This window comes from Cuculus canorus, chromosome 2, assembly GCF_017976375.1.
Source record: "Cuculus canorus isolate bCucCan1 chromosome 2, bCucCan1.pri, whole genome shotgun sequence".
Taxonomy (NCBI): Eukaryota; Metazoa; Chordata; class Aves; order Cuculiformes; family Cuculidae; genus Cuculus; species Cuculus canorus.
Window position 1 is genome coordinate 131,566,108 of NC_071402.1, and position 65,852 is coordinate 131,631,959.

Here is a 65,852-nt window from a genome sequence, read left to right on the forward strand (position 1 = left end):
ATCTTAATATTATTATGGAACAGAGACAGGGGCTAGCTTTTGATACATATTACTTCGTGTGCTGACCGAGCTATCTCAGTGCCCAGATGACAAAAATCCAAAGGATTACCAGATGTCCACTTGCAAGGCTGCACATGTCCTTCTCAAGAAGCCATCTTTCATATGGAAATAGCAATTCATGGAAATTAAAAGCTCACAGTTCATGAGAGTTTCACTGTAGCAAGACATTAAATCAGAGCTTCCACTTAGTGCTGCTCATTTTAAAGGTAAATTCCGTTCAAGTAAATATGATTGTGTTGTCTAGTGATGCAGCAGTTGAGAATTTCTTTCCAAATCAAAGCCAATGGGCTTGAATTTCCTTGGCTTGGTAAGCACAACATTCCTTTTGGTTTGGCTAAACACCATCATTCTGTAGAACAGGCTAATGACATTTATTATCCAGTTCAATAGCTAATCACCTTAGCACTTATTTTTTGATAATATCACATGTTGTGAGTAGTATGCAAATCAAATGAAAAGCGAAACATAAAAATGAACCAAATCCCCCACATGGCAGATGCAGAGGAGTACAGCCAGAAGTACAGAACAGTAAAGGACAGAAGCAAACAGGAGCAGATGCAGAAAGAAGGAGAGGAAGAAACAAACTGCATTGTGGGGCTGTATTAGTTGTAAAACACAAAGGAATGAAGTCTTGAGGAGAATGAAGTTATTGCAAGGATGATGCACTGCCAGCTGCAGGTAGCTGGTATATAGTGATGGGATCCCAACACCTCAATGAAAGAGACGTGTTAGCAACCTCATGCAATCAGTTCTTGGTGCTCCATGTGGAAACCGAGCATATTTCTTAGTGTATATAAAAAAGAAAATCAATTGCATTTCTGTACAATGATATGGCCGGTCTAGGCTAGGGTTATATGTATTAATGTATATGTGGTAATAGTAATACGCATTATTTTTGCAGTAACCAACTGTACCTTGGTTGTACATTTAAAAACTGAAGTTACTCCTTTTCAACTACATCCCAGATCTAAGATTAGAGCCAAAAATGTATTGCTTTGAGGTGACATTATATGATTATAAAGGAATATTAAGTTCCTACAGAAAATACTACAGTAGTTTCACCATTGATTTTGAGAACCCCCTCGAAAATAAGCAGTAACAATGAAATTGCTAACAAATTGCAAAAATTAAAGTTTTGCTCTTAAGATCATCTCTTAAATTGACACACAGGATGTTTTGCACAAATAAGCCTTTTATTATCTTTGCTACATCTGCTCAATTCTTGTGTCATGACTTACATGCTGTATGAATTATTTTGCTTTGATTATTAAAAAGTAGTCAGTGGTAGAAAATCTAATTTATTTCCTCACTATAAATAAAGCTTAGAGCAGTAGGAGATGGAGTTGCTGTGTGTTACAATTTAAGCTACCACTCTGATTAGAGTAGTTAATTAAACCTATTCTCATTTCATACGTATCTTCACATGAAGTCTAACATTTACATTTTACTGCTTTAATCTTCATAAATAGCTGTTAGCTGAAAAAAAAAGTGATAATAGCTCATAAATTTTCTTAGGCATACTGAGCAAGTATTGTCTTGAGGTGACTATAATCCCCACATTCCAACTTCTGTAGATTTTCATTATTTCATCCTCTGATAGGATGGCTGAAATGGTAGTGACTCCAGGTTTGCAGAGCACAGGTAACATGGTAACATTCTGAGAGCAGCACACCTTCTCCTGAGATCAGATGGAACAGCAGAACAGCTGTACACAACAGCATCTGCGTATCGAGGACTTGTATTGTTGCATTCTCCACCACACTGATTTTTTTTAATAGCAGTGTGTAATTAATGAAGGTTAAACATAGATCTTGTCTTCATTTGATACGGTTTATAGAAAGAAATCCAAACCCAGACATACAAATAGTTACAGGGCAGTTTTAAGGAGTAGAAAAAAATGTTATTGTTGCAGGTACCCCTGATTTCCAGCCTCCTTACACCTTCTTCACTAAGCAGCTGATGCTAAAAATAAAAACAAAGGTGTTTCTTAAATGAATGGAAAAATACTTCCTACCTTAATCCTTCAGTCTGAGAGGCAAGACTTCGGCACCATGAGAAATTCAAAAGTGTTCAATATTTGATGCTGCATATGAGCTTTACAGCCTTGGCTTGTGTATTTTCTTCAATGGTTTTATACTGATCAAAGACATCTGTACTTATATTTGCCACAACAACAGGTGTCGCCCCCCTCCCCCAGCTCTGAGTTTGTGACACCATTTTTATTTTTTCTAGACATACTGACTTGAGTCAAACACCTTATTTTACTGAGAATGCTGAGTTACTCGATGCTGCTATTCAAAAATCTCGCCAGTTACAGTACTGGTTCAAAGAGTTTTATCTTTTCTCCAAATGATTTTTCCCTCAGAAAAGCTGTGGTCGCTTTAGAGCTTTTTTTGTGTGTCAGAGCTATTCTAAATAGTTTAAAATTCTATCAAGCTGAGATTTCAATATCGGCTACCACCTCCTCAAAATGCCTCCTTTGAAGAGGGTTCCTCAATTTCTAAACATATCACTTTTCTTTAATACAATTGATGCAGTTTGCAAGCAGATTAAAAGTGCTACAATTTCAAATACAAGAGCAGCATCTGTTTTATTGTGTCCCTGCAGAGCTATATTTAATATGTGAAAGCATTTTCCCCACTCCAGAATAATAATGGAATTGTAGTAGTATATCAGATACTGCTATTTGCTTTGCAATACTGCCAGCACAGAGCAACAGCAAATTTCTGCTTTCCTAAGAACTTTCTAAATATTGTATAAGTATTTGACATTTATAACAGTGCTGAGATTTGCTGGAACCTGATAAACAAAAAGACCTTGAACATTAGAACCAAGGTGGCATATTTTTTTGATTAATTTGTATCTCAGTTGATTGACTGTAGTGAAAAAGAGATGAAAGTTCTGACTGAGAATCTGACTAAATGTTTGTGGGATAAAGCATTCGTTTAAGCCAATTATTTAATAATAACGCATCTACTTGTAAGAGTTACTTATATAAAAGCTATGCTTTGTCTTTCAGGTACTGTGTATATCCAAAAGGAAGTGCAAGGACACAAAGAAGCATATAGCACTTAGTTCACAGAGTAGGGCTTAGCATACAGTTAATTAAATGCTTAAATGACAAGTACAGTGCACTGAAACCTGCTGTAAGCGAATTTCAAAGACTGTCACAAAAGACAGAGCTCTGAAGCTCCACTAATTTGCAGGGATTGACCCGTCCCTGTGGCTGGCAGGGAGGACATGCCTTTATGGTGTGCGCACAGCTAGCTCTTGGATGTGTTCTGACCCTTTTGGCAACAGCCAAGTGAACATGTCCATCCAATATACAGTGCACTGTGAAAATGAGCAAGCTGTTGGTCTGTAATAGCTTTGTGTAAATCAAGTGAAGTGTACACCTTGAAGAGGAAATTCAGTTGCTCATCTCTAGTAAAAAAGGCAGAGCAGCAATAGAAAAAGACTTTACAGAGATTACAGTGGTACGGAAATAAAATTTTATGGGAGATACTCCTAAACTCCCAGGAGGGCTGTGAAAAATCTAAAGTCTGTGCTTCAGTGCATAACACTGTAGACAGTACAGTGATAATGTCACACCTCCTTGAGCTTGGTGTTCAGAGGTGACTAATACAAAACCCTCCTGAGACAATGAAACAGAGCACAAACAATTCGTTTGATGTCCTCTGACCACTGTTCTGCGATTTATCAGTGCTCCTAATAATAGGAGCTTGTGAGTGTTCCTTTTAACTTCTGGTCACCTACAGATCAAATACATACAGAATAGTTACTCCAGCTTAATAAAGCATGTCTTCCCTGGTGGACCTGTTGGCTCCCTGGGTACAGGGGGAGTGTTTATTTTTATTTTTTAAAGAAGGCAACAATTTTAGTCAGATAACTGAACTCAAGTGTAGTTGTAATTTCTTTAATGAAGTAATTAAACAATTAACAGTGTTCCTGAACATATATATTACAATATATGCTTTAACAGATAAATTAACTTAGTGTTTTGTAAACCATAGAAAACCAAAAAAAAGTCTACTGAGCATCTGTGCAATCCACTAGTCCCATCCTCTCCAGTACTTGCTCCACTTCCTATCAGAAGTCTTTGCCAGTCACTTAATTTTAGTACTGTAGTTTGTGAGGGGTTTTCAAAACCTGTGTCACTGAACATATCTTTTAGTCTGTCTCTTGTCAACAGGCATCTGAACTGCACAGGGGAAAACAATCTGGAATGGTGAAATACAACAAATTTACACTCAGAACGATATGTGGCCCAGTTCATTGCTTGCAAGGAAGGACAGATTTCTGACTGGTTTTTCATTTACAGATTTACTGGGGTGAAGAATTTTGAGCAAAGAATTATTTACATTTTCCCTTCTTCCAAGCGAACAGCACTCCAAGGGGTAGCACACTCAATCTATGATGTAGTAGTAGCTCTGTAGGTCTACAGCTTTTCCAGGTGTGTGGCAGTTGCATCCAGCCTCTGAATACGTTTGGATTTTGACCAAGACATTAAATTCTGCTTTGGATCAGAAGGGTGTTAAAAAAAAAAAAAAAATTAGCTTTACAGGAGGGAGTGGAAAGACCAAATACTCCTTTACTTTGATTTCTAGCATTAAAATTAGACTTTAGTTCTCAGAATATGAACCACAGCTAAGCATTCTAGATTGGATTTTTCTCAAGCCTAAACAGAGTTGTTGGCTAGGGGTGATAAGAACTACAAGGTTTCAGTGCAACCCCCAGGCTCATGAACAGTTTCACCGCCTAGCCTAACTGCTGCATGGAGGTTTCATTCTCTTGCCTGAGCACACAATGGGCATCTGATACTTGTGTAGTACTGGATATTTGTTGTGGTTTGTGAAACTTAAGCAAAAAAAAAAAGCACAATTATTCTTCTGAGTCACAATACTTAAGAGTTTCAGTGAGAAATCCGAGCCTATTATTGTGTGCTACATGAACACAGCAAAAGGAAAACCAACCCTATTCCGGGAGCTCACAAGCTTGCAGTATGGTTAGGTGCAAAAAGGAGGAAGAAACAAACCAAAGAAAAGAGGAGGATGAAAGCAGGTTTCAGGGAAGACAACTATTGTGTGGGTGGGGAGCAGCAGTTTCAGCTCCTTGCTTAGCTATAGCCTAGAATTTTTAAGTCTTATCAGCTCATCATGACTTCTTTCTAAGTTAACAGTAAATTTCAAAATTACCTCAGTGAATGCAAGATTGAGCCTACTGTTTGCTAAAGTTTAATAAAGAAGTCAATTGGAAATTTATTTGAAAGCTGATCATTAGAGTGCTAGGCAGAAAGCTTTCTTTCCCATGTCTAGGCTTCAGTTCTTGGATGGAAACAACACTAAACTCACTTTGAAGACCTTATAAAAGCCGTCTCTGCAAAATCACCTTTGCTTTCATCTCAGAGAGAATCCGATTCAAACAAACCACATTATACACTCCAGCTTCATAATAATGAAAAAGAGCAGAAGTCTTTCAAAAAATCTGGCACCTAGCAGTTGTTGCCACTAAAGCTGTAAACTCTACTTATATAAAATCTTGACACAACATTAATTTTTAAATACATTTTTGAGTCTTAAGTTGACATCACAACTTTTGATCTGAATATAAGTTTTCCCTTTTATGGCCACACCACACTACTTAGCAGGCTTTAAACAAAGTCAGGAAGGCAGATAAACTTAGGGAAGAACAGATTTTTCAGCTGAGGTTTTAACCACATCACTTAACTCCAGTAAGTGGAGACAATACTTCAAGAGCCAGTAGTTCTCCAAGGGTGAGCTCTGCAGTTTTCACCTAGTCTTTGAAGGCCTTCCTCTGCCAGGACAGGACACAGAAAGAAGATTAAGGAGGAGTCCAGGCAGGACTCTAGGAAACAGAAGCAGCAGCAGTATTCTAGAAACATAATATTTGGGTTGTTATTTTTTTTTTTTTACTTGTTCTATTCAAGGTCTTTCTACTGCTGGGATATAAAAGGAAAATAAAATAAATAATACCTCTTTATGTAAGGAAAAATAAGTATGGACAATCTGTAAGCAGAAAGGGATTAGAGAATTCTTCATGCTTGAAGTCTTTGGATTTCAGATGGCAAGTAATATGTGATCGATCTACGATGCATACGGCCCATGAGTACGTACAACCCCAATCTGAATCTTTAAATGAAGCATCATGAATCTTCAAATGAAAGCTTTAAAAGGGATAGATGGTTGCATCCCTTCCTCCTATTTTAGTGATGGAAGGCCTCTGAAACTGTAGATCATTCTGCAAAAGCCTGCTATTTAGTCTTAGAGATCCTACCTGCTGAGTCTCACTTCAGAGTACAGCCCTTTTGTTTAGGGACATTGACATCTGTATCGTCTCTAACCTCAGCACAACTCCAGAGAGAGGGTTTTTTAGGTGAGCACCACTGCACTCCCTTCAAATCACTGTTTCGAGTCCTTGCTGAGGATTGATGGAAGGCCCAGCAGTATAGCACATAAAGCATGTATATCGTTCTGTGTTTTTGAGACGTCTGATAATTCAGAGTTGACATAAAATTATAACCATTAGCAGTCACACCATGGATTCCCTAACTCCAAGCTTTCTCTGTTATAGAACTATGAAATTCTTTTATGTGAAACTAATCGCAGCTGCCAGCAGACATTTCAAGAGTGGAGCTACCATTAAAATGCAAAACCAAAGCCTTAAAATGAACAAGATATTTGGCAGTTTGTCTTCATACTTCCATTTGTAGTCAGCAGGCACTTTCTCGTCCTCTAGGTCCCTATAATTACTGTGGATGTGATCCCTCACCCTCAGCTTCTGGTTTGAAGCCGTGTCAGCGGATGTCTATTACCCAGTATAATTCAGTAGTGAAAGTAGAAAGATGCAATAAATTATCAACAGCCACAGTCCGTGAGTCACCCAGAAAATACCATGTGCCAAAACCAAAATGAGCTGTACTGCAGAGAGTCTTTGTGCCTTTAACAATAGCAGCAGAAAAATTTAAGGACATGGGAGATCAGACAAATTGACATACCTTTCAAAACCAAATGTTCACGCTCTTCTGGTCAAAGCAGAGAGGCACCTGAGGATTTTGCTATACCTTTGTAAACAAAGCAAAGCCTTGCCTTCCTATCCCAGTTACTATCCCTGAGCAGCTGCTGCTGAAAGGAATTTGCGTGGACCTGATGCAGATGCAGTTGTAGTTAGAGCTTAGAGAATGCCCAGACAAAGCAACCCTGAACGGTATGGCAAGCAGGGGTATTTTTGCTAATATTGAGTCATAATGTAAAATCTTCACTGCTCAGCTGAGCTGTCTCCAGCCCCTTCTGTGCTGCCCCAATGGCACCACTGTTGGAGCTTCATCCATGCATCTGCAAGTCTCCAAGACATTGCACTAGCCTTGTTGTCTGATCTTGCTCTGAGCAGCTGTCTGAATTATGAGCAGTACCTACAAGAAGACAGTGTTAAGGAGTGACTTCACTAGGTCAAGCACTGTATAAACACACAGGAAAAGACAGCACAGCTTAAATAAACAGGGAAGAAATCCTCATTAAGTAGGGGGAGAAGATAAGCACAGACATTGAGTGATTTACTTCAGGTTACACAAGGATACACAGTCCACAGGAAAGGCAGGTTACCTGAATCCTTGTCTGCTGCTTTAAATGAAGGACAACTTTCCATCACTTTTCTTCACACAATCTTAAAAACAATCACTTTGAGCTCTGGGAATTCGCAGGTGGGATATTTAGGTGGTAGATGCTAGAGTGCATCTACAAATGCTGGGGTGGGACAGAGACTGGCAGCAAAAGGCATGCAAGATAGCTACTGTTGACTGGGACTAATTAGCAAGAAAGCAGGATTGTTAGAGTGGGCTTCTTACCTATTGTCCTTGTTGATAAGACATTCACTGCCACTCCTGTCTCTTGCCCCTGCTAAAACAACTAACTTCTCACCAAGTCCAGCAGAAGAGCAGCTGGTTAGGGGTGAAAAGAACAGCAGTCTTTAGCATCATCAAAGATTACAGCCCTGGTCAGGTGGTCAAACTCAGCTGTGCTGCCATGCCTGTTCCAGGGCATCTGTGACCTTTCTGAGCCACCTCTGTAAAAATCTAAGCCTGGAGGAAGCTCTGTCAGGTTCCTCCTAGCAATGATCTAATTTAATCAGGATTGTTGCTGGTGGTAGTTCTACTGTAGGAGGGGAAACATACAATGCAAAGCAGTCAACTATCAGGTAAATGGTGCCAAAATCACCTGATTGCATTCAGTCTTGATGTTGTATTGCCAACTTCTGTGCAACCTCCCTGAGTCACCCCTGTGAAATCTGTTAAAAGAGCAACAGGGAGAGCTATGTATTTGCAACACTGGTCAAAAGGCTTTATTAGAATTACCAAAGCATTAGTGTTAGCCAAACAAATGTGGCTGTTTCTGTGACTTGTGGGGGGATACTATTCAGATTGTCCCAGACTTGCTGCTTGGTTTCCTGATACATTCCTACAGAAACATAGCACACACCTTCACTGGTCCTACTGCCTCTACCAAGGTAATTTTCTGAGCAAATTATCTGTAATCTACCAAGCAATAAAAAATAATTTTTTCATTTGATGCTTTCATTTCATTTGCATGGAGACCCACATTTCACTGCCGACTGATTATACGTAGTGGTAAAAGGTACAATATTTTGGATTTCAGCAACATCATACCATCCTTCTGAGGAGAGACGGCTTGCAGGATGAAAGTGTGGTTGCATTTAGGAAGAAGCTTGATACAGGCAAATTCTCCTGTGACAGGCAGGGGGAGAAGGGTCAGAACAGTCATCCACTAATTTTATGGCATGGTGGGCCTCCCAGTTCCTATTGGTCTGCCTTTCCCCCTCTTGCACCTTGCAAGCTTTAACTGAAATGAGTGCAGTTTATTATTTTTAGCACAAGGTAATGTGTTACTAGTCAGAGGAGGTTAAAGTAACTTTAGGCCCGTCGAAAGAGGATGTAATGAGACATTAAGGGCATGTAGTGGCGTAAAGATCTGATAATGTTTCTAATTAAATCAGAAGTTCCTCTGATTTTAGCAGCAAAAGTCCTAGTCATAAGAAAAGTGTATAATTTATCTAAACACAAATTTATTGTCTTTAAAAATGAAAAAGCAAGGATTTAGAAATGCAGCACATTAAAATATTACTTAACTCTGGTTTTATGCGATAATAATTTATTTGTCTTATATAGTTACATTTGGCTCAATTAATCCATAAAGACACAACTTCAATGGGATGCTTAGGAAGCAATCGTATTCTAAAGCAAAATTTGCAGGTTTTTTTTTTTTTTCCCCAAGCTTTCCTACAGAGAACCGGACTCTGAAGAGCAATTTCAGTCTATGAAAAATAATAGTCTCGTTTTGTTGAGGGTTTTTTTAGCCTTTTCGGATCTGGTAACAATGAAGATGACAAGAAGATCGCAATATTCTAACAAGTGTTCCAGTGGGCTATAGAAGTGCCCGAGAGCACCTCCTGTTGTCCCGTGAGCAATATATTATGATTCCTTAGCTGTCCTGTGAGGGTTAGTACCCTCTGTCTACGATCCACCCGTCTGCCATCATTATAATTTTCTTGTTGTTGCAGCTAAATCCTACGTGAATCTCTAGCAAGAGATCAAACTGTTCAGTTGAATGTAGCTACATTTAGCAACCATTTACAGCACATCTGATGCTATACAGCACTATGTGCTATGGTCAAAATGGGTATTTAGAACAGCGATTCCAGAAGCTGGCTCCTCTTCTGCATACAATCTGTAGTTATATTCTAAGATTATGCTATTTTATGTAAACTACCAATACTGTGTATAGTATTACGATGTCCTGTTGGCTGTGAGGACTCCTAACATTATCTTTCTGTTGCGATGAAATTCTGTATAATGAAGATGAAAAATGATGCTTTATTTACAACCAATAAAACATATGAGTACTTGCTGTTTGGTAGCGTAATGAAACTGCTAACTCAGGGTCTAATTTTGCCATAACAAATACACTGAAAATACTGTTACTGTTTGATAATAATGCAAGATATAGCTTATTCTTGATTGAACTTGACTGTGCTGCATACATCTGCACAATTTTTTTCTATTTATTCTAAAAATAAGGCAGACAGGGTTGCTATGTGTATTCACAAAGTTATGCACTTAAGTATTTTTGTGAAAACAGCTTAATCTTTAATATTTCTAAGCACTTGCAGTCCATCCTGTCTGTTTCTTCTTCAGAGAGAGAGAAACAAATACATCTTTGTGTGTATTTGACATATATGTATGAAAAATAAACTTCCTCACAAGCAAGTGAGTCCAAGAATGATGTTGCTAGCAGCTGTTGTCCTTTAAGCCCGGTTGAGATCACTATTCAGTTATGAGCTCTCAATGCTCTTCTCAACATCAGTAATCAATGTGCTGGGACAATGTATTGTAAACCCAAATGCTCAGGCCAGGAGACCACAAAAGCTCCTCTGTCTTCAGTGAGGGAACTGAAAAGAGGCTTTCAGTGCTACAGAATATACTAGCAGACTGTGCTGGGTTCAGAGCCCTCAGTGTTCTGAAGATATTTTGTACAAGGAGGGCAAATCTTGTCTAATCTTTGGTTAAGAAGCTACTGTAATTGTTATTTTAAAAAATGAGAAGAATTGTATGTATGTGTTGAAGACAACCACCAGATAATTACAGGCTGCTCAATGACTATATGAAGTGCAGTAGCTGAGGAACTGAAAAGGTCTTTGTGCTCCTCCCAGCAGGAAAAGGACAGCTTATCTACCCTCACAAATAAAACTAAGACCTATCCTTTAAAAACATATCTATTTCCTCCTGTTTTACAATAGAGTCTTTTGCATAGTCAAGCATTTTTGCAAGCAGAAAGCCACAAAGCCAAAGATTTTGGTAACAATGATAGTTTTTCTTAAAGATTAAATCATAAGCTAATAAGCACCCAGGTCTTGATTTTCACTTAGGTTTGTAACTTTAAAGTTGTTGGGAAGAGTTAGCTGTACTTTGGGTAAAATGGCCCCAAAGTAAAAAAAGAAAACCAAACCCCAAGCTTCTCATTGCATTATCCATCTAAAAAGGAAGGTATATAATGAATTTTTTAGGAAGTGTTGTTAGTCATCACTGGAAGCACTCAGCAACAGTATGGCAGAGAGAGGAACATCAGCATACAGAATACTGTTTCTTTTAATTTTATTTTAAATGAAATTACATTCAGATACAGCCCAGTTATATTAGCAGAGATTTAAATGGATGTTTAAAGCTAACAGACTCCCATAATTAATCTCTTACCTTAACAATTCTTTAGTCATTGATACTGATTATGAGCTCAGACTAAATTCACTCTTTGGCATTTCTCAGATTCAAAATCACAATCATATTAAAAAAGTACAAAAATGTCTAAAATTTCACTTTGCAACCTGATTTGTAGAATAAAACCCCCTTGAAATGGCTGCATTAAAATACAACATTGACGTGATTTACAGCTGTAAAAATTGTTGTTTAAAATAGGCATTATAGGATAAGTGTTGAAAGCAGTGCTAAATATTTGAAGCAGATTTTCTCACTGCCCTTACAGACTTTTCTGGCTAAGCTACAAATAAAAAACACTGTGAAAATGTACTCTTAAATTCACCAGAATAAAAAAAAATCCAAAATAACTGTGTCTGAGGAGAAAGAGAAGGTCACTCTATGGTGTGTACTCACACTCCAGATTCCCAGAATGTGGAATGCTACTGAAACAAGGAATTTCTTTGCGCTTGATGTAATTGGTATCTAAGACCTGCATAGAAAATTACTAGAAATGCATCCTGCACCTGACAATGCGAGCAGCTGCTGGAAAATGCTGAGTAAGGCAACCGAGACAAAGCACAGCTAAAGTGCAATCTGGTTAAGGCAGAGTAAGTATTTTTGAAACTGTTACTTCTGCTTCCTCTTAAAAGCACTAGTGTGCTAGAATGTGTTTAAGAGCTTTGGTTAAAAAGATCTGGAGCTGGAGGCTGGTTTACAGAGATAAATCTAAATAAATTAATTACAATGAACCAGGCGGTCCCTCGAAACATGTCATCAACTTCATATTCTTACAACCACACAGTCCTACGCTCCAAACATATGTACTAACAAAACAACCAACCAACCATGTTAACCACAGCTTTCTCAAAGTACCCATTCGCCTCCTGCAAGACACAGTGCCATCTCTAGATTGAGGATCATCTGAAATTTTATGTGAGTGAGAGTGTCAATATTTTGGCCTAGTAAGTATATCCAGTCCTACCTTTTCAACAGATGAAGAATTAGTTCTTTATCAGGCCAAATTCTGCATGATATTAAGCTGACCTTAATCTAAAGGCATTTCTTTGGCACTAGTTTGGAATTTCAAGCGAAGGTATAATTTGGCCCATTTCAGCACATTAAAATAAACTAATTCAGAGCTTCTGTTTGAAGAATCAATAGATTAAACAAAGTGTTGACAGCACTTTCCATATCTCTATATGCTAAGCCCCACTCACCCCATCTGACCAGTTTACAATTCTAATTTATCCTTTCCAGTGCTAAGAACTTCTAGGTTATTCAACAGAAATATACCAAAGCTCAGTAAAATGTAACAGATGCATCTTTTTGTTGCATAAGTTTATGCTTAAAAATACTAGGAAATAGCTGGGCTCTGATCATTCTTTGGCTTGAAACTGCAGCCTCCTTGGATACATCAGTTCTTCCATTTGTTGGAGTCCCAAGCCAGGAACCAGCCTGTGAACGTTGGGGGCTCGTGCCCCTGCTTCACGATTACAATGGGTGTCCCCTTATCTCTGCCAGAAGGATCTGTTTCAATATAGCGTTTGGCTGAAACCAGAGAGGGAATAAAACATGTAATATATTAGTTCATTCCTATGGTATAAAAAATACATTAAAAGCTCTAGTGAAAGAACCTAAGGCTACTACAATACAGTATTCAGTTACATTATTTCAGAGACAATGAAACGATCAGGTAATTGCTGATTTCTCCCAGCTGCCAATGAAGGAATTTTCCATGAGCTTAAAACACAGGGATTGTTGCTTTGATGTATTTGTTGCCACTACAACCAGGTTTGGCTCTTGAACAGGAGAAAGTGTTTGCTGGCACTGTGCAAATTCACAAGCTGCATTCCCACTTTTCCCATGTAAAAGCCAGTATAGTTTTCCTTGACACCACAACATGACATCAGTACATGTTGGAAACGCAGCTAAGTAGTCCCAGCTGCTCTAGGGAAATGTCCACAAGCATTTTTGGCAAGAACTTTGTCAGAACTGCTCAGCTATGTGAAATCACACCAGAGATTGCATGATTTTTCAAGGAAGCACACTCTATGTAAGTTGCTTTGTTTTGTTATACAATTGGAATTTCCTCCTCCAAATTCAACCCAGTGAAGGGCGGCAGCGTGAGGACTTGAAGATTTGTTGTCATTCCTTTGACTACATACATTAGTGTAGGGTGCAACTCAGTAGTTATCTGCTTTTATGTCCTTTCTCTATTGACAGCAGTTTCTTCTCATGGAGCTCTCCTATATACTCTTTAGAAAGCTCTGCAGCCTACTTGGTTAATTCTACTCTTCATAAACTTACAGAGAAGAAAGGTATGATGAGCTTTGAATCACATTCAAAGGAGAAAATAACATCCAGATTTAAATCCTAATACGTTCATTAACCCTTTTAGACACTGTAAACATAACTAGATTTCTTCTCTATAATCTTTTTTACTTCTTTAAGCACTATTGACACTACTCCACTCAGAATTCTGCCAAACTGATTTGATTTACCAGATTTAACGGATTCCTGTCGCTCAGTTTCATTAGCATCCTTCCCAATCCAGACAAAAACCTACAAATGAAGGAGAGAAAGATTTAGCTCCCATGTTGTTATAAGGATGGTAAAGCAGGTAAAGTACAAAATAGTTGATTCCACCAGGAGAAGGAATACACACTCTGAAACGACTGCAGAGATACACAGCTCTCACCACAATTGATGATTTTTTTTTTTCCCCTTGTGAGAGACTGTAGTTCTGTCCTCTAAAAACTCTTAACACTGGAAGGTCAAACCTTTATGCACTCTGATGAAAGGAACTCTAATTACCTTTTGCTGGGATATCTTTTACAAGTTGCCAAGGAAATTGCTCTTTAGGTGCAGGCAAACACACAAGAGCTCTCTCTGGTTTGAGCTCTACGTGCACATCAATGCTTCTGCCCTGTGACTGATGCTACCCAGGGTAACTGCTAGATAAAACTCTGAACAACCCAACATCCAGAGCCTTGATCTGCATGCCCCGCTATTTCTTTTATGTCAAGGATCTTTCTGGAAACCAGCTGCACTCCCCAGACTTCTTTCCTTCTTACCTGAGTCAGTATGTCACAACCACTTTCCACACCCAGCTCTTCTGCCCACCTTCCCCCACCACTCATTCCCACATGGACCTTTGGCATTCCTTGTCATTTCCGAAAACCTCAGCCTTCTTTCCTTTAGAGTTAGGCTGAAGAAGACAAATAAAACATGGGATCTGTGACCTCCTCCCCCTTTTCCTCCAAGGGGAGAGGAAGGGCAGAAAGATATTCTGTGAGAAACAGATGTGCTCTCTGCACCTGCAGTTTGCCTGTCATCCAAAAAGCTTTCAAGGTTGTCAGTTTTCAGTGAACCTGGAAAAATGACAGAGATTGTTTCTGTCACCCTCCACCCAGTTCTTCTGGAAAAAAATCTGTCTAGGAGCCTTGTGTTTGTCCCCTTCTCTAGGAAGATTTTTCCAGGGTGCTGCTGATACATGGATTCTGAATACCTTTTATGGAATAGGTTTCTTTTCTTCTAAATTAATAAATTTTAGTGATAAAGTCAAGAACATTATCGAGATCCTTTCAGGACACTACTGGGGCTTATATCTTACAACCTCTATTGGTTTTAATGGGAAGTGCCTGCAACTGGCTCACATTATGCTTGCAAATTCAATCATGTACGTTCACACTAGCACATAATATAGCTCAAAAACTATATCTCCCTCTGGTATAATTTTAAGGAGACAAAACCCCTTCCATTCTCACAAAGATGATTTTTCCTCTTATCTTATGAGCTACGTGGTTATAGAAAAAATTATTCTTGCTGCCACAAAAAGTAGTGGTCAAATACACAGCTTACCTGCTCCCAAGCATCCAGCAACATGACATCATCTTCAGCCAAATCATCCTGAGTGAATTCCCCTGGGACCTCCTCAATCTAAAAAAAGGATATTATTTTTTTTTTTTTTTTTTAATTAAAATATTCTGATTTTGTACAGACCAAAGTTTTTTGCTTTTTTTTTAAAGGGACAAGTCTAGAAGCTGGCATGCAATTCTTCTTGTTCCTAAAGGGTCAAGCCCTTTATCGTTGGAGTTGATCTCTACGGTCTTTTCCAACCTAATGATTCTATGATAAGTCCCAAACTGATCTGATGAATGTGTCAAGGGTGTTTCACTGAAAGCAAACAAATCACATAACTGTGTGTCCTATGAAATCAGCTCTCAGTTTGCCACAATTGCTAGGATATCCTCAGGAGAGGCAGAGGTTTACATTGTAATTGTGACTACTGTAAATTGAAACTGAGATCCGCAAGAAGAAGGGGACAGGGAAATTACCATAAGTCACCTTGTATCAAGCAGACTAAATAAATTAGCTGATACCAGCTGATATATTCATTCAGCTCACATTCATTAATAAGGAAAAGAAACTGCTTTCTTTTGCAGTGGGTGAACTCAGTGATGAAATAGACACCCAAGCAAACTTTCCAGTCACTTGACAATGGGACATTGAAGTTGATTAAGCCATCGAGGATTAGTCCCCAAAGGACATGCAGACTGCTTGCTTCTTCCAAGGATGTGCAGACAGGTAGGAAAGCAGTTTAATGTTATTCTGTATGAGAAGGAGAGGTAATAATAGGAGAGGTAGGTAGTGACCAGCCCTCTGCTTTTAAAGGACTATGAAGGATTTGGCTATGCTTCATTGTGTAGGAGTGGTAAAGGGATGGTAAGGAGATGGTGCAAAATACATTCCTTTTCCCCACTCTGAGTTATGGTGGCTAGAAGGTCAGAGTGATCTGACCTACCTTTTCTGGTGAGCTCTAATGGTGGTGATTCTGTTACTAGAGAAATGCTACAGGAAAGAAGGGATTTCACTGAATTTGAAGAGGATTTAATACAAAAATGAAACAGGTGCATAGCTCCCACCAGACTACTTTACAAAGGTTGGTTCTATTACTGTATTTTACAGGAGTATTTTAGAAGCTTGTTATAAGAATACACTTTACTACTTTCATAAGATTTTTAAGTCCTTATTAAATTATCCCATTTGTGTTACACCCCTCCAAATGAATGGGCTGTGCTTTAAGGAGACTGCAGAGACGGTAGCCAACTACGTCCCCTACCTAAAGATTAGTGCATCTTGGCCAAACAGTGAGACAATGTTGCTCTCCCAGAATATGTTAAAGTAATTAAGCCTGAATCACAGGCTTAATACCCAGTGCACACCTCTTGGTTTTTCTGCTAAGAAAAGCTTTCCTACCTCCTGAGTACAGGCCAGTGCTTTAAAGGCATAAGTACGTCTTCAATCTCTACAGAAAATTTCTGGCTGCTAGGGATTTTTAGCAAAGGACATTTCTTTTCCTCACCACCACTATCAAACATGTAAGGGGGAAGGCTTTTTTTTTTTCACTTTCTGGGTGAAATGATAGCAGTCTGGCCATGCTCTGCAAGCACACAATTGCTTTTGACTGGGGAAATGCCTTATCTTTTTGCATGTGCAAGCCTCTAGTCCTAGGCTGGAGCAGGCTCTGCCTGCAAACTTCTGCAGTATTAATTCTTCTCTCCATCCTTTGCATCTAGATTGATTTAAAGCACCAAACCTCAACTCTCTGCCTTTTGCCAAGCACAGCTAACTAAACCAGATCCCTGAATTCAACGAATGTCTACTGATTCTCAAGGCAAAATATACCAGGAACTATATAAAAAGAGGGGAAGTATCCCTCATATACTCACAATAAATCTGCCGGTCTTATTAGAACAACCGTACAGGCGAGGGGGATGATCTTCAGCCTTTGTCAAGAGTTGTGATGAAGTCTGGTATTTTTTTTTACCTCCAAGTGCTTTCCAGAATTCCACTGAAATACATAAATCACAATATCTAATTACCTATCTTTATTCATCAGTGGATTTAGCATTCGCTGCTTTAACTTGCTAGATACTGCTTCAAGAAGCCCAAGCAATATCTTTGCTGTCTCAAAGATGGGTGCACTTTCTTACAGTTCTTGCAGATGGCAAAATAACAATAAAAATAGAACTCGTATACCTAAGACAGAGCAATGCGTTATGTTTTCCTCCCCCTGAGGCACTTGTGATAAAGAAAGAACTGCTTTCTTCTGCAGCTCCTGCTACTGAATAGTCCTACAGACTTCCAAGGCATCACATTGCTTGTGTATCAGCCAGTTCTGGACAGCCCTCTATGGTAAAACGTCAGGTTGGATTTTCAAAAAGGGAGAGTGAGCACATGCATCTGCCTGCAAAATATATGATCTCAAATCCTATTTAGGCTGTGCATTCATGCAGTACTGTGTATTCTCAATTGCCTATTAGCAACCACGTGGCTTCATACTAACCTGGTTCCTGGTCTTCATTAATCTTAATAGTCTGGCATTTAAGAACGCCAGCAATGTATTGAGCCCCTTGTTCCTCTTCTCTGTTTGCTCCTTTTCCTATCCAGGTGTAGCCGGAGTTGTTTGGCAGTTTCAGAACAAAGACATCATTAGAGTTTAGTGACATTGCATCAACATCAACCTAGATTGAGAAACAAATTGTTTTATTTTTCATGTTTTCAATTAATGTGATCACTGTTTTGTATGCTTATAGAAAATGAGTAGATAGATGTTCATTGGCTTTTTCTTTCAATTTTTCGCAAGTTTTATAATGATAGAAGTTCAAGAAGAATATAACTTAAAATAGGGAACTGACTTGAAGGACAAAACTACAGACTGTTTGGCAGTAGGAAAGACAATCTCATCAGGCTTGCTGATTTCTTGTCTAGTCTTTGTCAGCTGACAGTGTTTGCTATGCAATTTCTTACAGTTTCCCCTGAAACATGTAGATTCGTTTTAGCCAGTTATGGCATATTCTCATTGATTTAATAGATGGGTTAGTCACAAAAAGCAGTGCTTTGATTTGGAGTTCTGCATTCCTACCACACGTCACTACACAACAAGATTAGTTGGAGAGGCTCGTGGCAGCTATAACATTTTCCATGGGGAATAGTTGGTTTACCTAGCAGGTGACCTTACCTCCGCAATCCTGGTAACTGCTGCCAGGTTCCTGCGGATTTGAAAGAGTCGTGTAGGTGGAGCAAGTTTCTGACCTTCCTTCTTGGATGTCCCATCCTTGTATACAATAAGTGGTTTGTTTTTGAACAAGCTCAGTAAATGTGCAGGCTCTTTGCCTTGGCTGACTCGGATCTGTACATAAGTAAAGAAATGCAATAAAAGAAACAAGAAGAAACAGGTATTTATCTTTGGTCTTTGTTGAATAGCACTGGGGATGTTAGTCAATAATGCTAAGTATGTTAGCAAGAATGAGAATTGGCAAGCTGAGAAGATCTAAAAATATAGTTCCAGACACATTTAAGTTAGAGCATTTGTGAATATTTTTTTGTCAGTCATGCTGACGCAAAGACAAAATTCAAACTTCTAACATAATGTTTAGCTGATTAAAATGGCTGCTATCTACTATAATAAGAAAATTACTCTTTTTCAAAAAGAATTGTCATTTCATAGGAGTTTTATTGGGTGACTTAATTCCCCTGAAAAACTGGGGAATTGGAAGTTTAGGTGCCCTGAACTTGAGCAGAAGAGAATGGTTATCCATCCTCTTCATTACCTCTGTGTGTATTTTATCTGCAAAAAGATAAAAAAGATGAGCATAAATCTATCTTATACAGGATAGCATGGATGACACAAATGAACTTCCTTTACAGATGCAAAAAATGTTACTGTAATATCAAAAACCATTAAGCTGTGAAGAACCACTATTTTTACGTCAATATATGAGAAAAGTTATCTGTATACAACCATTGATTCTTCACTTATAATAGTACCACCTGCCAAGGTGGAGAGCTGTGACTCCCTGCCTTTCACTCCCAAGAAGAAAGGGGAAAAAAGGGAATAAGGTGTGCTGCATGGTCAGGAGAGGAGGAAAAGTGGAGAGCCCAGGCCTTTTAGCCCTGCTGGTGAGGCTTTGGGCAGTTGGGCCAGGGCACTGGGGAGGACAGGGATACAGCCTGGCAGGCCAGGGTGTGGGGTAGGGTGCGGGAAAGGGTGCGGAGCAGCACGAGCATTAGCAGGTCTCACAGATGGACAGACTGGTACAACTGCCTGATAAGGACACTCTAGGACACATATATTTGTAGGTGCCAAATTGCACTAGGATTTTACAAATGGGAACACCTCACCCTCGCCCCCCAAACAACAACAAAAAAACCCCAGCAACAACAAAAATTGCTGAGGGAAACATATTCCTGAAAAACAGACACAGGACCGCCTTTTTAATAGTCATTTGTACTGTAGTGCCATCTAGTGACCACAAAATAGTACATTTAATAATATGTTCTAGGTAGCAACGTAAATGGATACAAATGCACACATGCACACAAATGCACATATGCACGTATACACAGGTGTGTGTACATCCACATACCTATATGTACACATATATATATTTATAAAATAATTGCAGGCTCTTAAGTACTTTTAAGTATCATGTCCACCGCACTGGGATGAACTTCCTTCAGCTTGAATAAAGAGGCTTTTTAAGCACATTATTATTGTAGCTGTTATTAGTAACATTATTACTACTTTTGTATTAGCATTGGCCTTAGGTATGAAGAGCCACCATATTGTTCTGAGCTCTGTCCAAATATAGAACATGTGTTAGGAATATTTCAAGGAGTAATTAGCTACAAGTGTTCTAATACTTCTTTAATATAATTTCAGTCATAAATCATAACTGATTAACAGCTAAAAGTACAGTCTTCCATCTAAATTAACTATACCTTCAAGAGTGGGGAAAGCCCTTTATTTTGGTAATTAAGAAATGGCAAGCACAGAATTCTCTCTTGCTGCCTAGAAAATCTCTGCTTATCCCCCTAATCATCTTCCAGCTCTAGGCTTTCTGCGAAAAGATCTCTCACCTCTCCACCTACCAACCACTCCTCACTAGTGATGAAAAGAGAGCACATACCCTAGTCATCCTTGGACTGGCTTATCTCCTCACACCTTTTAGCTGCCAATGCCCTACAGCTTGCCTTGCACACTGCATTTCTGCAAGTGATGATGTGCATCCTGCTTTCTTGGAGCTGCAAGCACTATGGGATTGGAAAACCCAAGTTATGTTCCTTATTAAGGCAGGCATAAGCCAGACTCTTTGGCACAGCTCTGGCAGGCTCTCCTGTTCTGGGTGTCACATGGCTTTCATGTCTCCCAGTTTTGGCCCTCTTAAAAGTCAGGTGTCTTGTCTGGGCTACACATCACAGCTTCCTCCATAATCAAAAGGAGACATGGGAGCTCATGCAGGGCTATCACCTTGTCAGACATCTGCTTCAAAGTGAGTTGCCCTGGGAGGATCTTATTGTTTGGTCTCCGCTGCCCATGTACAGAGTCCATAAGGCTAGACAGGATTGAATCCTAATTTCTAGACAGTGAAAGTCAAAGGAAAGAAAAGGCAGTTTTAGGTTGTATTAGATCTGTGCTCTTTTGGACATCTACATTCAGAAAGGATGATTCAAATGGGAAATCTCCAGTGGCTTTGAAAGGAGCCAATGGTGCTTCGCTCCATACAGACCATAAGCAGTTGATATTCCCAGTCTTCAAATGCTACGCCCTCCTTTCAATTCTCATTGAAATTTGCATCTATTGCATGTTCTGTTGAATTTTATCCAAAAGACACTAGCCTGCACAGCCTGACCATTCAATAACCGATCCAGCTGAACAGTGAGAAATGCAGATGCAGTCAGTTCATCTTTTGTAGCATGGGCTCCTTGCCTGAGGAAGACAAGGAGAAAGACAATGGTTATGCCCCCTTTCGAAATAATCCAGAGCTTATACTGCATGATAAATGCACTGTAAACAACCTTGCATTTACATGTGGTTCTACTCAAAAGGACATCAAGTCAGCATAAAACAATATCCACATGCTGGAAGTCTGTGCAAAGCTGACCAAACATACCATGTGTAGATGATCTGCCCTTTAGGGTAAGTGTAGAGGATAATGTAGCAGTCACCACCATAGAATTGTCCGTATGTCTCAGGTCCCACAGGAACTCTGCCACTGCTTTCCACACGCCAGATCTGGGAAAATGAAGAAATCACTGGAGAATGCTGAACTTTATCCTGAGACCCTTCAAGAAACTGTTATCCCCTGAGTAACCTTTGTTTCTGTTCTCAAGTGTTATGGAATAAAAGCAGGAAGGATTCTTTATGAAGTAGATACATAAAGCCTGCACCCACTGAATGAATGAATAATGTCCATCAACAAGCCACTGAAGTACATTTTTCTCTGTCTTGATGCTTTAATATCACGATTACTTCATAATGTATGTTGAATTTACTTTCTTAACATCTTAAGATGATCATATGACATGAATGGCCAACATTATGATTCATCATAGAACTACCATTTGGGAGAGGCACACCATATTCAAATAACACACTGTTAGACAGATTTCTTCCTATTTGATTCACTACAGCCCAGTTCAGTGAATAACTGCTCTCCAGTAACATACTCTTAAAATTATACAGCAAAAAATACTTCAGATCTAAGACACTTAGGTTCAAGCCTACAGACCATTCCAGGTATGAGGACAGAAACCCAGAAACCATGCCAATGAGACTGTAGGTATTTATCCCTTCTTTTTCTTCCATAATCTCCACATGCAGACTTGTATTCAACAGGCTGTGTTGGTACAATGCCAAACCAGCCCTGTGTAGTCCCAAGATACCCCTGTAGTGGGATATGGATAGATCTGTACAGTCAGTCATTTTTTTGTCTCTCTAAATTCAGGCTGCTTTAGAGACACACTAGGGACAAAAAAGGCTCCTCTAGGAAGCAGATTGCATACATACATAAAGACACAGAATGAATTTCTGACTTCAAGGGCAAGTTTCCCAATTCCAGATTTCAAGCTGATGTGAGCCAGAAGTTTTTCTTTAGGCTACGGATCATTTTTAGAGTATGTCTCTAAGAAGTGTTCTGTAGAAGGAAAATGCTTCTGTTTGATTTCCATTGATGACTGGTAAAACATCTTCCATAAACACCAAAAAACATGACCCAGCATACAGCCGACAAAGAGATTCACCTTCTACTTCAAAGTACCTTTTCTGATCATAGAGGTAACACTGACACTAAGGTAGTGTTAACTCTACACAACAGTGTAAATGGCAAAACAGAGAGTAGCAGCTTTATGCTATAATAGAATATGCTAGGTAGGTAGAACACAGTTTAACACAACACAAAAATTACCTCTACTTTCCCTGAACCATCATCTACCATGTTATGCTGGGCAGCCATTTGTGGAGACTCATGTAACTTGGTAGCATCAAATTCAATCTGCTCAATTTTAGCCACTCTCTCTGTGACATACACTTTGCCAAAGCCATCACTTTGATCTTTATCCTTCCAGTCTTTGAAAAATTGTTTAAAAATTGGCGTTTCGCCTCCTTCAGGAAGGACTTGAATCTGAAATGAAGCAAGACACGTGAAATGGAAGGTAAATAAAACTGACAGTTTTATTCTTGAACACAAACTTCTGTATAATCTTTTAATGAAACATTGCCCTTAAGTTTTATAAACCCTAAGAAATACTATTTTTTTGCTGATTTAAAAGCAAAGTCTTTAACAGAGCTCATACTCTCCAGGTATCATCTCATAAATAGATCACACCTGTGTGTTGGCAGGATAATTCATCTGCTGTATGAATTGTTCAGCATTCTTCATGGCAGCTTTTCTTTCCTGTGGGTTAGCATCTTTGCCTGGTTAAAACAGAAGGATAACAATATATGGGAAAGGGCAATAAGCTCACAGATCACTTGAAAACATGCCCTTGCGCCAGGTTCTCTTCAACAATGCTTTTGCCTCAGTCTTGAACAAATACAAATGCTGGACATAGTGTGAGCTATAGATTCACACAAAGTGTGAAACAGTAAAAGGCTAAAACAGTACCTTTTCAAATAGGCTTTGGAAAAAGTGAAAATAAAACAAAAATTTAAAAAAATAGAGAGAATTGCTTCTTACTTAGTGTGTGTGTTTCCATCAAAGAATGCAGTTCATAATATCTGCTTGCTTGGAACAAGAACACCCTGGGCTTTTTTCTCTGAATCTTCCCTTGCTGGACTGCAATGTGGTAAATAAAGCTACTGTCCAGAACTGCCTTCACTTCTTCAGGCAGTGTCACAATCCTAGTAAAGGAAACTCACACTTTATCTGGCTGGGCTGTGCAATTTACCACCACCCTTTCCTGTCCATTGTTCAGCCTTTCTCAGTGTGAGACATCTCTGAAAGTCTCTGGGGTTGATACTGTGTATCAAGGTCTGTGTCCCAGCTGGTTGTCAATTACTCTACTCTTATTCCAACAAGATGCTCTGATAAACTATTCATTGTATTCCATCTTGAATGAGATTATTAGCGAAGTAATTCACACTCCTTAGTTTGAGGGTCTTACAATTTCCAGAGGAGACGATAACTGCAGCCTTGCAGTGAAAGGGCGAAACTCATAGACTAATAATTTTTTTCCACACATTATTGTTATCAATAGCAGCAGAGTGAGGATGCACAGAGGCGCACATAGGGACACATTCAAGGGGCCTAAATGGTATTTTTTATTTTATGCCTGATCCTTTTTAGGAGGATTTTTTTTTTCTCTTTTCAGAAGCTGTCAGGTATAGAGTGAAAATCGGGAATCAGGGGGTCAGATAGACCTTAGGCCATCTAAGCACAATGCTCCCCAGATCCTCTCTTTTAAAGGATGTTTCCCTAACTGCAAATGAAGTTTTCAAGCAAAATTCTTACAATGCTTCCTGGACTGATTTCAGTGGTTTGACAACTGCATTAGTTAATTATTTGCTATCGCACATAGTTAAAAGAAATGCAAATGCCACAGAATAATTAATACACTGCCTCAGACAATAAGGGGAGATATTCAGCACTGGATGCAATGATAGCACCACAACAATCCAGCTACACGGTGTTCAGACCCAATTCCCCAGTAGTATTCTTCTCATGGGAAACGTTCAACAAAAGCAATTGCAGACACTCCTACAAGCACTGATGATACCACAGAGAAATAGTCATTAAAAAAAGAAGAATCAAAGTATTTGCAAGCTTATGCTTTTAGTTGATGCCTGGACACTCACCTTTCCATTTCACAACTCTGTGGAACAATGTATGGAAATATGTTACGTACACATTATCCAATTTTCAGTGTCTAGGTTTTGTCCCAGAAAACAGGGACTTAATGACAATAAACAGAACTTGTAGAATTCTTTAAGTTTGCTTTGCAATTGCCACCTAGATAAGCATTTAAGCACCCAAGCTTACAGATACCTCAGAAATACCCAGGATCCTTAGACAGGACTTGATCTTGAGGCCCTTACTCAAGTGAGCAATCCTTGTCCACTGACCACACCAAGGAAGAACTGTGAGCAGGAAACCACATCCAGTTAGTATTAAATTCTTGCTAGTGTCTCAAGGGTTTTGTGTCAACTCCTTAAATATGTCTGTGTAGCTTCTACATTTGCAACAGAAATGATCTCTGACCTTTCCACACAAAGATCTTCTTTGCAGCACCATTGTCCAAAATAAAGCACTCCTCAGACAAAAGCATAGCCATGGAGAAGGGGTTTTCCTCTGCTACCACAGACACCTTCATGGATCCACTTGAATCTGACACCTAAAAAAGCAATCATTTAAAATTTAGATCAGCTCCAACTTTTACAGGTAAATTACTTTCTGCTCCCCAAGTTGCTATAAAAATCAGTCAAAATTCTTATATAAGTGGTAGTATGAAATCTGTGTAAGGTAGCCTAATGATTTATTCTTTTTTTTTTTTTTCTTTCTTTCTTTCAGTTAATTTTACATCCAATAGAGGGAGATGTAGTGCTACTTTCAGTGAGTTTGTTGGATCCCTGTCACAATTTCTAAAATCCGTTTCTCTTCCACTTTCAATTCAACCACTTATTCAGTGAACAACTCACAGTTAAAAATCTGTACTTTCTTTTGCCCAGCCTATATGCACAGCTGAAATGGTGGAATCCTGAGGTTTCATCTGCTGCTACCAAGCAACTCATATTGAAGCCAAAGATACACATAAATGCTGAACAAGAGCATTCGAAATTATAATCAAATAGTCCTACGCTGATATTAACATGTGAAATGCCTACATTTATAGCGTACAGTTCTTTAATTGGAAATTATCATATAAGACCTGTTGCAGAATCTGCTTTGTAACATCTATGAACACTGTAAGTTCATGTAGACCTTTACAATCTTTTAAAATTCACTCCTGCATGGCTGAAAAGACGGGTTATTACTACTGAAGTTATTACTATTATGGTTTCCAGTTTTCTAGCTATCTTTATTTCCTTTCATAATTAAATATTAATTTTAAATATACCATTATATCTTGCATTGTATAGTATGGAAGCACAAGATGGAAATGACCACTGCTTACAACAAATAAAAATCAACTATTACATCTACTGTGAGGGCTCACTGTAGACATATCTCCTGCCTTTGACACTCCTTGTTATACGGCAGCACACTCACTGTTAGCTCTCAGAATTTTCTTAAGAGTTCTTAGGATTCCAAAATTCACTGCAAGCACTTTTCTCTAGTATTGTCTTCTTTGTTTTGTCTTCTATTGTCTTCATCACCTTCTTTGTTTTTCTTTTTTTCCTTAACACTCTGCTATAAAGACAAATGTGCCAGATTTTTTTTCAAGAATGAAATTATTGATGGGAACTAAACACAACCAGGACTGAAAACGGCCTTATAGCACGGATCAGATAGGCTTCTTGTAAACCCCAGCGACACATATGGGTAAGGGCAGGATCACGTAACAGGCAAGGAGAGAGGTGGCTCCATCCTGCTGTGGTCTGTGGGATGCAGGATCTGTAGAGCAAATGACTCATCCTCTCTCACACTTCACAGCAGCTTTGAGGCTACTGTAGGTGGCACCTAACAGGTCACACACACAGGGATCCAGTAGCGCTTAGTGCTGTCGGTGTTGCCACTTCTTGACAAAATCCTTCTTGTTAAGTGAAAACACGGAAGGAAAAAAGTACATTGTATGCCAGTGAAATACACTTTTCTGTCACACAAAGCTCATTGCATGAGCCAGAGCAGAAAGTGCTGACGAGAAAAGTCCAGATCTCAATTTAACGAGAGCTTAAAAAAAGCCCCAAACCACTCTTCTGAAAGTGTTTGGGAGAGAGGAATATTTTTTCTCTTGGAGGGGGGGAGGATAAAGTATTTTCTAAATTTCAGTAAAAACATCCCATTTTTTCAAATATTTTCTTCCATCTTTTCTCAAGTGGGAGAATATGGAAGAAATGGGAGCTGTGGGGTGGGGAGAGAAAAAGAGAGAGAAAATACAGTCCTGGAAATAGTTTTTTTCAGAAAAGGAAAAAGGAGTAGTTGTATAGCTTTGTATATAGGTAGGATACTGTATCGTTAGTGAGAAGAATAAAATCCATGCCTAGTCCAGAGAAAAGCAGCATGCCCAGCATGACGTGAAGAAAAATCAAAACTTCACTGAATGTAATCATAAAACTCCTACTGATTTAAATGGAGTAAATATTTATTTAATCTTGTTTATAGATAATTCTTCTGGCAGTGGCACTGTCCCAGTTAGTGTTAAGCCATCTCATGTGAGGAAGGAGGAAACAAGCACTGCAAAAGGAGTTTTGCATTCAAATTCCTTGGATTTAAATATAAAATACAACATAACTGTGCATCTCTCAAACTCTGCTAAGAATAACAAAATTATAGAATTTAATTAAAAAGTGGCTTGAAAGCTGCCTGGCAGAGAAAGATCTGAGGGTGATAGTGAACAGTGTGCCCAGGTGTGCCCTGTACTCGGCACTAGTGAGGCTGCACCTCGAATACTGTATTCAGTTCTGGGCCCCTTGCTACAAGAAAAACATTGAGGACTGGAAACAGGTGAAGAGGCTGGAAAAGAAGTCCTACGAGGGAATTGGGGTTATTTAGCCTCAAGAAGAGGAGGCTGAGGGGAGACCTTATTGCTCTCTACAACTACCTAAAAGGAGGTTGCAGAGAGTTGGGTGTTGGTCTTTTCTCCCAGGTGAAAAGAACAAGTGATAGGACAAGAGGGAATGGTATCAAGCTGCGTCAGGGCAAGTTTAGTTTGGACATTAGGAAAAATTTCTTCACAGAAAGTGTTATCAAGCACTGGCAGAGGCTGCCCAGGAAGGTGGTTGAGTCACCATGCCTGGAGGTATTTAAAAGACGGGTAGATGAGGTGCTTGTGGACAAGATTTATTAGTAGACAAGTATGGTTGGAGTTGATCTCTAAGGTCTTTTCCAACCTAATGATTCTATGATTCTGTATATGATTACTACAACTCTTACTATTATAATCAAGAAGACAGGAAATATAGTTTGGTGTAAGACCACTTAATTCTTCTTTGACCTGCCTGGAGTGGTTCAGAGGCCATGCTTGTTTCCTGAGTAAACAGGACTGTACTCCATATTTTTCCTTAAAATCACCTGGGCTGTCTTGATTGTCATCCTTTGAGAAACTTGTCCATTGGATGCAAATTAACTAATGCAACTGCAGTTCTGTAGCTGAAGCCAGAACTCTCTATATGAGAGCACTATGTGAATGAATACTGTTGAGTGTACCTAACTAAAAAATAAATAACTTACCATATATAGTTTAGCACTTCTCCTGTTTGCAACATCAGCCAGTTCATCATCACTGTCATCACACTCGGGAAGCTCTGGCTTGCTCCCTAAAACCTGTACAACAAAAGAGTAACAAATTCAATGCAGAGAGAAAGTAGGTTCTCTAGTAGAAATACCTAAACACTGCAATGTATTGTCCCAGTAATCCATTAATTTGGATCATCTTCACATATAATCCAATCTAAATCCAAACTCATGGGTGACGTGCTCACAAATATATGGATAAGTTTAAATAACTGTTTGAAATTTCCAGCAGCTTTAGATCTACACACTGTCCTTCCTGCAAGCCAATTTGATGATTGTCTGTAGAGTAGGATAGGAAATGATGTAGAGAAAAAAAGCTTCAAAGGTTACATGCACACACAAACATTCACAGAACAGAAAGGTCTATGTGATCCTGCTCTACGTGTGTGTTTGTATACGTCTGTTTTCCTCTTTTCTTTCCAGTAACTACTAAACCGTCAGCAAGTCTTACAATTTTTGGGATTACATTCCTCTTAAAATGTTTGATGATACTAAAATTAAAGCAAAGTGAAAGATACAAGTCAAAATTATCTTTGAAAATACTTCAATTAACAATACAAAATATCAGATTATGAGTTAAAAAAGTAAAGATTCTTAATCCCATTTTGAAAAAGAAAAGTTAGCTAAGGTCTTGAAAAAGATTTATGACATGAAAAAAACATTTTCTTGCTGTACCAGCACAATGTCAATTTTAACACTGTGGTGGCTTTACGGCAGAGAGGTTTTACACCATGGGTAATCTTAAAACAGCTATCGCTACAAGAAATATATGGATGTTTGTCAAGCATATGTTATGGTCAGGCAGTCATTATTAAATCCTAGTTACTTATTCTTAATGAGTTTTCCTTACTGCTTCATATGTGAGTATATCCAAATGATACATACAGAATTTTTTTGATTTCTATGAAATTATGTCCCAGAGTGAAGGTGGTAGTAACTGGTACATCTGAGTAACTGAATATTAACATAAAGCACAAGGGCAGTGCCCTTTTATTGACACAGTGTATTTGCATACAACACTTTATGTAAAATGTAAAAACATTGCAAATATTTGATAACTGAGAAGCCCGACAAAGCATGCAGCTGCAATTTGGAAAAAAACCCTACAATATAACCTAAGTATTTAATATAAATCTGCCATCTGTGGAGTTCCCTGACCTGGTAAAACCAGTAAAATACTTGGACTTAGTAAGTGTGATTGCTTCAGTTTAATCTAAAATATTTTACTCACTGAAGAAGAAAAAGTAATGTCCCAAGTGCTTAAGAAAGTAGTCACCAATAGCTTTTCAGTACCTATCAGTCTGCATTTCTTGAATTTACACTATATGGCTGCAGATTTACCAATGTATAGGCTAAACAGGGCTACATTTTCATAGCAGAGTGTCATCACACTGGTGAACAGACAAAAATATAGCTCATCAGTAATGCCAAGATTGGAGGCAGCCTGGGCTGCAGTGATTAGCAGAGTTCAAGGTCCTGAGAGATATGGAACAGGCGAGGAGTATAGTCAGGACCCTAAATTTCAGGAAAGCAGACTTTCAGCTCTTCAAGGAGTTACTCAGTAGTACCCCTTGGGACACAGTCCTTGGGGACAAGGGAGCAGAATAGAGCTGGCAAATATTTAAAGACACGAGAGCGCTCAGCCCCGAGATGTAGGAAATCAGGCAGGGAAGGAAAGAGACCAGCGTGGCTGAGTCGAGACCTGCTGGTCAAACTGAAGAGCATGAGGGAACTGCACAGGCAGTGCAAGCAGGGAACCTTGTTAAGTGTATAGTGACACTGCCCAATTATGTAGGGATGGGGTCACGAAGGCCAAGGTGCAGCTGCAGCCGAACTTGGCAAGGGAAGTGAAGACTAACAAGAAGGGATTCTACAGGTATATCAATCACAAAAAGAATGTTAAAGACAACGTACTCCTAGTGATGGATGACAATGGTGACCTCGCATCAACAGACAAGAAGGCTGAGGTACAACTCTTACCTCAGTCTCTACTGACAATCACTCTCCTCATCCCTCTTGTGTCAATGGAGAACAAGAGGGTGTAAAGCCCCTCACATCATAGGGAAGGATCAGGTTCATGACCACCTGAGGAACCTGAACATATATAAGTCTATGGGACTGGATGAGATGCATTCCAGAGTCCTTACAGAACTGGCTGATGTGGTTGCTAAACCACTTTCTATGATATTTGAAAAGTCATGGCAGTCAAGAAAAGTCTCTGGTGACTGGAAGAAGGGCAACATTGACCCCATTTTTAAAAAAGGTAGAAAAGATGACCCTGGGAACTACCGACCTGTCAGCCTCACCTCTGTGCCTGGGAAGATCACAGAACAGATCCTCCTAGAAGACATGCTAAAACACAGGGACATGATTAATTGCAGCCAACTTGCCTTCACCAAGGGCAAATCCTGTCAGACCAACTTAGTGGCTTTCTATGATGGGATAACCACAAACATGGGAAAAATGTGGACATGGGAAAACCAACAGATGTGATCTATCTGGAATTCTATAAAGCCTTTTACATGATCCCCCACAACATACTTCTCTCTAAATTGGAGATATGGATTTGATGGGTGGACCTCCTTGTCCGCAGGGGATAAAATAGCAAGTCAATCTGCATTAATTTTAAAAGTTACAGGTTTTTAAGTTCTGTTAAAGCTTTGTGTTGATTCTGTGCTTTGGTTACCGCAAGAATATGATAGTTGAACCCAAAAGAACATCAGTTCCTCTTACAACTGCCCAAGTTCACTCTTATCTTGTGGTAAATGCAACATAGTTTATCCTGCCTGCAAAACCATAATCCCCTCTCATATTCTGATACGCACAAGCTCCTCTCCGCAAATATTGGCACACCACACCCTACACCCCCCGAGAAGGACAAATTAAAGAGCCAAAGGTTTTACTGACAAGTGAGATTTTACTCCATTGCCCTTAAAAAAGAAGAGAATCACAGACAAAAGGTTTCTAATCTGTAGGAATGTGACAAGGTAAATAATTTAAAATAAACCTATCAAAAGAGGAAATTTAGCAAACATTGTCTTCATAACTGGAGAAGCCAGCTCTGCATCATAGAACAGTTGATATTGATTTAATGGGAGCAAGAAGTTTAAGGAGTCAGTGAGGCTGAAAACCCAACTAGAAAAACAATAGTTGAAGAAAATGTCAGGTGAAGTTTAATTAAGAGAGAAAACCAGTTTTGTACAGTTTAACTTGTGTAAACTGGCACTGTGTTTGTGTTTCCTCTTACTATACACAGTTGGGTTAGGTTTCTGGGTCTGAAACTGAACTGTTTGTCGTGGCTGTGATCCCAAGAGTCAGCTCTCAAAAACGCTCAAATTCTCCTCTTTATATGCTAGGAGTAATGGAAAGAAAAGTGTGACATTTATATAGCGTAAAGATTTTGTGGGCCTGATGTTTTACTACTTAATGGTTCTGGAAAACAACTGGGATCAGTAGCTCATCAATTATTTTCTTGTGTGCTCTGGCATAAGCAAATATACCCTTCTCCCACAAACTGAAGGTACACATGTAGGTTCTGACAGAGAATAAATCTTCTGTGCAGGGCAATAGGCAGATAAAGGTTTAGATTTTTACTAACCTTCAAAGCAAAGGAGAATATTACAAGGAACGCCTCTCAAATAAATACTGTCTCAAATTTGTACTGCAATAGACAGTAAAAGAAAAAAACTTGGCAAAGAGAGGAAAGGATGAACATGATGCAGGCTAGTAACCATTTGGATGACCTTGGGTACCAGCACTGACATACAACCCTGGGACTTACTGGGCAAAGCTGACTTTAAGGCTTTGTTGCTTAAGTAACTGCCTACAATTTCATTTCTAATCATTTTGACTTACATATTCGCCTGTCAAAGAACAGTCACTGCAGAAGATATATACATACTGGCCCAGTCAAAATTTACTTTTGACATTGGTCAGACTATGAATAGCCAAATATGCTTATTTCACTGCTTATTGTAACTTGGAGCTCTTTCCATCCATCTGAGCACACATTCATAGTCTTACAAAAAATTACACTCCTATCAGGAAAAAAAAAAAAAAAAAAATCCTTTCACTAAACTGCTCCCAGACAGCTCGCAGAATTTCTGCCTGAAATTGCCTCTCAGTAGCAATTCCAGCAATAACAGATGCCATTACATGCTCACCTGGAGCAGGAGACCTTGTACCTGCCTGAATAGACTGAAAATAAGACAGAAGAAGCCATAATGTACTGAGAAGCAGATACAGGATGTTTTATGCTAACAAATAGTTCTGGCATGTTGTTAATTTTTTTTTTTTTTTTTTTTTTTTTTTTTACTCCGTAACTTACGGAAAGTGCTTTCTGCCACTAAGGTCTAAACGGGATCTGTATGCATTCGACTTGCTAGAAAACAGAAAAGCGTATCAGTTGCTCATGGCAGTTTTGACATATGAATTATAGCCTACATTTTTAGCCCGTTTCTGTTGTCTCAGGAATTCCAAATGCAAATCATGATTTTATCCATAGTTCTATGCTTAACTTCCTAAAAATAGGACATTTGGAATAGGCTTTGGCAGCTTTTCATATAATATTTGCAACTTTGCATATCTGTCTGGGATAATTTCAATATAAAGCCTTTACTGCTAGGTTAATGATATTCTAATATTAATTTTCTACTCTGTGAAACAGGCCATGCATAACATATTCACAAGAAAAGTATCTAGATCAGTCCTGAGAGACAAATTTGATGTTTCTTCAATAGTTTACCTCCGAGGTAAAATAAGCTACCTTCTGTCCCGCTAGGACTACACAGCTGGCAGTATCTAAGCTAGTTATTTACACAATGACATCAGGTGTGCATGAAATGAGTTGAAGAACCCCATAGCCTTTATTGTCTTCAATTGTCTCCAAGATAAACAGTGAATCCACACTAAATAAACAGGCAGGGTGGATGGCAGTAACTATGCAAATACTGCAGACATTTTTTAACCCTCACTGCTGATGAGCACTGAGAATTGAGCTGTTCAGTGACCTGCCTACCTGTGGGATAATGAAAATAAAATAAGCAATCACCCCTACTTCTTTTTTTGCATTTATACTAATCCTTTCTACTTCATTTTTTTAATCTTACTACTTTGTTACACTCTCTATTCATACCATCAGAAGTATTAGAAATGAGACATAGAACCTGTACATGTATTTAAGATGTCTGATTTTTCTGCTTTACTAGGACCAAGTTAGACACATTCATGTCTGTAGCTTTGCAGATCTAAGTTTGAAAGATTTGTGGATAAAGAAAAATAATACCTTATGTGCTGCACAACAGTGCATACTTTTATGTTGGAAAATAATGGAAATAAATCAGTAACTAACGCCAACAGGGAGCCTCAGACACAAAGAATGTTTATCTGCTAAAATCCCCCAAACTCCCAGATTTTATTCCCTAAGTGCCCCCACCCCCCCTTTTGCAGCGGGGCATTTGCAGTGCCACCACACAGGCTGGTCCTGAGGCTGTAGCAGGATGTACCATATCAATATTAGGGTAAAAAGAGAGGTATGGCAGATACGCTGTGAAGCCTGAAGCAGCAGGTAGTGAACGGGAGGCAGGAGTAGGCAATTGGCAACCAGCAACCCGGCTAGAAAAGCAGTGTTCCCAGGTGATCTACAGCAGCTGGAGGCAGAAGCAGGCAGCTGTAACACACAGCAGCAGCAGAGGGAGCAGAAGTTGTAGAAAGCTGTTTCAGCGCTCAGTCCATGAGATCTTAAGGTGGAAAAAGCTACTCGGGACACTGAAGTATCTTCCCAGTACACCACCTGCCTGTGTTCACAAGCTCAGCATTTCCAGTCCCATACAGCCCAACAGACCAGGTATTCCAGAGGATCCCGTCTGGTACGACACCCAAACTCTTGCATCCAAGACTGTGCACAGATTTGGATCTTAATGTTTAAGAAAGCTAACTGGAGAGTATTTTTTTTTTCTGAGGAAGCTTGAAATATTTATTAGGACAGAAAAAGAGAAAAAACAAGAATTTTTCTTTCACCTGGTTGTATAGGAAGTATATATTGTGCTTAGTTCTTTGAAAATCATTTCCTCCTGCTAGTTTAAGTGTCCTCCACTGATTTCTGGTTTTACAGACCTATATCACCTCAAAACATGTTCAAAGGAGACAATATATTCAAAGAAGCCATGATTTACAGCTCTTACAAATTAGAAATTGCACCATTGATTACTCCAATATTTAAATCAATCTTACATAATTTTAACTGCCTCTTGTTTTAATAGGCAAAGCGGTATCAAGAGTTGTAGGCAGTTACGTAAGCAAAAGAGCTGGCCCTAACAAGCTGCTCTGCAGGAAATACAATAATTATATTTACATATTTCTTTAGAATCACACATTCAATGGTGACAGAAATACTGAGGTGATTCCACGACACATGGAACAGCTTCTTCTATACTGCTGTCCTTCACGCTTCCCCAGCTGAGAAAGGATTTCTACTCCAGTGTTATGTGTCCCGGATAGGGAATAGCAGTGTGTGCATATGCAGACACCTCTGAAAAAAAAAACCCAAAAAACCCTGCAGTTTTATTCCCTGAGCCCTTCCTGGGTTTTTTCCCCTAAAGAAAATTCAAAGGCAATCCTGAGGTTCCTTGAGAAATGCTCTGTTAGGGGCTGGGATGGAACAGACTTGGTGAAAAAGAAAAATAAAATTTCCTTTCAAGGTGTATTTGTCTTGGGGAGATGCTGGATTCCAGGAATAGCGCAACTCTGAGATTTTTGTTTAGCAAGGAAACTGTCATTTCAGTGCTTCTCTCTGAAATGCCCCCAATGCTAGAAAGAATGTGTGAACAACTGCTAACAACTCTCTTCTTTGGCCTTGTCTTATTAATTATGCTCACTTAATAACTGAAAACTATAGTTGTTTTTCATCAACAGATTCCTTGACAGTCTAGCATAGAATGGAAAAAAGTCATTAAAAACTCCATTAACATTCTAATATGTAACTATAAGACTATAATTGACTAATATGGTAAACCTGCAAGCACTACAACGGCTGAAGAAAACATAACAAAATGAGTGGTTTTCTCACCCACATGAATGCAAACAAGACACATTATAACTTAATTGCAAGCACTACCAGACATTCATCAGAAATTCATTTAGAAATTCACTAAAATACTTAATCTAGAAGCATCTTTCCAAGCATAAGAAATTACGTTTTCAACCACCTATTATTAGAGCTGTTCATAAATGATTTAGTTCATGTCATGCAGTATGATACGCCTAAACACGCTCTGAAGTAAAATTTCTAATGTGGGCACCAAAATACATATTTAGTGACTTAATTAAAAGCCCCACTTTCAGTTGTACTTGCCACTTGCAGTTCCTATTCAGTTCCCTGTCATTTAAGTACCTGGCTTTAGGCAGCCAAGCTTGAAGAGCATATGGGTAACTCACAATGTTGCTGAAGAGTCCTCCTTACTGCTCTCTGCCGTACCCCGACAAAAACCCTGTTGATTTTCCCTTTGGACCTGAGAATAACACTGGGCCAAATGCTCAGCTGGTGCAAAGCAGCTAAGCTGTACTCAAGTCTAGGCCACTCATGTTTTGCCTGAGTACAGGTTGCGTAGTAGAGTATGTTAAATGCAAGTTTGCATCAAGAAAAGGGTCTGTTCTTAATGAAGGAGATACATTTAACAATTAGAAAGAAAACAAGATGACTGGTTTGGACAGCTTGAAACCAGCTCCCTGTAGAGCAACGGGATTTGTACTTTGTATCCACATTCACACCCGGTCATATATTTTAATCAAACAGTGCAACAGTTAATGAACTTCCACTCCTCAAACTGGACAGATGTTGCTGTGAAAGGTATTATGCTCACGTGTAGTATTTTTCCACCTTGACTGTTCTGAGTATGTGTCCTATAAGCTCTTACTCATTGTTCAAAATGTGAAGACACAAATTATGTTCCTGCTGATACCTGCACATATCCAAAACCATTCCAGTGAAAAAGGGTTTCGTCTTCCTGAGAGGTAAATTTGACCCATAATTTCAAAGCAGCCTGAGAAAGTTCTCTGTTCATCTGTAGCTAATACAACTACAGCTAGTAGTTTTGCTATTTTCTGCCTATTACCTTTCTTAAGTCTTTACATCACCATGAAAATGTAGTTAACTTCTCTGTGCATGTCTGACTGTACCGGAGTCCTTGCAATGGGGACTTTTACAATGTCCATTGTCCTCGCACCTCTATCCATGCATTCATTTTTCTTTGTACATAACTCTTCAATACTACCTCTGCCCTGGGATTGAAATTCATTTCTAGTATTTATTTCATTATACTACTTTGGCTTACATATTCCCAAAGCCACAAATAATTTGGCCTAATATGACTTCATTAAGATATTTTCATATTGAGCATCTTCTTACTAGTGAAGAGGTCAGGCTAGACCATAATAGTTACAGACAATTTACTGCTTTTGATCTCATAGCATTTGAGTAAAATTGTGTATAAGATACACAAGAAACAATGATTTAATCCCTAACAAATGCCCAGTTTGTATTCTGCAAGAGAAGTTACCTCTCCCTCCTCCACCACCCTCACCCCACTATACCTCCATTCCTCTGTATGCAAAACAAACAAACGTCTCCTTAGTATGACTTGACCTTGTAACATAACCAAAATCAAGGGAACAAGAAGAAATGAAAATGTTATGACAGCAGCAATAGCAATTTTTGCTTTCACAGAGTCATGATGGCAAAACATACTCTTGCTGACTCTGTGAAAGGAGCAGGTACCAAATCAGTGGGGCTTGCGCTGCTCTTCCAGCCTTATGCAACGACCCATGTGACAGGACCAGAGTCTGCAGAAACCTGCCTAGCTCTTCCAGACAAGCATGCCCTTGCACTGTCAAACCCATTTATGCTAGTTACAAGACACAGCAAGCCTTAGTTTTTTTCCCAGCTACTTCACTGTGTTCCATACTGCCCTTGGAAATAATCTTTGTTTTGTAGCAAATAATTTTTAGGGGCTTGAATTTAACAAGGAGTGAGGGGGTGGTCCTGCTCTTCTGTCCATGTGCCCGGACACATAACCAGCTACTTTAAGGCTACTGGAGCTTGACATTGCAGTGATGTTTGCATTATTTGGGTCTCTACAGAAACAGTCTTTGTAACTAGTATTTGCAATAGGCAGTCGTTATATTCTGAGCTCTTGAGATTTTATCTGCACAATCAAGTTTGCATTGCATAGTGCTACCAGTCCCTTTCCAATTACGGAGATGGAAAGGTGTGACTGGTTGTAAGAAGTCCAAACTATTTCCGTACCTCTATGCATAATATTTACTCACACCACAGGCAACAACAAACATCACTGAACACAATGGCATTAAGGAATTCCCAGAATTAAGCATTTCTTAGGACCTTGAAATAAAAGGAGGGAGGAGAAAGGCTGCATTATCAAAAAGGAAGAAAAGGTTCTCTTTTGCTCATTTTTTAAACTAGCTGAATATTTACACAAGTATTTTATGAGAAGTAAGTTTGCACTCACCTGTTCTAAGGCCACTAGAACTCTAACAAATCAGGCACACGACAACTACAAATGCTGAGTAAACAAAAGTTGTGGCAGTTTTTGTTTAAAGACAAAAGAATGATTTCAAAGATTGCCCTACATTTTCTTGTGGTTTTAGACCTCAGCAGTCTTGCTTCTCAGTTTTCACCATCTGAGACACAAACATCAAAACCCTTTACAAAAATGAAAAAAAAAATAGCCAAGCTTTTTTACTCAGCAGTAAAAACTGCAGCAATCATATGCTACAATGGGCTGCAGATTCAAGGGAATAACTTGTAGGGGAACAATAAAGCAGTCCTAAGAATCAGACAGTTTTGACTGCTAAGAAAACAGAACCATCCTGAAAAGTGTTAGCTGAACACTTCAAGATTAAGTAGAAGAGACAGACGCAGGCTCAATGCTTAGTTTAATTAAAACTCAGTCTATCCTACTTTTGTGTTTTCTGTTACACCCTGCAGACTGAGATTACCTAGCTGCCTGAGATACTTACAATGTATGACAGGGAGATGAGTCTACATAGTCAGAATAGTACTATCAATCTGAAAATCTTTTAAGGTGTCTAATATTGCAAATTACACAAATATAGTATACTAAATATACTAAGACTTTTTTCTTCCTCTCCTACTTAATCTCTAGAGGTATGATACCAGATCAAGGTGCTGGTGCACCATGCATGGAGGATTAGATGCTTTGCATCTTTCCCTTGGGTGAATTTCTGCGTTTCCTGCATTACTACAAGCAGCTTCAGCTTTCTGATAGACTAGAAAAGTTCACAAAACCAGATATTTCAGCTCCTTCTTTCTTCAATTTGCCATTATTCTGAAAACAGAAGCAGAGCTTACACATTCACTACCTAAATAGTAGACAATAACTTCGCTGGAGAAAGGAAACAGGGTACCTCCATCATTCACTGATCCCACTCAACGCTTCCCACAATGGTCAGCAATGAGTTAATGGATAACTATTTTTAAAATTCAGCTTCCTCAGTTTTATCCTCTCCTCAGAATTAGAGCAGAGATTCCAACTACAGTGAGAAAACTATCCATTGTAAGCATGGCTACCTGTTACTGTAGCTGTACTCTGAGACTTCAGCCAGCTCTTTAGGTATACAAACATGGTGCTGTGAGATCTCTGCTTATCACTGTACAAGCAGACAGAAAGACAAGCATCACTGTCAGTACCACCAGCCCATGGGGCTTTCTGACAGGGCTAGCAATGACCCTAGAAGATTCTGGTCCTAGGTTAGCTTTGAAACCACATACTTATTCTTCATTTTGGTTAAAGGAAAACAAAGGTTATGCAAAACTTTTGGTTTGTTAGTTCTAAATCTAATGTGGTCGCTCGAGAGAAACCAAACTGTAAGCGTTGCTAAGATCTATTTTTTTAGATGGTCCAATGCAGATGAAAAATGCCCTGTAACACAATTTGGACATTCAGGCTTAAGATTCAGTGGAACAAGTAACTATTCAGATGTTTACTTGTGAAAATCAGAGGAGAGTTGGCATTTGGTGAATTTTACTATGGGCAGCTGAGACTATGGAGACCAGTCACTGAGCAGCAACAGCAGCAATTTGTCCAAGTTTATTTTTTAAATTTCCAAGGCAGGACCCCTATACAGCCCTGCTTACTTAAACCTGCCAGTCAGTACCTCAACAAAGTGCAAACACAGAGGTGAAACCAGGCAGATTAAATATTTTTGATGTGCTTGCCCAGAAAGTATCTGTCTCATCTTCACAGTCAAAGAGTTCTAATGATTCTACAGTATTTTAGGAGATGACCCGTGCACCCACTGCAGGTCTCAGCTTTCCAGACATGCTGCATTTACCAAGTACAAGGACAAAATGGTCATTGTGTGTTCCCAAGTGGACCTCAGTCACTACAGCAGATGAAAAAAGGGCTTGCTGCTGTCAAAACTATTCACACCCAGCTTGTAGCACTCTCTCAGGGCAAGCAAGCTGTATCCTGCTGGCCTGACATAGCAATTAATCGAGCCCTCCAGTGTGCTTTAGGCAGCTCTCTACCACGAGTAAATTGCTCAAGCAGTGCCAGCACATTCCCAGTTCTTGCTAAGAATGGTAGTTGGGAGCAGGCAACCACCCTTGTCAAACTATTTCACTTTACCCCCAGTTCACAACAGGAAAGCAGGCTGACCAGGGAACACCAGCCCAGCATGGTTACTGCTGCCTTTGCTAATCCCATAGCAGGACAGAAGTCTGTCAGGGTCTGCTGAATCAGCCCGTGTCTTGCCTCGGTGGTGAGGCGTAGGCACAGCAGTCTTGCTTTACTAGTTGGGAGTCACGACTCCATTTTTACAGAGCAGTGATAACTACTTAGCTCTACACTGGCAGTCATGGTGGGTATGTATGAGCGATCACTTTTCTAGCAGTGCTGCACAATCTAGTTAAGCCACTGATTCTGAAGCAGATATATTTCTAGTTCACTGGAGGGGAATGAATTCCTGACGTACATCAGAAGAGATTTTAGGGAATCTCATTCCACTTTCAGTGACACACCAGATGACATAACGATGTTAAAAGTGCATATTTTTTTTCACTAATCAACCTTTTCCTAAGAAAGCCAGAGATGGCATTTTTTCCCAATGCAGAGGGAAGAAACAAGCACAATGCTAGTTTCAGAGCACTCAGACGGGGTAAGTACTACACCAAGTTAGAGACAACTTTGAGGCAGCAAGGAGATATCAAAATGAAGATCTCCAGAAACTGAACCAAATTAGAGCAGGAATATGGATTAATAGTTTTTACATGTTTGTGAGGTTAACTCCCTCCTGGCTTATAGAAGCACATTTCAGAGCTTAAACTGGGACAGCTACAGCCCAGCTGCAAACATGCAAACAGCATTATGTGTGCAGCACTTTCAAAAGCAAGGCTACACAGCATGATGCAGGCTAGAAGCTATCTAGCTAGAATCAGGTTCGTTACAGTAGTAGTGACAAAAGCCATGAATCTAATTGTACTGAACTACCCATTTTTCTTCCCTCTACGCATTTACAATCCAAAAGAAAAAGTAGAAATTTCTTCATACACTGCTGAGCAAGTGAAGAAAAGATTTATTCTTTGATACAACAATAGTGTACTACTGGATTAAAACGTACCCTTGGCTTTTTTCCTGCTCTTAGTCACGTGTCAAGGTTTTTACATAAGGATAGTTGCACACAGCTGATAAAGGCTGGCAAAGAGGCGCAGGGGACAGGCCTGCTGTGGGGAGACAGCAGCCACCCTCCTGACAGCCATGCCGGCATTGTGCCCACATCCTTACTGCAGTGGCACCACATCTGCATCTATAACTTAATCAGAAAAGAGGTGCAAAGTGCAGCTGTTCCGATCAATGTTCTCAATTCACGTGAGCTTATCAGAAGCCCCAGACAGAATCTCAAGTGGTAATCTCAGGATGGGCTTGGCAGTAGGAGGCTTCTGACAGAGGAATGTGCCAGCAAGTTCCCACGATGCCACCCAGCCACAGCCCACAGCAAGCTGCAAAAGAATACTGTGATTCAAATAAGGAGCAAAAGGTTCAGCTCCAATTGTCAACTTGTGCTATTTTCAAAAAAGTTTTAGGTGTAAAATATGTGCCACACATTATCTGTACAAGGAATTAAAAAACTAGATAGAGAATTGTTTGGGTTTTTCCTTCAAAAATCTTTGGTTTGCTGGGTGTCATATCTCCCCTACTTCTGAGCACAGTCACCATCTGTACTCACACCCACAGGCAAAAAAGTCTTTGCAAGCAGATGGACAAATCATCCAAAGGCATCACCACAGCTAGCATGGCCAAGGGCTGGCAGCTCTGCACCTGGCATGTTTTGCTGTTTGGGCAATAATTAGTTATAGTTCATGTGACAAAACCAAATGTAAACACCATAAAAAATAATGGCATACATGCATGCACCATTAGCTTTAGTTCCTTAAGTTAATATTATGGGACTGCTTTATGACCCTGCTTCCCTCTCCTTTCTTTTTAGAGAAAGAATGACAAAAGCTTCATTTAGCACACAAATGCCAAGTGACAATGCCTGTATTAGTATGTGGCCTGCAACAATACACCAGTGCTCATTTATTTTTTCAAGCTTCAAAAGCTGTATACATTAGGGGATTTTTATTTTTTTGCAATCTACTTTGATCAACTCAGTTATGAAATTCTAGACAGTAATTCTATGTCCTTCATCTTGTTTGGCGCTGTCCCACCTCAATGCTCCCTTTTCCTCATTTGGAGCAGATAGTGTTCACGGATGAGCTGTGCTGTTAATTCAGTCACCCTAATAATTCCAAAGAGCAGACACAGTAGTGTAAATTGGCCTACCACTTCCAGGAGTCCTTGAAGAACATAAGGTTTGAGCCCATTCCTATTTAGTTCCTGAGGTGTAAAAACATTTCATGCACAGCTGTATCAGTAATGGTAGATATATTACAATACCTCTATGAGCCGGTCTGGTTCACTCCCTTCTTCCACGGTAATTAATTTAGCCCTTCCATTTCGTTCATTGTCCCGAATACCAATAGCAACTTGAGTAGCCTTCAGCCGCTCGTATTTATTGCATGATGAGCCACACCACTGATAGATTTCCTAGAATAATTAAAAGCACACAGTTATTAGCAATATAACTCAACACTGAGCAAAACTACAAAATTAATATTTTCCTAATAATTACCTTATTCCATTGAAACCACCAGAACATCAGTGAAGCTACATCTTTCAGAAATACCTCATAGAAGATACCAGCTAAATCACCTGGATTTGTAATAGGCAAGATATTAACATAATGTAATTTAGCACCTGCATGTTAGGAGATTGCTCAATTTCAAAACACTCAGTGTTTTGGGTTGACTGAGTTTATCCCAAATACAGATATATCCTCGCCTATCTAAAGAACCTGAGACTCCTAAATTTGCTACTGCAAATTGTTTTTATTTTATATCTGGAAGTTCCTCTTCTATGACACTTCAGCAGTGCTGGTTCTCATCTGTGGCAAGAAATAAAGTAATTACAAAACCTCAAAGAAAACCTTGACTGTGTCTGCTACTCAAATTTCAAGTTCAATCTTTTAATCCAGTTTTTATTTTGGTGACTTTTTGCTGTATTGTAATACTTGTCATGCACTCTGTCACCACAAAACCAGCTCAAGTGCAAATGGATGACATATGTTTTAATAAAAAAAATCTTTACAGAAATATTTTTCCTCAGTGCACAGCTGTTCTAATGCTTGTAAAAGTTTAACCTCAGATTAATGCAAACCTTTCCCATCTTAGTTACCACAAATGTGCCTATAAATTACTCCTAAGGATTTACAGATCATGAATACACAGTTTTTCTGGTCAGTTAAATCAAGTTCCTCTCCAGCAGAAGATGGATATATACCTGATCCCCCTTTCCACATCAAGTACTGACTAAACTAAAGACAAAAGACACAGCTGTAAAAGATGCCTCCATTCATACAGCTACAATTAAGCTGCTGGCACACAGGCATTGCAGTTGCCACCTTTACAAGGAGCTCCTCAGACACTGAAACAGCTTTTCATGTTGATGAGCAAGCGCTCTGGTAGCAGTAGCCTTCAAGTCCTTCCTTTCATCTGGCTGAACAGCTAGTGAATGGGTATGCCCTGCACAGTGAGCAGCAAACAGCAATTCAACCAGATTGAAGCATATTCCCAAGGCTCCTCTCAGGAAGGAGGGTCACCACAGCCAGCCTAAGAAAGGTCACCTAAGCCAGTCACACCACAGACCACTGACCTCCAGCTTGGGCAAATCTCGTTATTCACAGTGAATGCAAGACATTATAAAGAATTTAGATTTCAGTTTTGATGAAAAATCACTAACAGGCAGAATATAAGCTGCCGAGCCACTAGAGGCTAAACTGGAAGGAGCTAGTCAAAAGAAATTAATCAGCTTGGCTGGTTGCTTCTTCCCCCCACCTCCTTCTTCTGGAAGAAGGTAATTTGATTCTTCTTCACGTGATTCTATATAATAGCCCATAATACAACAATAAAGGTACACAGTTGTTCCCAACTTTGAAAAAGGTTGACCAGGATTGTGTTCATCCACAATGCAAGCAAATATTTAATCAGAGATCTCAACGAGTAAATTACTGGGGCCTTAGTTTTACAATGTATTTACAACTGTAAAAAAACTTAGATTTTGGATGAAAACTTATTTCATTAAAAAAAACTTCTAAAGCTATTTCTGCTGACCACTATTGTTATTTAACATTACTTGAAATGGTGCCTTGAGAGAAGTGAGAGATGAAGTTCAGCTTTTCAGTACTAGCAGATGCAAACTTTTAGAAGGCAGCTAACGTTGATGCCATCTGCATGCAAAAATAGTGTGAGTAACTTCTGGTATTTACTTTTCACCAGCTTGGACAAAAAGAACCCCGAACTCTGATCTCACTGCCAAGTTTCCTTCCTTTCCCTTTGGAAGCATCCTTCAAGGGCAAAATTTTAAGCTTACGTCAGGATTACACAGATTCCCAGAAGTGGATCCCTTTCAACCTGCAGATGTTATGCAATGAAAGCTGTGAGGTTTTCAGCTTGCCTTTAGCAACTCGACTGCAGGTTTGAAACAAAAACAACAAAACCCAAAAATCTCTGCATACTCAGGGAAATAAAATTTTCTAAATAATTAACATAAGAGTGCCTTGAGCATGTAGAAAGTGAAACATTACAATTTGATCAGGTTTTTAATATAGCTATTATAGCCCATGCACGGCTTCAGCTATCTTCTTCCAAATTTTGGGAGACTTCACAAAACACAGACTCCTTTAGTTTCTGAGAACTCCACACTCAAAGTTATTCATTCTCATCTTGGCCTACCTACTACTAATTGAACTTATTTCAAATTATATGAGAAAACAGGAGTCACTAGAGAGCAGCAATAAACAGAAATCCTTTATTTCCCACAGTATATAGAAGCTATAAGGAAGAGAAGACTACATATATAGACAAGTACTTGAAGACAACAGGGAGGTATTGCCTTATCTCAGTATGCATTCTGCAATTCACGGAGATTACTCATTCAGAAAGGTTAAAAGTTCAGTTTCAGTTGAAAGTCTCAGCCTCCTCTTGGTCTTTTGGTAATTGGCCATCCAACCTCAAACAAGTATTCTCATCTACAAAATGAATAGTATTTACTGTACTGACCACAAGGGATATTGTGAGACTTAAATTGTCACTGCAAATTACAAAGACCTCTACTTCTTGGAGGAAAATCCATATTTTCTTTTCCTAGCATGTCCTTAAAGTCCCACTGCAAGCGTGCCTTGGCTATCCCACATTCAAAGTGTATTTTCCCCATTCTGCTTTCAGCCAGCCAGTGACCAAACTGAACTTTCCTACTGCCCACCAGGTCTTTGCTTCAAATCAGCCTGAGGAAGGAGAAAGACTTTTAAAAATCTACAGTAATGGACTTCAGATTTTTGACTTGCAGAATTCATTGTTATCCTTACAGAGTCCACATTCCTAAATGACAGAAACTTTCCCACAAAATAACATGGCCTCGATACTTTCATTCCAAACGAAAAAAAAAAAGAAATTATGTTAGCTGGAACCTTGAGAAACCTCGTGTGGCAAGGTTTCCTCCTGCTGCATAAAAATACTTCAATCAACAGCAGTATCTGAAAACATCCTTGATCTGGACTTTACTTGAATGAGCCACACCATTCCTACAAGCTCCATCTTCCCTGGTTATTTAAAGATTAGTGATTTTAAAAATTAAGAGAAAAAAAAGACTGCTTCATTTCAGCACTAGGGAATAAATAGAGAATTCTTTATTAACACTCCAAAAGCTAAACTTCTTATACGGTGTAATTTAATAGAAGAAAGTGAGCAGTCACAAGTCAAAGTGTCCCAAGGTATATAATATTTCACTGTATTTACTATAAGCACTAAACAAATCTTACATGCAGTGCTACAACCCCTCAGGAGCTTAGATTTAGTTAATTTTCTCTTCTGAAGTAAAATAATCTGAAGTAAAAGTATGCAAAACCAGAAAAAGATATTTTTAAAAGTTAAAGTCACATCTTGACAAAGCCAATATTTAGAATCGGATTTACCTGAAATACAGTCAGCTAGTTATTTAACCATGTCCACAGACCACTGAGCTTTTAGCTTGTATTTTATTATTTATATATTTATATTTAGATATATGTATAAGTAAACCTCTCAATTAGGGTCATAATGTGGTATTTAGCTTTAACTCACTTTGTGCTTTCAGAATTTCTTGGCTGCACTACACCTTCACTATTTTTAGGCTTGTTTTGCTAACCTTATTTTGAATTGGCAGGCTGACCAAAAGTATTTCCATTAAAACGAAAATAGATTTCAAGTGTTCAGTCCCTTCATAAAAAAAGAAGAAACTTCATTCACCAGTCATTCCTGTGCCAAGTCCATCTTTTTTTTCTTTTCCCCCCAGAAGTTTGTACCAGCAGTATTTAATTTTTTTCCTCTCTTTAACAGAGTTTGAAAGAGATGCCATGGAAAAGAGCAATTCTGCTATCTGATATTAATTAGTTGTTGATATCAATATACTTGTTGGATCACAGTGGGACAACTAGCAGCTGAGGGTGAGAAAATGTTATCATGAATAATCTCAATAACCACCCTAGAGTTCCTGAGGGAGGTCAGGAAGGCAAACCAGGTCTGTGCCATGCGTGTAGCAGGCATAGCAAGGTCTCTCCTCATCTGCACATTTTGGGGGATGCAGTTTAGTCTTCTAGTTACAGAGCAGCAGAACTCACTCTTTTTACTGCTGATAGCTTCTGGTCTGCAAAGTGACCTTAAGCAGGTCACATGAGATTTCTACAGCACATTAAAAATGGACCAACACTTAGCTTCTATTCAGAAGTGTGTGGCAGGACTATTATGTATGGCTTGTGTAACTCGGAGTACGTTGGCACTTCTCTCTGTATAGAGGGTGATTGTGAAAGCACACCTCCTGCCTTCCTGCTCCAGCCCCAAATGGCACAGAGCAAGAGAAGGAAAAAACCCAAAAAAATTTGCTTATTTCAGAAGTCACATAAAAACAAGTTTTCCTTTCTAACACAGAGCCACTCCTGTATTCAACTGGCAGCCTGCTTAGTTTGGAAGCAAATGAAAATGTACTGTGTCCTGGTGTCTTTTCTATGGATCTTGGACAAAACTATGAAAGCAAAACCAAGAAGCTCAAGTCTGTGAGGAACTCACCATTATGTTCTAGTTACAAACATGTCCTGAACATAAAATCTGCCTTTTACATTCGTTGAAACTGTAATACAGTGAACCACTGAAAGTTGTGGAGTTTTGATTATCCAAAACAAACTCTGAATTCATTCAGCCAGAAATGCTGCTGAAGCCACCACGATCTCTGCCCTGGTGTAATTACAACAGTGTCTTGTAATCTCTCATTTGATTCAACTGGAACAAATTATCAAAATAAAAAATAGACTGGATGTACCAGTCATACATTTACTACACTTATTTTTCTTCTCACACCTGTTTTGCTAGTGTATTCTGGGAACAACTGTTGCTATACCACAGTGCATTAAAGGCTGAGTACCAGGTTATTAATTCTAATAACAGCAGCTCAAGCAGCAAAACCTACGGATTTTCTACAGCATCAGAAAAAAAAGTAACCTAACTGAATCCTTGTGCATGTGTGTATGTTCTGTCCACCTGAAGCTTTAATGATGGTCTCCATTTCAGCTACTTTTCTGTATACAAGTAGAGGCAAAAGGGAGTTTTCCAGTCCACAGAATATGAATACTCTAACTGAAGCTGAGGGGGAGGGGGGGAAGTTTTAATATTTATTTTTCTCCATCTGATGACTTTGGGGCTATAATAATTTCCAGAATGGTGAGGTTTACACTGCTGGGACTGTAAAAAAAAAAAAAAGGGTTCATAGACTGTGCATAGATATAATCACATTGTTAAGCTGCTAGTAAGTCCATAAAGTTAATACAGAACTAAAGCAGCTTAGTTTTTCAAGTTCTGCTACTTGTTTAGCAAGTCCCTGCTACAGCACAAGTGATAGTTTAACTCTCAGCTAGGGGAAACTGAGGAAGAGGTTAGCTGTAGGTGAATGAAAAACATGGCAAACTGACGTAAGTTGGTTGTTAGTGCCACAGACAGTAACTAGAAACTTACAGCGATGAACTCCAACATGCTCTTCCAGTCCTGTTTATACCCAGTGATTTTATTAAAGCAATTAATATGCGGACTGTGAACTGGTCTCTCTAAAGGAAGAAAAGCAAAACCACCTAGAAGAGACGGAGCAGGCAAGAAAGCAGGGAGGTTACAGAAGCAAGCAAAACTACAATTGTGCTCAAGGTTGCAGCGTGATTCTGAATCACACTACATAGTCATAATCATCAAGCAAGTATCTGTTCTCTTGGTCTTTTACTGTTAAAAAGCAGAAGTTAATTTCCTTTTTTGCAAACATAATTTGACCTATAGCAAGTTAATGATTTTTATGAAAAGCAGCTGCCACAAAAAAATAAAGCCAGTAGCTTGGTGCGTGTTTTTCCTAGCATCTTTGTGCAAGACAGCAATCCTTTTCCCTTTAACATAACTATTATGCCAGTTCAAGTAGGAGCATACTAACAGATACTTGAAAACAACAGCTTTATTTAGTCTCATACTTTTGAGTTCTAACATCACAATTTTTACTTGTGATTTATGGAGCCCTTAAGAAGTACATGCATTGACTGCTGCATAGCACAAGAAGTTGTTTTAAGCACACTGCAGGCTGTTAAATTTCAAACTAGCAGCCTCTTGGCTGTTCATAAATCAGTTTATAAGCACCACTATATGAATGGAAATGATGGACAACTGAGTGCAGTTTACCTTCAGTCTTTGCTTAACTTGATACAGCGTTATCACCACACTATCTGCATTCTTCCTTCGGGAAGAAGGCTAATGTTTCATTAGCAAAACTTTGATTATACTGACAAAGCTTTCCAGCTTCCATCAGGCCCAAGCTCAGAACTTCTTGGTACTTATCATGAATTTCCTCCTCCTCCCTTATTTTAACAACCATCTCTTAATTTCTTCCAGGAGGCAGAGTGGAACACAGCCCTCTGCAGCCTCTCGGCTCATAGTGTTGCTGCTACCTCCCATCAAAAGGGAGGTCAGAGGGAACAAGGTTTTGCATTTTACAAAGTTCTATCTGAAATAATGCCTAGAGAATATCTTTCATGGTCACCGATGACAGAACTTTAGGTAGCCTTCATACCGCACAGCTTCCCAAACTAAGTTGAGAAGCTTTAAAGAAAACCCGTTGATTACTTCATGTTGTTTTACTGTATTGCTATTCCCACTACTTCTGCTCCACGTTTTGATAACTACTCAAATTATCAACACTCCTCAACATGCTCATTTTTTGCATCAGCAGTGTACACCAATGTACATAGGATGAACTTCACAATGCAAGTAAGTTTTGCTCCCACTTAAACCAATCACTATGAAAATTAACAAAAGAGATTAAAGCCTTCAGCACATCTTTTCAGAAATATACATGTATAAGCTATATTAACACATGAATCTGGAAAATACTAAAATAGCCTGGGAAACAGTGCATGTTATTCACTGAATGGCACAATGATTAATCTTTTTTCCTGCCCTTCCACAGTCATTTTCCATGCCTTCTTGTGCTCCTTACTGTTTTGAGCATTTGTCTTGGTGACGGAGGAAAGGAGGAGGATATGGCTTAAGGGGAGGTGGCTGCAAGATGGGGTGATGCAGGGAGAGCTGCATCTGAAAGTAAAAGGGACAGGACAGAGAAAGTCCAGGCAGTTTATGGCCATGAAGAACTACTATACCTATCCTCGTGCATCTCAAGTGGGACACCAGGAAGAGTTCAGCATTCCCCATCCAAAAGGGCAGAATGGGAACTGTGGCAGAACACCATGGTTTCTGGAAGGCTTAAGGACAGGACATGCCAGGACAGGATGCGCTAAGCAGCACCTGACTAGGTAAGGTGCACTTTAGTCCTGTGCAAAGTTCTCAGCAACTGCCTTGCACTTGTCTGGACTGGCCCGGCCTGGCCCAAAGCCTCCCTTACAGGGAGATTCTCAGGTTCACCAAGGAAGTAACAGTGAAATTACTCGTTTAAAAAAAAAAAAAAAAAAAGTCAAAAATGGGGGTCTAGCATCTTAGGCATCCTTCTAGATCACTCACTGCACTGGAACATCAGTTTGGTGGTCGTAGCACTCATGTCATGGTCTTACAGGGAATTGTTTGAATAAGAGGTCTTTGCACATTACCCATGTCTAATGTTTCTTCTCCTATCAAACACTGTTTCCTCTGCCATCTGCATCTATTTTCTGTCTCAGCCTAGACAGTTCAAAGGAAGCAAGATAATATATATGCTAGGCAGGATATTTGAAATGTTGTAAATGTGGTTTAGTAACTATGTAGGTATGAGGCAACCATGTCAATCTGAGTTGTAAATGCATGAACCCAACTTGAAACGCATAAACCACTTTTTTTACTTAAGGCACTATCAGCAGGAGGGAAACTTGCTTGACTTTAATAATTTTATTTCTGGTAATTATTACCTTTCTTAATTTTCCCTTATCTGTTTCAACCACAGGTTTAAGATGCTGCTGTAATTGAGCTCAGTGGGAAAACTGAAATGATTTTTCATTATATTCAGTAAGTGGCTTGATAAAATGCAACATGAAATGGACCAGACAAACAGTTTTGCAGTGACATGGAGACCATCCTTCTGGTTAGCTAAGAGACTGGGGAAAGTAAGCCTTGGAAATTCATTTTATTTTACATGCTACAATAATGTGATAGAAAAAGAACAGACCATAACCTCATTATTTTACGCAATTACTGCCCATTATTCTCGGACAATGGCTTAGTAGTGCCCTGCAATAAATCCCAAAACTCATGAGCAACCCTACTAAAGATTCATTTTATTTCAATTATTGAGTAATTACCTAAGCCAGAATCTCTTTTTTTATTATTTTAAGATGTTCTCTAAATTCAATTAAGAGCTCCTGGAAAGACTCATCTGTTTATAATGGGCTGCTACTCACAGAAATTTTCAGTCTGAAATACAGTTACTTCAGCTTGAAATATAGTTCTTTATATAGCTTGCTCAGGATTTCCACTGTGACTATGTTTTCTACCACACCTATTTCTCTATTTCTATAAGCACTTCAACAGACCTGCATATCTTCATCTTGAAGTATGTCACCCATCGCCTTTTCATCTCCCACAAGAAAGGTCTGGTTTACAAAATAGCCTATGATGAAATGACTACAAATACCTGGATGCTAAAACACTTTTTTCCTTAACTTCTTAATACACCCAAGAAAACCCATCCCTCATATACCACTGATACAGCAAGACCAAGAACTGTTATCAGTCATGTGATTTGAGTGGCATTTCCTGTAGTGTGTAAAGAAGAGATCTAGATGTTGTTCACATTTAATCTTTCTTCCTGCGAAGGCAACATGATTGCATTGCTGCTTGACCTCTGTCTTGTCAAACAGGAAGTTAGAGTGATGTCATGCTAAAAAAGAAAAGCTCATAATGTACATTCAGTTTTAAAAATTGAGACTCTAAAGCAATATTACATTTAAGTTGCTTAGTGACAGTGCTCTCCTCAAAAAAAAATCTCATCAAAAGGAACAAACCCCAAGCTATATACATAGCTATATACCCATAGTATGTTTCATCAGCATCATTGCTATGTCTGCAGTGTGACTTAAGTAATTACTTTAGGTGAACTGGGTAACTACAGCACAACACCGGTCAGGACAAGTCAAATTCATGGAGTACAGTCAATTCCACGGGGTGTCCATGAAAGGTTATCTCCAAACTAGAAAACTCAAGCCCTGCGACAGCCTGACTGAAAAAGCAACACTTTTATCCACATTTAGTTCCAACTTTTCCATCTCCCATGTGAAATGGATTAAATTAACAGTGAAAGGGAAAAAAATTTGAGTCTCCTCTGCATCCTAAATAAAAAGTGACATGGAGAGATAGGTGTTTGGATACTAATCACTTGTCTGTTTCAGATGATCAGACAACAGCACTATAAGAGAAATAGGACAATCTTAGTAACTAACACCAGTTGTTTCACCCCTACCTGAAGGCTGCCAAGCATGATAAAATTCTAACAGACACAATCAGTATAGCTACCTGATACAAAAATCTCCAATTATCACACCAAGGGTTGCTTTTCAGAAGAAACAGCTAAACCTATAAAATAAGTTCAGAATAGCTCCTCTTTTTAAGCAAGTCAGGGAACTTCTCTGAAATCTTGCTAAAGTAACTGACCACTTCCCTGTGAAGCATTAAAGTTAGAACCAACAGCAGTTGCTACCTTGTAGATAAGCATTATTTTTATCACATGCTCTTAATTTTATGTGTGTCTGCATATTAGGCATAGGAATAATTTCAAACTGATAACTAGCATTTAACTACCATGGACTACTTTCCACCTGCTACTTTCAGAATTCATTTTAATAGTAAGGCCATGTTATATCCCAACCCCCTCCACTCTGGAGCAGTTGAAGACAAAAATATGAGGAACAGTTTATCTGTGGTTTACAGCACAGCCCTTTACTTGTGACAGTACTATAAGTCATCTAAAGCAAGCAAAACTAGTGCAGAAGCTAGAGGACAGATAAGTCTTCTGCTTTCAGCAGAAAGCCTTAAAGTACAGGATTGCTGCTCAAGTGATTTCTTGAAATACTCAAGTAGTTTTGTAATGTATCATATGACAAGTTTATTATCACAACCTATTTTGCAGCTATTACTTTATGGTGAATTGTCACAATCAAAGTTCTATGAATACAAAGAAATGCTCTAAAGAGAAAGATCCAGTCTGTGTTCTGGTCTCAACACTAGCACTGATCTCATTCAGCTGGTAGAGAGTGTCAAAGTCTGAGAGCACTTATATTGAAGAGCTTAACAGTAGCAAAAAAACCACCAATGCCTCAAGTGGGAAAGAGGACTGTTTCTTCAAGGACAGTCTGTGCATACTTCATAAAACATTTAAGGCAGTTTTGAACATTGAAAGTGTTGTGACCTAAAGCTAATTTTCTAAAGCAGATTCTCTGTCTAAGTTTAAGTGAGCAACAAAATGAGCTGCACATTTTAGGGGATGATTCAGACCTTAGAGGAGATGCTGCATTTTTTACTTTTCAATGTGTTTGTTCTAGGAAATACTTACAGTTCCGAGGTCAATAATAAAACAATCGCCTCTGTTGAAGCTGGTCCAAGCCAGTGGGACTTCTGTGGCTCTTACAACTCTCCGGCCCTTGACATGCAGAAGCCTCCGAGCACTCAGATCATTAGTAACTACATGATTAAATCCAGAGGCAACACCACCTGCCTGAATAAAAAAAACCAAAGCAGCAAGCTTTATTTCACTTTGATTTCTGCAAATGCACCTTTTTGCTACAGCTGAGGAGGTAGCAGGGGAAAAAAAGTTTATGCAGTGAGAATCTAGCCTAAATATACTGTTTAATCAGTGCTAACCACAGACCAGACAGACTTGGGGAAAACTGTTGCTGCTGAACTCTCAGGTGTGAGCCTTTATCTGAGGGAGCAGGTGCTGCTCTGCTTCAAAGGGTTTTCAGATGATGTGGAAAGGCAAAGCACAGGATTTACCACACTCTTGCTGCATCATCCAGAGGATAAGGTAAGGCTGAACCACACTGATAGGACAAAAATCAGTAGGTTATCAAATAAGGACTAAGGGAAAACAGAGGTATATGCAGCTCCTGTAACAGTTTTCACAACTTCCTTATATTCAGAAGTCTTGATGGTTTTAGTGCCTGGTTAGGTGTAGAGGGAGGAGTCATTCCACAGCAGCTCTGTAATTTTCTGAAAGGAATATCTGCAACTTAGGAAGCAGTCTAGCAAAGAGCACCAAACCAGGGGAAGTGAGACTGAACTATTGCTTTACAATCTAAAGTGTAAATTTAAGCCCAACTTGTTCCTGTAAACTACTCTGGCTGTTTGGCTCTGTGAGGCAGCATTCTGTACTCCTCCAGGAGACCCACATCTTCAGTTGTAATAAAGTCTCTCAAAATTGCAAAGAAAGAAAATGTAAAAAAGAGCGGCCAGGTCACTGTCAAGCCCTCTTATGCAAGCAGAGGTAAAAGCTTCAGATTGGCTGTGTAGATTGTGATAAGTTACAAACCTCCATAATGGGTAAAAGGCTGCCTGAGCAATGACTCCCAGAGCTTCTACTACAAGTACCTCAGGAGCTACATCACTTTAGTCTTAAACAAATGTTCCAAAAAATTTCCTTCCAGAAACTGTGCTTCTGAAAATGACAATGAGGAAGCTGACAACAGAGTTTTTTAAAACAATATTTTCATGAAAACTATTTGGGAGGTTTTTTTACCTACCTCAGAGCAAAAAAAAAAAAAAAAGTGCAGCAGGACTGTGAAAGCACCATTTTTAGACTAAAGTGAGGTTTTGGTCTTTTCCACTCTGCTCATGTTATTAACCACTTACATGCACTGGGTTCTGGATTTGAATAAAGTTATTCATTCTACAACACAGAAATGGTTTCTGTAAACTTGCTGCCTACCAGACACAGAGTCCTTACTGTAAGCACTCAGACACACGTGTGAAACCTCGGTATAGCTTGATTTGGAGGTAGAGGATAAACCACTGGGCTGGGTTTTCAGTTGTCAGAAGAGACACTGGAAAATAAGCTGCTGTTTTCTGTATAAGTTTTGGGACTCCTATAGTTTAGGACAGGTAGTGCAGATATAAAACCACTCCACATTGATAAACAACTTTAAAAATTTCAGTAATAAATACAAGCAAAAGATTTTATTTTACATAAATATTACATACATCTTTGGAATACATTTCAACAACTGGCTCTTTACCTTATATTTAATTCCTCCTTTGAAGTAGCTCACAAACTCAGTAGACTCATATCCTTGAATTTCTCTACTCTGCACAGGCTTTCCTCCTAAATAGTCATCCAGTTGAACAGCAAAGATAGCTACTGCTGTGCTTTCATCCTGGGTACATTCCTTCCCTGAAACAAGACAAAATAATACGTCGATAAAGCACTAATAGAACTTCAAGTTCTTTTGGAGAAATTGTTTCAGGCACTGTCTTCGGCAGGTTCTACAGCCCATATATATGTTGCAACAAAACACTACATCATAACCTCATTCACCACCAAATAAGTGACCACCCAGACCATTTCCTAACTACTTTAAGAACTGCATTAATTAAAAATAAGTGAAAAATGGCTGTTTGTCTTCTCTGAGCATCTTTGAGCAACAGAACATTCTAGTTAAGTAAGTTTAGCATGACAAGTGTCTGCAGTAATGATTTTTGGACTTTGCATTAAAGTGCAAAGACCAAGGAAGGTCATGTCAAACGACTGATTAGATGGTAAGCCATACATTTATGCTAAGAGCAACTTATCAAGCCATAAAGTTAAAGTAACTGAAGAGTACTCCTATTGATACTATAGCTCAAGCAAAGGGTATTTTGCTTAGGTATCTTTAACTACGTTGCCGAGTACAGCTGAAGGAAAGAAAAGCAGCTTTGGGACTCAAATGTTTGCTTCATGAGGTCATGCTGTTTTGTACCTTTTAGAGATTAGGCTCTTCACAGGACTGTGGCAAACCAGCTTCCTTAGCTAGTGTGTTAATGGCCTAATCACACTGCAAAGCAGAGTGTGTGTTAAACTTTTTAGTACAGGCCCATACACTTTTAGTTAACATTTGACAGTTCTGAATGGTTCAAGAAAAGCAAAAAAACCACCATAGAGCTCAAGACAACCCAGAGACATCTTTCACAGCCTCTGAGAGAAGAGGAAGAGCATAGTGAGGCCTTGGTGTCACTTCATAGTGTAGCCAGTCATTGGTGTCACTGAAAGCCTATCAGTAAGGTGTTAGGAAAGAAGGTGCTTGGGAGATGAGGGACAGGGATGCTCACCTAGCTGCTCTCTTGGGCAGACAAAGCACCCTATTCATGGCCCATCAGTGCAAATGCCACCAACTGGCTTCTCCCTGCAGTAGTGCCACCACTGCCACCACCACATCTTTTGTGAGGGCAGAGGTGCAATGGAAGCTTCTAGAAAGCTGCAACAATGAAACAGGGAATAATGGAGGCATAGGGAAGAGAAGAGCATGCAACCCACCCCAAACAGGATAAAAGTCATTACCGAAAGCAGGATGGAACATAAGAACTTTGGAGGGGCACAAATCCCCAGCATTCAGCGACAGCAGAACTTGCTATAAGGCAACATGCTTTTTCAGACCTGGGTACCACCTTAAAGTTGGTGGTAAAGTTTTGGGTGCTGCTGGGATTTTTGGTTGTTTTGGGGTGGGGAGGAGGACTTCAAGGGGGTGTGGGTTTAAAGGGTTATTCGTATCCATTAGGACTAGATCCTTCCAATATATTACTTGCAATTACATAACGGTTCAGGGCCAAAAACTGGTTATGAACAATGTTGGAGATAAGAACCACTACTAGGCTTGGACTCAGATCTGTTATACAAAAAAAATGCTCAGTGAAACCCTGTTTAACAAAAAAAAAAGTGAGCATCAATCCAAGCATAAATTATTCAAGTTTGTATGAAAACCAGATTTACCTTATAGTATGAGGCACAAACAGCTATAAATAAGCCAGAGTACATAGGAGAAAAAACCAATTTTTTTCACCAAACTAGATCCTGGTTCACACTGATAGGTCTTATCACTTAATTTCTGGGGACAAGGGTTAAAAAATTGTTTTATAACACTATGTATTATTTTATTGAAGATACTAAGTGAGGTAAGTCTTGCTCCCACAAGTAGCCTCATACACAGTACATGTTCTTTCCACTAGTGACAGCTTTAAGCTGAGACAGCTCCCTTAGAATTAGTAATTTAGTTACAAAGATGTCCCTCAAATGGCAGCGCGGACAGAGACAGGAACTCTAAATAGAGTTAAAAACGGATACAGCTCCCACAACACGGATCCATATCCATTGCTTGTCCTTGCCAGCATCATTGCAGCACCTAAGTCAGTTTGTTCAGAAATTATACGACATGGACAGCACTTCATCATATGTGAGATGTTTGATAAAACAGTGGCTTTCACATCAGAAGCTTCAGGCCAACAGAACAACTGTTTGGTCACTTTAACCCTAGCGTGTCAGTCATGACACAAAGCCGCCAGCACATCAAGGTCTCAGACCATCATCCCATGGCCTAGATCTTCTAATCCCTTGGGTATGACCAAGCAAGGTATTATGAGGAAATCTGCCACTATACAATATGAAAATTCAATGCTCTGTTTTTATGCTGAATTTGAGGTCTTTTTCAGTAAAGTCAGAATCTGTTCAAATTCAAACCCACCATATGAGGCCCCTGCAATAACACAAGCCACAGATGACAGGCAAGGAGTAAGACTGCGTCACCAAATGGCAAGGCCCTTGTAAGTGTCTAAATCCAAACTCTGTAGGGTTTCCATCAATCTAATTTCACAAGGGTTCTTTCCACCCCGAAGTCTGACTAATAATGACTGTTATAAGTGTTCAGAGATGGCTTATGGGATGTCTTCAGAAAGACCCCGCTGAGGTCTGCTTGGCCTACAGGTTATACAACTTTTGCTTTCAAGGGAAAGTTTTGGTGTACATAACAGCATTGAGAATCAGTCAGCAAAAATACCAAAACAATTCAAACTCTTACACTGGGTGTGACTGCCTTTCCCCACACACCTTGTATGAAGATTTGGTCTCTTGTTGCTATTAAGCTTGCTGCAGCATTTATTTCCACCTCACCAGCAGAGCATATTGTAAGCAGGAAGGGATTTCCCATTAGCTATGCTGCTGCCAACATACCAGGTGCATAGGAACAATGTGCCCAGATTACCTGAAGTTATTTACAGTATCCAGGTATCACCACATCAGCATGAGACGTGCATCAGCGTGTATAAAGGTCTTTAGCCAACAGCAAAGAGGCTTTAATTAGTGCAAATGTCAGCCACTGTTCTGACTTCACTTCCAGTTACGAAGAATCCTTGCATCTTTCCCTGGGAAGTGTCTACCATACTTTAACTACTAGACAAATAGTTCCAACTTCATTAACAAAGGCTGAAATAGCCAAACCCTGCTATAAACTACCAGTACTGTTGACATAAAGAGTATCTGCCATAAATTAAATGATGCTGCTTGATTATGCCATGTCAGAGACAGACACTATCCCACATGCCAGCTGTGTAACTTCTAACACAGGCAAAGCTAAACAAGCTTCACACGTTTACAGAGAGATAATCCTAGTTTTCTCTGCTATTCTTTTTCAGTGAGAACTTTGGCAACTCAAACACGTTAATACACGCTGAAGGGTCTTTAGGTGCATTGACCGAGATGATTGCCTATAAGCACAAATGGTGAAACAAGAACAAAGTAACAGATTTCAGGCTGCCACGCAACAACCACTCTGGTCAGATGGCTTAAGTGACCAGACAAGGAATTCTCAAGACATCTCTAGAAGAGGAAGAAGTCACCCAAGACCCACCCTTACACCAAACTTCTATTCTGCTGTGAACACTGTGCTGGTCAAGGTTGAAAGCAAAAAGACATGAGCCCAATTCCAGTGTTTTCAGTTGCTTCAGGAGGGCCTTTACTAGGCTATTGCATTGATATTAAAGAGGAGAGGTTTTACAGAGGACCGGGTGAAATCGTCTCCAATCTCTGCATCATCAGAAGCACAATCAGTCCCGCTGAAAAAGGCAACATCTGCACACAAGATGGTGCAACACCACCACAAGGAGATGGGAGATAAGAAATGTGGAAATAAAACACAAAAAACCTCTTCATCTAGATTAAGACAGGATTTCACTCATTAATCTTGGTAGGACGCTGCCAAGTTCTGACTTTAACTCTTCAGAGCTCCTCCAGACCAACACCACAAAGCAGCCAAGAGTCCGCCTTTCTAACCTGTCCCCCCTGTGCCCCCTGCGCGGTCACACCAGGAGCTGCGAGGCTCGGCATCGCCTCGGCTGCAGCCCCTTCTGTCACCGAAACACCTCCCCTCGGAGGGGCCCCGCGCAAGGACGAACGGGGGAAACTCATCTGCCGGTGCCCCGGAGCCCCACGACACCGCAAAGGAGCCGCATCCCGCTCCTACCGAGCCAGTAGTGCAGGCGGTGGGCGGCGGCGGCGCCGCGGCGCTCGGTGCGCAGCACCAGGTACGCGTCTCCCACGAAGAAGTCGCCGTGGCGGCTGGGGGGCACCTCCACCAGCTCCAGCCGCTCCACGCGCCACACCTGCAGCCCGCTCTGCTGTCCGGCCCCAGCGAACACCGGCGAGGACATGGCGAGGAGCAGAAACCACGGCGCCCGCTCGCCCGCTGCGCCTTTATAGCGCTCGCCCCGCCCCGAGGCGGCTGGCAGCGGCGGGGCCCGCGGCGCGGAGGAGCCGCTCCTGGATCACCGACGGGCCGGTCTCAGTACGGGATGGGGGATGATGTGATTGAGAGCTGCCCTGCAGAGAAGGGCTTGGGGTATTGGGTGATGGGAAGCTCGACGTGAGCTGGCAATAGAATCAGAGAATCACCAGCTTGGAAAACGCCTCTTGGATCATCGAGTCCAACCATTCCTATCTGCCACTAAACCGTGTCCCTGAGCAACTCATCCACTCGTCTTTTAAACCCCTCCAGGGATGGTGACTCAACCCCCTCCCTGGGCAGTCTCTGCCAGTGCCCGGTGACCCTTTCTGTGATTTTTTTTTACTGATATCCAGTCTGAACCTCCCCTGGCACAGCTTGAGGCCATTGCCCCTTGTCCTGTCCCCTATCACTTGGGAGAAGAGGCCAGCACCCTCCTCTCTACAACCTCCTCTCAGGTAGTTGTAGAAAGCAATAAGGTCTCCCCTCAGCGTCCTCAAGGCTAAACAACTCCAGTTCCCTCAGCCGCTCCTCATAAGACTTGTTCTTCAGCCCCTTCACCAGCTTCGTTGCTCTTCTCTGGACACGCTCCAGAGCCTCAACATCCTCCTTGTAGCGAGAGGCCCAGAACTGAACACAGGATTCGAGGGGCGGTCTCACCAGCACTGAGTATGGGGGCAGAATCACCTCCCTGGATCTGCTGGCCACGCCATTTCTGATACAAGCCAAGATGCCATTGGCCTTCTTGGCCACCTGGGCATACTGCTGGCTCATGTTCAGTCACTGTCAATCAACACCCCCAGGTCCTTCTCCTCCATGCAGCTTTCCAGCCACTCTTCCCCCAGTCTGTAGCTGCACAGGGTTGTTGTGCCCCAAGTGCAGGACCCGGCATTTGGCCTTGTTAAATCTCATGCCATTGGTCTCAGCCCAGCGGTCCAGCCTGTTCAGATTGCTTTGGAGAGCCTCCCTACAGCCCCAGGTGGCCAACCATATCCTGGGCCACATCAAAAGAAGCATGGCCAGCAGGTTGAGAGAGGGGATTCTGCCCCTCTATTCCTCTCTTGTGAGACCTCATCTGGAACACTGTGTCCAGTTCTGGAATTCTCAACATAAGAGGGATATGGAACTGTTGGAACGGGTCCAGAGGAGGGCTACAAGGATGATCAGAGGGCTGGAGCACCTGCCATACAAGGACAGGCTGAGAGAGTTGGGGTTGTTCAGCCTGGAGAAGGCTCCAAGATCTTACAGTGACCTTCCAGTACCTGAAGGGGGCCTACAAGAGAGCTGGGGAGGGACTGTTCACAAAGGCTTGTAGTGATAGACTAGGGGCAATGGGTGTAAACTGGAGAGGGGCAGATTTAAGCTAGACATAAGGAAGAATTTCTTCACAATGAGGGTGATGAGGCACTGGCACAGGTTGCCCAGGGAAGCTGTGGCTGCCCCATCCCTGGAGGTGTTCAAGGCCAGGCTGGATGGGGCCTTGGGCAGCCAAGTCTAGTGGGACATGTCCCTGCCCATGGCAGGGGGGTTGGAACTGGATGATCTTTGAGGTCCCTTCCAATCCAAACTATTCTATGATTCTATGATACCTGCTTTTTCTGTGCCCCAAAGCCATTGCAGAGTTGTTAGAAATAATCAGCATCCCTTGCTGCAAATGAATAATTTTTCACTATTCTAAAATGCGAAGGAGAAAAGAAAAAAAAGAACTATTAAGAAAGCCAAGCACAACAAGCCTAACCCAGTAGCTGTGAGTGTTAGGGTGTGGTGTGTTTTACTTATATAATTACCATATCTGCCTTGTTTTTGTAAGCTGCTCATATCAAAATACAAGGAGTTTTTATAGTTTGTGCTTGCTCCTGGGCTCTTTTGGTTTTACACCAGGTTGGAATGGCAGAGCAAAGCTCTCATTCTCCATCCAGTAATTTCATTTCATTCGTCCAATGTTGCCAGAAGCCTTTTTTTGTAGGGGAGAGGAGAATCTTCTGTCTTCTTGAGGATTCCAGATGAAACCCAGAATTTATGTGCATTTCCCTTTCTCAGAAAATGGAAAGCATTGTGCTGATATTTTTCCAACACCATGCAGCAACAACCCAAAACACAACACGTACCTACTACATCTTCCATTTTGCTGAGCATCCTATCATGAACTTCCCAGACAGAGATGTACAGACACCCTGAGCTCTATCTGCATTGTTTAAAAAAGGAACCTGCAAGTGCTGTTTTGTCCAATGTCCAGTGGAAAATGTTACAGCTCACCATTACCTGTTCATTCACAGCCACGCATTTTATCCCTCATTCTACCAGAGCTGAGCACTTTGACAAAACAGTAAGCCTCCCAAATAAAATACTTTTCTCCAGATGATTCACCATGTAAAGAAGAAAAAAACCTTTAGGAAGAGAAACCAAAAGAATTCTGGCAGTTTCAAGACAGTATCAGACTTCTCGAAAAATCTGTAAGTGGTTTCTCAGATTTACCCTTCCATCTATGCCATTTGTTCTTCTTTTCACTTTTACTCACTCACACCAAGTAGTTTTTCTTTGTCTCATTGTATGCCTTTTCGCATCTTTGTGCGTTAGTTAACTTCAGTCAGTCTGCCTAGAACTTGCCCCATATGCTATAATGGTACAGATTTACTATTTCTTCTGAAGTTGGTGAGTTGCTCTCGCTTTAGCGTGCTAGGTTTTGCCCATACATGAGCTCAAACCAGACTGGTGTTAAGCAGCCTCATGTCTCCTACCTGTTCTGCCTGTCTTGTCAAGCTAAGATCGTGCACAGATTGCACAGGCCAGTTGAGTTAAATTTACATCACCTTATTCTAGATTTAAGCTTTCAATTTTCAAACCAAATGCTGCTCTCAGCTGTAATCCCCCTTGCTGTCATGAGATGCACACTATTGCTGTTTATTAGCATTGACTGAGCCCAGTATCACATACCAATGGACAAAGGTTAAAGACACAAGAAGAGTTTAATTGTTTGTCGGTCTCTGGCACTATTCAGACACAAAGGATGTTGGCACTCATGGCAGTTTTCTCCTGCCAAAGTTTGCATTGCTAGCATTACGTGTGATGTGATCACTTACTGACTGCTAGCAAAGAAAATCTTGGGTTAAAGTTTGTATTGTAAGTGCCAGGATTTTTTTTTCTACTCTTGCATATTAATTTTTGACTGTTCACAAATCTTGCTTTTACAACCTCACTCCTGTTATGTATGCCTGTAATTTTATAAAAAGTTGTACTGTTTTTTTGTCTTGATCCATATCCATCTATTTTTGTAGCAAAAATAAGCACTGACATTCTTACCATTAAACAGATTTTCACAACATTTTAAATTATCAAACGCTTTCTAATAAGCAGTTATTCAAAAGTTTTAGAGAAAAAAATGAGAACTATCCTATTATTTGTACATTCAGAAAGAATATTTAGAATTTCTTTTTATGAGCTTTTGCATGTTGTTTGATGTAGTAATTGAAGCAGAGAGTGTTTGAGCTACTGCTCCGAAGTCCTGGGTCAAATTGTAATTACTACACTCATTAGAAATTGCACTAGAATGGAGTTTCAAACTACTTTAACATTTCAGAGAATTCTGTTCTAATTTCCGAAAGACTATATTTTGTTGATAAACTATGTCTTTCTCAGAAGGATGACAAAGGCTTAGTGCTGTTTTAGATTTGGAGTAACAAGGGGAAATAATTTTGCCTCACACCCTTTCCTCATGGGGAGGAATATAACAATCAGCTGCTGTTGCAGACCAGGAACACAGTTGTGGGTAAAGATGTAGTTTTCCACCTGCTTCACTGCACTGTTTGAGGTATGGCCATCTTTAAATGCCCGCTTTATTTCGAAGTCTTGATAGGTTGCACAGGAGCATTGGAAGGTATTCGTGTTGCTCATGTAGTCCTTTAAGGTAGAGATTCACACTTTCGTTTAAGCTTTGGGAAGACTCAGAGAACTTTGAGGCTTATGAAAATCTTTGCTATTTGATTTTGCTAATTTATTTCTAAAGTCTTTTGATATATTTACTAATGGATCTTTTTCCCTCAAAGTATTGCTGTCATACACGATATATATGCAGAGAACGGATATGTATTTGCATGTGAAAAAAATGTTATACCTATCAGGATTTCAACAAAACAAGGTGATGTTTCCAGGTGATGAACACAAGGACCTCAAAAGGGTTCCCAGAAGCTGAGCTCAAGCATTTTTCCCAGTAGGAATAACTTTCAGTATGGATTGTTTAAGTTTAAGCTTTAAGTCCTTCTACAATGCCTTGCATTGAATTAAAATCCCAGGAAGTAACAATGAAGGAATGAAAAGGGAATGCGAGGTGAGAATATTTTCAAATGTCATGGGCGTTTCCTTCTACAAAGCTTGTTTCTTCTTCACCACATATGCCAAATACCCTCCTGAACTCTATGACTCTACCTCAACAATGGGATTACAGATGTTTAGTTTTTCCTCCAGCTTCATATTACAAAGTTTGCTGGACACAAATTATGTGTGTCAAAAGCACACTCTTGTCCAAGCAGTCACCAAGCGGGCAGGTATCTAAGGCACAGAGAGGGCAGGATCACAGCTATGCTATGTGCTCCTATTGGCAGCTGGCTGGCTCCTACCTATGCCCTGCTCTGCTTGCACGAGCACTTTCTCACTCACTACGGCAGTGTCAGTGCTCCTTGTACAGGTAATGAGGAGTTCTTCAGTGGCACCAACCACTCCCAGATGTGCAGGTAAGGACACCACATGCACAGCAGCTGTGTACCGCTAACTGCCCAAATTCATTCTTCAGCTATGGTGCTGCCAAAGTAAGGCATGCAGAGGAAACAATTTGAATGCTGCCTTCAGTCAAAGAGTCTAGGAAAACATTTTTGACACTGGGCTAGTGAGAAGTGAAGTATTAACTATTAAGTATGTTATAGCTCCCTGCATTTTTCTTCTATTCTTCTCCTGAAATATTCAATAAGCCACAGTATATTATATCTCGAGGAGTCAGAGAGAGGGAATTTAAGCACTCCTCTATCTTCCAGGAGACAGAAGGTCTCCTTTACATTTATAAGACATGGCATTTCATTGCATGGTCCTTGGAATAGACAAGATTCAGGAGAATGTTCTCAGAGTCATCATTTTACTTACCTTGGTTGTCTAGACAGAGAAATACTATCATTATTCATGTCTATAATTTATCAGCCTGTCCATGTTTCCTGTTCATTTAATCTACCATACAAATAAATTAGGCTGGTCTCTACAGATGCATGGCTCAGTAAGTTTCACCAAAATCATCTCACTGATCCTTAAGTTTGCATCCTTATATTTAGATACAGTGGTCTCAAGTTTGATGAGGAAATACTCCAACCCTATGCAAAGAATTCAAGTTCTCAATGAATCCCTTTATCCCTTTATTTCTGTTGGAAACAGAAAAATGGAAAGGCCATTCATTATTAAGAAAGATTCAGAGGCCAGAAATAATTACTCAGAAAGTTTAATTAAAACAAGGTTACTTTATATCAATTGATAAACTTGATAATTTCAACAAAACCTCTTTCACTCTCTTTTTTATTCATTTTCACAATATTGATGGAATTCAACTGCACGCTGCTTTGTGAAACAAGATGCCCCTTGAAAAAATGGTTGGTTTCAATCATGTCATTCACATGTTGCACTAAAGGTTATACCCTGTCATAAGGCACAAGTCAGTATTAGCTGATTGCTCCAGCAATTACATTTGTTTTGCATAAGAAGTGGCAATGTGTCAGATTGGAGACTTTTTTTTCCATTACAAAACATGAAGTGACATCACTTTACATTACAGAGATGGAAGGCAGTAGTGAATTAAGCCCTGATTTGTTTAGGTATTTATTTATTGTGTAGAGTTCAAATACAGAGCCTAAAAAGGCACCATATGAGGTAGTTACAGAATTTGTCTGACATTCTCTAAGTGTCAAAGAGTGGTGTTTATCCATTTTGAACTTAATAATACTGTAATTTTTATCTGAATGTATTTTCAGAGTGATCTTTTAAGTTTTAAGATGTGATAACTGAAGTTTCTTTTTTGTTATGTTGCAGCATACAGGTTTTGATGACAGTTTAAGTTTCTTTTGAATACTTGGAAAAGAAAGACAAGAAAACTGCCACATTCTCATTTACCATCAGTGCAATAATTAAAGTGAAAAGCATCTAAGTAAAATCCAGGAAAAGAAATCAGCAACAATTGGAAGAAAGCACAATCATCTTCTGAACCCTTTAATTAAATATGCAACATCCATTAAGCTAATAGATCAGCTCTCCAGCAATATATACTTATCTATGAGGAAGGAGTGCCTGAAGTATTGGATATGGCACACAGGAGAGCGGAGAGGACCCAGGGAAAAGAGCCTTCTCCTTCTGCATATACCAGTGACTCTTCTAGACATCTACTTACAAAGGAGGAAGGGGAAACAATCTGTAGAAAAGTGGTAGAAAGTAAAACTGCTGTTATGTAAACTGATGCAGGTTTTCAGTCTGATTTATTTAATTGCATTCTTCAAATGGTAAATAGTTCTTTTATGAATTCCTTGATACTAATTCCTCTATAAGGTTTACTAAATTTAGTATAAAAAGGAATGATCTTTGTGAGACATTAAACTAAGATCCTAAGGAAAGGGCATTTTTGCCAAGATTCTTACTGCAAGTGTATTTTCAGATGAAGGTATTCTCAGATAGCTTATTCTCTTGAATAAAGATAATATGCCAATACCTTTATGCGTTTAAAAGCAGTGTGTGTAAAAGCAGTGTACTCAAAGCATGTGCGTCTCCAACCCCCATTCAGCAAGTAGTGCCTCTGAATTCTCGGAGAAGGAATAAGCTCGTTCATTGTAGCTGATTCCAGTAGTAGA

At 39.7% G+C, this 65,852-nt stretch overlaps 1 protein-coding gene across 1 annotated transcript; it reads right to left on the reverse strand.

Moving 5' to 3' along the window:
* Positions 1–9,428: 9,428 nt before the first annotated feature.
* SCIN (scinderin) lies at positions 9,429–59,011 on the reverse strand. The gene is made up of 16 exons (XM_054060201.1): positions 58,726–59,011; positions 54,478–54,632; positions 52,800–52,961; positions 42,054–42,203; positions 28,015–28,107; positions 24,886–25,018; positions 23,014–23,102; positions 22,594–22,809; positions 21,301–21,422; positions 21,026–21,116; positions 18,366–18,536; positions 17,691–17,868; positions 17,074–17,195; positions 15,203–15,280; positions 13,843–13,903; positions 9,429–12,889 (listed from the first exon to the last, which is right to left on the reverse strand). The coding sequence occupies exons 1-16, from the start codon at positions 58,910–58,912 to the stop codon at positions 12,756–12,758; spliced, it is 2,142 nt and encodes a 713-aa protein (XP_053916176.1). The 5' UTR covers positions 58,913–59,011; the 3' UTR covers positions 9,429–12,755.
* Between the last annotated feature and the right edge of the window lie 6,841 nt (positions 59,012–65,852).

Bases quoted from the DNA above. Each gene is read 5' to 3' on its own strand.
- SCIN (XM_054060201.1), bottom strand. From the start codon at position 58,912: ATGTCCTCGCCGGTGTTCGCTGGGGCCGGACAGCAGAGCGGGCTGCAG. The intron at 25,019-28,014 runs GTAAGTTATTTA...TTGCTTTTTTAG, and splicing joins GAAGTGCTAAACTATATATG to GTGTCAGATTCAAGTGGATC. The intron at 17,869-18,365 runs GTAAGGTCACCT...TTCTCAATCTAG, and splicing joins CAGTTACCAGGATTGCGGAG to GTTGATGTTGATGCAATGTC.